Source organism: Gossypium raimondii, chromosome 7, assembly GCF_025698545.1.
Source record: "Gossypium raimondii isolate GPD5lz chromosome 7, ASM2569854v1, whole genome shotgun sequence".
Classification (NCBI taxonomy): domain Eukaryota; kingdom Viridiplantae; phylum Streptophyta; class Magnoliopsida; order Malvales; family Malvaceae; genus Gossypium; species Gossypium raimondii.
In genome coordinates this window covers 43,047,907-43,119,995 of record NC_068571.1, presented here as the reverse complement: position 1 = coordinate 43,119,995, position 72,089 = coordinate 43,047,907, and the positions used below count along the sequence as shown (strand labels likewise).

Sequence of the window (72,089 nt, the reverse complement as noted above, 5' to 3'; positions counted from 1 at the left end):
TATATGTCTAATTTTTCGGTAAAAATATTATGAAAGTCCTTATATCGAAGTTAGATTACATTTTGATCTATCTATTAAGAAAATAGACAAATTAGTCTTTATACGTAGATCAAAGAGCAAATCGATTATTCTATTAAAAATTTCATCCATTTTTTACTATTAACAATTCGTTCTTGTACGCCAACATGAGATACATATCGCTCACCACGTGTCATTATTTGGTTATTTTGTCAACTACGCTAATTTTTAACCGTACAAATGGATAAAATTTTTAACAAAATAATAAATTTACTTTTTAATTTAACATACAATAACTAATTTACTATTTTTTAATCATACAACCTCCAAATACTTTACTATTTTTAATTCTATACTTTTCTTTCACACGCTAGAAGCTCAAATTTTAGTAATAATAAAATTTCTATTTATCTATAAAAGGCAGTAAAGTAAATTATATTTTTTAGAATAATTAATATTTTAGAAGATTTTTTTCTCAAATATTTTAGAAAAAAGAGTGACTAATTATTTTAGCACCCAAAAGGAAGAAAATAATAGTTCAGAGAACCAAACCTAAGAGTCAAATGTAGGCAGCTTTTGAATTCCATACATTTGAATGATCGGCTGGAATTATTTATTAAAGTCTTGTTCACTTTACATCTTGACTTCTAATTACACAAATTTTTGGAAACTTTTTTCATTAAATATATGAATCAGCCTTTCAACTCCTACAAATTACTCCAGGTCTAGAATTAAAATTCAAAATATTTATAAATTTATTATATAATTTAAAATAATACATCGAATATAAATTTATAATTACGAAATTAAATTGTTCATTTAATAAATGGTTTAATGGAGGAGTACTTATGCTTTTATTAAGTTATCAATTAACATTTACTCTCCAGTTCAAACCTTAAAGGCATTAACAATATTTATCATCTCTTTAGAGCATGTGGGTTAAGGTTGGATTGAGTTCGGGTCATGCCTATATATGATATTAGTGAACTTTATGTTTTCTAGACTCAACTTAAAACATGAGCTCAAAGTTTTGCTTAAATTTACCTATATTTGTAAATGTCTAATCCAAGTACGTTTTAAGCTACCTGTATTATTTGATATTTAATATTTTAGATTTTTTTTCTTTTATTAAAATTTAAGATTTTAACATGTTTTAACATGTTTACATAATATTGTATTATTATATATTTAATTTTATGTGATGTAAATTACATAACATATAGAATAAATAAAAATGTATTATAAAAGTATAAAATGGGCTGAAACGAGCATGATCATTGAATGTTGAAGCCCGACTCATTTTTGAAACGAACATAACTTTTCTGTTTAAACTCATTTTCAAACCTTATACTTTTATCGAATCTTTCTCATATTTTGGACAAATAGCGAATCATTGTTATAATCAAATGCATCATGTGATGAGAGACAAAATTATTATTTTATATTGAATTTATTCCATTATATATTTGATTTGGTTGTCTATCTGATTTGATTAATGATTTCTTAATAAAATATAATATTTTATTATAGTTATAAATTTCTTACAATAATAATTATATGAAGAATTTTACTTTGACTTTGTAGAGTGAAATACCAAGGGGGTTAAAAATTAAAATGAAAGGAATTAAAGTAAAGATTTGTGCTATTTAATTGTATTTGCAAATTGCAAATGAGGGCCAAAATAGCTTGACTTTTGATTAAGGGTGGGTTTAGATGGGCGATTGGGTGCGGTGCGGTGCGTTTAGTTTACTTTTTGTCTCACGCTACAGTATCACTACAGTATCTAATCTTACCGCCACCGATGTTTTTACACTAATCGCAGATAAACGCACTGCCCATCCAAACTCACCCTAAGTCATGGCCGGCCGAATGCCAACTCAGCTTCTCAATTTTAATTTTAAATGACTTGGAAATTTTCCAAACCACCCACTCCCCAAAATTGGCCGACCACAAACGCTAATTTTCGATAATTTGTATATTTTTAGAATTAATATATTATTTAATATCTGAGTTTGGCTTTAATTTGATACTTAAGTTTTTTTTCGCTTGAATTTTTTATCTCAATTATACTTATGCTTTTTTTACTAGAACACATGTGCCAGATATTCATTGAGTCATATGTTTTCGATTGGTCAGTATACTAGATTGAACATTGACGCCAAATTCAGGAACCAAATTGGGACAAAAGAACTCAAGTAAAAATTTAAATGTTAAAATCAAACTCATATAACAAATTGTATAGGTAAAAGTACCATGGAGACCCTTGTACTAAGAGTCAGATTAGATTTTGCCTCATTTACTAAAGAAATAGTCAAATTAGTCATCATATGTTAGATCAAAAATAAACTAGTCATTTATGTTAAAAATTTCATCAATTTCTATTGTTAAAAATTGGCGTGGCTGACGAATAATCAAATAGTTATATGTGGTGTGCCACATATAGCTCATTCCAATGTACAGGGGATAATTTTTAACAGAATGATCAATTTACTCTTTGATCTAATGTACATTAGATAATTTGTCAAATTTTTTACTAGGGATAAGGTAAAATGAAATATGACTTTTAATACAAGGACCTCCATAGTATTTTTACCAATTGTATATTGACTCTATATTCAAATATTTTAATAGGTGATGATTAAAATAATATTTATGTTTATACAAGATTTCATGAATTAATAACTCATGTTAATCAAATTTAGTATGTTATTTTGTATTTATGTGAAGTCAAAAAATATATTATAGGTCAAATTTTAAAAATTAAAATGTCTATAAATATAATATAAATTAGTGCATGATGTTAACCCTTCATATATTAATCATTGATAAATTAATGTATAATATAAACAAAGTGAATGTACATATATATATATATATATATATATAAAACTAAGTTATATTAATTTAGTAAGTAAACACATAAAAATTTCACGAACCCAACATATAAAATTCACAAAATGAGAATAATGCAAGTATTTTTTTAATGTCATAAGAATGCAATATTTCAAGTATAAGATAAAACATTTAGGGACAAAGCTAGAAATTTTTTAGGGACCGAAATTAAATTGTAATTTTACGATAGTAAAATGTAATTTCACTATTTGAATAGCTTATATTTTATAATTTTTAAAGGACTAAATCAAAATTTTATCATTTTAAGAGATTAAAGTGAAATTTACTTTTACTAATTTAAAATTTTAAAATTTTTAAGGGTTTAAATGCAAAATTTTCTATTTTAAAGGTGAGTCTGCCTAAATTCTAAAATTTATTACCTAATCAATACATTAAGAATCATATATAAAATAAATATATCAAATTCATTCGATCAACAAAACTTAATATTACATAGAAATCTTAATATATCACAAACAAAATTACAATATTAATTTTTAGACATTAATCAATAAATCCTAAAAGTTCCATCACCTATTTTGTAAAGTTCTGCAGACAATGTGTAAGAAATAATAAGGCAAACATAAAATAAATGTAATGAATAAATAAATAAAAGATTAGAGATTTTTTTTAAGTTTTAATAGAAAGAAAGGTTAATTTTATAAATTCATATTTTTATTTAATTTTTTAGATCAATTGATCCCACAACTACTAATGTGACATATTGGTCATGAAAATAAAATAAAATTAAATTCTAAAATTAAATGTTAATGAGGACAAGCTTACCAATAAAAATCCTCAAATTGCTTATACCTATCAACTTCATGATGAGGATGTGTAACCAAAGCAATAGATAGAATATAATGGGATATTGATATTATTATAACCCAGCATTTCACAAATTTTATTACTATTTATGATCTTTTAAATTACTAAAATAAAAAAATATTTAAATTTATATTTTTAAATTATTATAATAACAACTGTACCAATTAAATTAAAATTTAATCTTCAACTATCCACAATTATCTTCATAATTAAGTTTGCAATGTATTGAATATAACGAGCGAGTTTCATTTTGGACCTCTAACTTATTTTCTTCCTTTTCCCCACCTTTTCTCATTGGTAATTGCTTAGTGGGGTGAACAAAATAGGCTAAAAAATTGACCCATAATATAGGCATTTGCTTATACTCAAAGTCATGTCACGTCAACTTCTTTGTAGTGGAAGAACCTAAAGAGAGAGAGGGTCACAAATGTGCCATTGATGTCAATAATGTATTTGATTGGGGGGTGATTTAATGTGTTGGATAGAGATAAGAACAGGACGGTATAGTTTGTCAAGGTAAGAGTATTATGGAAATTTTTTAGAATATGTCGAGATTAAAATGTATATATATATATGTTAAATTAAAAAATAAATTAATTTTTTATAAAATATTTATTTGTATTGTTAAAAATTGATAAAATAATTTGACAGTAACAAGTGGTGTATCATATGTACCTCATGCTGATGTATATAGATTAGTTTTTAACAATAGGAATTGATGGAAGTTTTAATAGAAAGGATCAATTTACTCTTTGATCTAATATGCTGAAACTAATTTTTCCATTTTTCGAGTAAAGGGGTAAAATGCAATCCAACTCCCAATATAAGGGCTTCTATGACTAGAGTCAAATTACATTTTGTCCCCTTTATTTAAAAAAGTGATAAATTAATCCTTATACATTAAATTAAAGAGTAAACTGATCTTTTTTTTTTTCATTTCTACCCTTAAAATTTAAATCAGAGTTTAATACAACAATTTATTCTGTAGAAAAAATGTAAATTTTCATAAATTTGCAATTACTACATTAATTCATGTAAAAGTTCAATTTAATGTGTAATATATTAAACAAATTTATGTACCAAATCCCTTGTTTAAGCCTTTTATTGGATGGGCTGGTATTAAAAGAGCCCACTTAAATGCTATATATCATAGCAAGCAATTTAAAGGAAAAAGGTTGTGGTTAGGGCAAATGAAATATTTATATTAATATTTGAGGTAGATTTGAAAAAATTAAATTTAAATTGATTATTGTTAAATTTAATTCAAACTCAGACAGTTTGAGCTATCAAATCAATTGAGTTTAGATATTTTAATATTTAATTTGACTCGAAAGTTTAATTGAACTTTTTATCTATAATACATTCATAATATTTAAGTTTAATATATCATTTGATACTTAACTTTGACACTTTTTTAATGTGGTATCTGTAAAGTTTTATTTTTCTATATCTTGTGGTACCAATGACTTAAATGAAAAATTTGAATAGTTTAATGACTTGAATCAAAATTATCGAATAATTTGATGACTATTTAGTAACTTTTGAAGTTGAACGACCAAGACATAAACTTACAATTTTGTGACCTTGAGGTGTAGTTTACCCTAATATTTTTTTTCCGCTTTGGTATTTAAACTATTATTTTGTCTTAGTTTACTCAAAATAAAATTTACCAAAGAAAGTAGAACATTTTTTACGAAATTAGGACATGAATAACGCCTCTAATAAATCAAATAAGATAAAAAAGTTTTTAATAAAAATTTAAATTATCAAATTTCTTCTATGAATTAATTGAATTAAACGTGCTGAAATGAATGATTTTAAAATAGGATTAGTGGTCGAATTAGTTAAGTTATCAATTCGTTGATTTGATTAATTCGATTAAAAATAATTAAAAAATTAAAAGATAAAAAAATTCGATTCAATTGATTTTTTAACTCGATCAATCGGTCCGTATCAATTTTTAATTAAATCAATTTAATATTATTCTCCAAACTAATTGCTCGACCAATTTTCAGTTAAACGGGTGGATTCGATCCGATACAAACATTATGCTGGGAATCTCATTTTCTTTCACGAATTTAATTTCTAAATCGAATCCCATGACAGAAAATGATGTTCCTTCAATTTCGGAAACTATTTTCCTGGGATTCTTGGGCTGATCGACCAAGACAAATCCATTAACGCTGTTTTATGGACATTAGTGGACACGACCAGTTAATGGTCATACAACAATGTTCTGTTCGGCCTTTTACTCGTCAATCTCATAGTCTTCCCCTTTCAAACTTAATGAAAATTATACGGCATTGTCGATAATGAAAATTAGTATATTTTAATTGGATTTGGGCTAATTAATAGCCCAAAGTACTTTCAATCAACACCAGAAAATCAAAATCAGAAGTAAAAAAAAAAAAAAAACCATCGTTTTCATTTCCCTCTTTACTGGTCTTAACAAGGAATCATCATTTTCAAGAATTTTGAATTTTTTTTTCATGTTGAAAATGATGTGTTTTTGGATCTAAGTCGATTTGATTCATTGTTTGCTTGTGATTGTATTTGGGTTTTTATTGAATTGGTGGTGATCTCTTGTTTTTTTTTTTTTTCTGAAAATTTTGATTTGGGTGGTTGAAGAAAAAAAAAGGTGGGGGGATCCAATCTGTTTGTGAAAATTCCAGTGTGAAAAATCGAAAACCATGGCGAGAGGTAGAGGAGATAAAGAAGATGCTGAGAAGTACACTGGTTTGCTTAAACTAGTTCAAGTTCTGTCGTTTTTGGTTGTCTTCGTCGCTGGAATCATCATCGGATTAGCTACCAGTGCTCATATAAATACTTATTTCTCTTCTCAAGCACAGCTTTTTTCAACTTCGACGGTCACTTCATTTCAAGTATCGAGTAACAAAGCCAACTGCAATCAAACTCAAGCCCCATGCCCAGAGATTGATTACCTTTCAATGGATGCTTTTATTCATCCAATGAATTTAACACATAAATTATCAGATGATGAGTTGTTTTGGAGAGCTTCAATGATGCCTTATAAAAAAGAGTACCCATTTCCAAGGGTACCAAAGGTGGCTTTCATGTTCCTTACTAGAGGTCCTTTGCCTTTCATGCCTTTATGGGAGAGGTTCTTTAAGGACCATGAAATTTTTTTCTCTATTTATCTACATACACCTCCTGATTATTACCTTAATGTCTCTACTAGCTCTCCTTTCTATGGAAGACAGATCCCTAGTCAGGTACTTTTTCAAAGTTTTCATTTTCATCCCTAGTTCATTTTTATGTTCATTGTACTGCATCATGGTTTTGATTGATGGATTCTTGAGTTTTTTTGGTAAACATTGAAGAACTCTAGCTGTGTGCTTGATTGAAACTTAGGGAAATTGTCATTTTGTTAAATATCAAAGGACCAATGAATTAGTCTTAACCGGAACTTAGGGAAACTTAGGCAGCTTACATTGTTGGGAAGGTAGTCAAGAATTCTGAAAGAATTAATTTTCATGAAGCGTAGAACTTACATGAAGGGTACCTTGGTCATAAAAAGACCTAATAAATTATTCTTCATTGAAACTTAGGGAAACTCATGGAGATAGGGAAATGATATTATTGTGAGGGATAATCACGAACCTAAAAAGGATTAGTCTTCTTAGACTGTAAAATGGACATAAAAGCTACCTTGTTCATACAAAAAAACCAATGAATTCTTACCCAAAGTTGAGTGTTCCTTCCTTTCACCAATAAACTTGGAATAGTATGCTATTTACATGGTAGAGGCAACTCAATATTGTTAGAGAACCATGAGGGGCTAGGAGATTCAATTATTGTTGTTAGTAAGAGGTGTTCTTTGGGATTTTAGATGGAAATTTGATGCTTTTTAGGGAGTTGTTGAGATTTAAACAATGGTTAAATGCCATGCATAATAAAGACTGAAGATGTTGTAAGGATTATAAAGCTATCTACATATTCCATAAGGTTTTTTTTATTCTATAGAAACTATTAAAATACACGAGTGTTATTCCTTTCCTACATCTTCAAAGTAAAAAAATTTAAAAGCTTTACTTCCATTTTATTTTCAGATGTACTTGAACCTGTTTGTTTATTGCAAATATAAACCTCTAGAGCCATTTTAAGAGTTTGGATGCGGAAATATGCATTGGAGTGGTAAAAGTACCATGGAGGCCCCTGTATTGAGAGTCGGATTGCTTATTGCCCCTTCTACTCAAAAAATGGGCAAATTAGTTCCTGTACGTAAGGTCAAAGAGCAAGCTAGTCTTTCTGTTAAAAATTACATCCAGTTTTACAGTTAAAAACTGGTCCCTATATGTCAGCGTAAAGTATACGTGGTATGCCAAATGTAACAGTTTAGTTATTTTGTCAGCCATATCAATTTTTAACAATAGAAATGAAAGAAATTTTTAACAGAAAGAACCAATTTTCTCTTTGATCTCACTTAAAAGGATTGATTTAGCTATTTTTTAAGTAAAGAGGGCAAAATGCAATCTGACTCTTAGTACATGGGTCTCCATGATACTTTTACCCCTTTGGAGTTTGTTGTAAACATTTCATGATCTGTCATGTTCAAACTTCCTAGAGTAAGGTCTATCAAAATCTTTAAACCTTTGTCATGAAACAAGAAAAATCCTTTTTATTCTTTCAAAACATAATATAGGGGATGAAACTTAATAGCCTCTTCTAATTGTATATAAGGTGACATGGGGCCTTCCATGTTGGGTATTTAAGACTACCTTATCGAATTGAATTGGCCGATTTTCCTTAATTCTTAACTTTCTTGGTGTTTAATGGCCTTTCATGTTTTTTGGTCAATCTTCACTCTCCTTTTCTTCCCTTCATTCTTTTTTTTCTCATCTCATCTCATCCCTATTCCATCCTCTCAGTGCCAAAGCTTATGCCGTTTCTTAATTTCTTCTGCCATGGTGATGGGAAACAAAGGAGTAAAACTCAATGTAAACATGAACATAGTGTATTTATTCCACTGGTTAAAGCATGTAGCATCACACCGGGTAAAAGTATCATGGAGGCATTTTATTTTGCCCCCTCAACTCAAAAAAGGGCTAATTAGTACTTGTGCGTTAAATAAAAAAGCAAACTGGTCCTCTTGTTAAAAATTTCATCCATTCCTATTGTTAATCGATCCCTATTTGTCAAAATGAGGTACGTTGCTTGTAACTGTTTGGTTATTCTATTAGCCACACCAATTTTTAACAACAAAAATGGATGAAATTTTTAATAGAAAGTGCCAGTTTATTTTTTAATCTAATGTACAGGAATTAATTTGCTCATTTTTTAATAAAAGGGTACAATGCAATCTAATTCCTAGTACAAAGGCTCCATGATACTTTTACCCATCATCCTGATGCAACTTTTTGTTCCTAGGTCAAGGAAGGTATAACTATCTGTTCTTACCTGCACTGACATATGACCATATGACATGATTGCTTTCTAACCATGTATTTGTTATCTTCTTAGGCCACTTGTTTCTATTCAACTGCCTCTTTTTTTTTCTTGAACAACTGTTTTTGCTGCCGTATTATTGTTAGGAAGTAATGTTTTTGGTTGATCGAAGTGATATAACTATTTATTTATTTGACGTGCCGATTTTCTTTTGTTTAGCGTGTGGAATGGGGGTCCTTTTTACTTGCTGATGCAGAGAGGCGGTTACTAGCCAATGCACTGCTCGACTTCTCAAACGAGCGATTCATTCTTCTTTCCGAGAGCTGCATCCCAGTCTATAACTTCCCAACTGTCTACAAGTATCTCATTGGTTCTACCTACAGTTTCGTTGAATCATACGATGATCCAACCCGCTATGGTCGTGGTCGGTACAACCGTAAGATGCTTCCTCACATTAAGCTCTATCAATGGCGAAAAGGATCCCAATGGTTCGAGATGCAACGTTCAGTTGCAACATACATTGTCTCAGACACCAAGTACTACAACCTTTTCAAGAAGTATTGTAAGCCCGCATGCTATCCTGATGAGCATTACATTCCAACTTACCTGAACATGTTCCACGGATCATTGAATGCAAATCGGACCATAACCTGGGTCGATTGGTCAATGGGAGGCCCTCATCCAGCAAAATATGAGGGAGTTAATGTCACAGAAGGTTTTATACAATCCATAAGGAATAACGGAACGCTTTGTTCGTATAACGATGAGCTAACATCGGTATGTTATCTCTTTGCTCGAAAATTTGCTCCGAGTGCATTGGAGCCTTTGCTCAACCTCAGCTCGACTGTGATGAACTTTTGAGAGATTAAATCAGGCAATGGTTGAAATTCCTTTCCTCCCCATTGAGTAATCATTTAATTTTTTAGGGAAGTTTCCAGATTTTTACAGGCTCCTACCATTGTTATCCAATTTTTGATCTCGTAACTTTGGTTCATATGTACAGATAGGTTCAGGACACAAAATTGCTTTGTTGCAAAAATTTTGAAGGATAATAGATGAGTTGTATCTTTTGATTTTGCAAAAATGGTCCCAAGTGATTACAAAAATTAAAAAATCCCAATGTGTTTCCCTCGAAAAATATGCTTTCATGGGGGTATAATTTGAGAGCTGCCATTGACAATGTTGTTTCTTGTGATTGAAGCATGATCATGAATAGCAGTAATGTCAACAAATGTTTCTAACCATCAACCATAAATCTTGAAAATTATCTTACAAGTGACGATACAAAAATCCAACTGAAAATAAATAATCTTGAGCTTTTTCGGATCATTCGGGAAGAGACCACTTGAACCATGCAATAATCTAGTCAGCAACATATCAAAATTGCAAGGTTCCAGTGAACAAGCATCTCAGACAAGAGGCTTTTTCGATCTCTGTTGCCCTTTGATTCAAGGGGAAAAATGTGCAGAAACTTCGTTAGGAGTTGGACTGAAATCTACTTAAAACCGGAAACAGATGCAGCAGAATTGTTTTCAAAGCCTCCAGGGACAAATACAGGAAGTTGGTTCGAGACCGAGTCCCTTTTGAATCTAGATTCTCGAGGCAAGTTCAGACCTACTCTTTCTTGAGCTTCCCTCAAACCGGAACCCTTATCGTTTCTCAAACTATCCCTAACCGGAACACTCGAAAGTGGGCCGCCAAAGAAAATAGAGTCTCCTGTATACAGTAGCTTCTCTGCCTGTTGTGCCGGACCCCTTGCTTGCAAAGACGACTCCTGCTGCGGAAAACCAATCCTTCTACCCTGCATGCTAGTTTCACCACTAGGATTTGGCAAACCCGTTTGTATAGACGATCTATTCCGAGCATCGGTTGCAGAAACGGGGACTGATACGTACCTACCGGCTTCTTGATCCCATACAACCGAAGTCCTTTTGACATCTCTAAGAAGAGAAGCAGCAGGAGCAGAAAGCAACAATGGATCAACGGTTGAACCCCTATGCATTACCCTATCATCGGGAACTGACGGACCAGGTCTGATGGGATTGTTGATAACAGGAAATGAAGGATTAGACATAAAGGTACGATCAGGAATGGCAGGAGCTGAGGTAGCTATATTAAAACGACCACCTTGAGTTTGAGGTAATGGGCTAAGTGAGACCGACTCGTGAATATGGCTTGGACTGCTGAAGCTACTTACGCTTTGAGTTCCCGTCTCGTACTCATCACGGCTACCTTGACTCGGAGCAAAAGAGTTTCCTAGTGGCGATAATCGCTGGTCATGCTTTACCTCTTTATTTAAACCCGTATCTGTGCTAACACTACTTCTAATGCTCATGTTGCCACTGGAACTATGTTCAGGATCTCCCATACGACGATTATCAACAGGCCGAAGAACAGATGAGGATGCTCTTGCTCTGGCTGCTGCTCTCATAGCATCAGTAGAATCTAACTTTGCCAGCTTCCACGCACTAATACGAACCGGCCTTTTAGGCCCCTTATTCTCTCTTTCTGCAAAACCAGCTGCATCCGGGTCAACAGTCGACGGAAGCATTCCAGGCTCCAAATGAGGCACAACTTCATCCTGATGTATCCACGTCCAACAGGGGTTTAAAATCATCAGTTTTATATTCTCAAAAAACAAAATCATCAGTGTTATGGGTAAAAATATCGTAGAGACCCTTGTACTAGGTGCCATATTGCATTTTGCCCCCTTTACTAAAAAAATGAGTAATTTAGTCCATGTATATTAGATCCTTTTTGTTAATATTTTCATCTATTTTTACTGTTAAAAACTGGCATGACTAACAGAATAACCAAATAGTGACACGCGACGTGCCACATGTACCTCATGCTGACGTACAAGGGCCAATTTTTAACAGTAGAAATGGATGAAATTTTTAATAGAATGATTGATTTACTCTTTGATCTAAGGTACAGGAGCAACTTTGCTCATTTTTTAAGTGAAGAGGGTAAAATGCAATCCCACTCCTAGTACAAGGGCCTTCATAATACTTTTACCCAGTTTTATACTAAAAAAATACGCAAAAACTGGAGAACATAGATTCAAAAGGCGACATGCAGGATTAATTACCTGGTAATCCACAAAAACTCTAGGAGGGGTACACCATGCCCCCTTGTACTGAAGGCCAAGCGAACTTCCACCACTCATGCCGGTTGTAGCTGATCCAGACGGAGAGTACACCACATTGGGCAGCTCCTCATCCACGGATGCTCCAGCAGGCGCTTCACTCATCACTCTCATTGCCACAACATATTCATAGGTTGTAATACCCTGATTCCAAATGTCAAAAGGATTGCCACAAAAATTGCCTTAGTGCTTGCTCATATGAGAGACAACTCTATTTACCTTATTCAGTATATCTGGTTACCAAAATGTACAAAATTCAAAAATTACAGCAATTCTAGCTATAAATGTGAATATCTTCAAATTTCATCATCTTATAGCTAGAAACTAGCTCATCTTCAAATTTCATCATCTTATAGCTAGAAACTAGCTCACCATAAAAGAACAATAATGCTTCATTTCTCGGAAACTAACCTTTCTAATTAGTATAATGTGGAAGAAGAAAAGTTCACCCAGAGGTACACAAGCCAGGACAGAAACTGCAGTACATACGGCCTACAAAATTTTTGGATCCAACTTAGATACTTGTGATAATACAAAAACACAAATTACACATCATCTTCAAAGCATTTAGTAAGGGAATGTACCACTACTGTTGCAAATGGAGCCCGAGAAAAACCATTTCCAAGCCTATCAATAATCTCAGTCTCCATGCCCTTCTTGTTAACAAAGCAACGAACTAGGACAGCAATACCGACACCGGCTTCCATAACTAACTGAATGATGGAGAGGGAGGGTGGGATTGAGGGAGAGAAGCATCATCATGAATTGGGAAGTACGACTTTTATATAACAAACAACCAACTAGAAAACATACCCAAACAATACTGACGGCCATCAGAGAGATGAATGTAACATAATTTTTGTGTCCTACACAATTGTTTAACCACTGCAGCCACATATGAGATGGAGATTAATTTCCACATACAAATAAACAGCTTATGTCACAAACAATTATGACTAAAGAACACGAAACAAGATGAAAATAGTTACCCGGCAGTGATGATCAAAACCATCAACACATTTATCACAGCTTCTACAATGTTTACTAAACTTGCGCACCTGCATTGTGGAGATCATTCAGAAGTGAGAAAGAAAGCCATACGCCATATTAAGGTACTGCCAACCTTTCAAATCCTGATCAGTAAAATGTTTGTATATAACATTCAAGTGATCCAATACAATTTTATTGGTTTTAATTGTTGGAATCCATATATTCAGTTAATGGTGTTCAATTTTCTTCAATCTGCATTACTTTCACTGTTGCCTTACAACGCATCCGGCAGTAGCATTGACAGATGCAAACATAAGTCATAGCCAGCAGTCACGTGGACTTGCAAGGGATGATAAGATTAGTGCTAAGCATGTCATATGAAAATCCAGGGAGTAGTGAAGAAAACATAGTAGAAAATAGCGGACTAGAGGTGATGCAGGCCGGACAAGGTATACATCATCTATCATGAAAATGACTGAGGCAGCTTGAAGTGTTGGAGATGGAAACTCAAAATAGTTATGACAAAAAAAACTATGAACATGCTAATGAAAAAGTAGTGTATTTTTCCCTTTATTTGATCTCGGGAACATTAATTCTGACTCAATAATGTTATCAAGCATGTTACCCTACCCTCGTAATTGCATTAGAACAAAGATAATAAAAGCAAGATTCCAAATTTATTGCAGGAAATGTTTAGGACACCATGGACATAAAATTACTAAAAATGATGAAAATTAAAGCTGATATAACATAATAAAAAGGGTAGCCAAATAGGTTCCAGAATACCTCAGCCTTGCACAACGTACAATACAAAGCATCTTCACTGCCTTGCTCGGCAGCCGCTTCCTGCTTGCGACAATCTTCATGAACAAATAAAGCACAAAAGATTCCTCCAATGCAACAAGATTTCCTGCTTGTATACTCTGTCGGAGCGTCTATTGTTCCAGGATCTTCCACCGAACCTTTCATACTTGAGTTCGGTGCTGCCCTGGAACTTCTAGAAACTGTTGATGGCGATGAATGCAGTCCACTGCCGAACTCATCGTATTTTCTAGGTAAATCCTTCACTGATAACCCATGCTTTTCAAATTTGTTTGATCCACCAATAAACTTTGACATGATACCAGGATCAGCAGGGTTAATTGCAGTACACCGAACATAAAGTATAAAAACTAGGAGTGCCTGCATTGCAATCAAAAGAACAATGGTAGTGACATAAGACTCAATGGTTATGGTTGTGGATTGGTAAAAGTACTATGGAGGCCCTTGTACTAGGAGTCGGATTGCATTTTGCTCCCTTTACTCAAAAAATGAGCAAATTAGTCCTCATATGTTAGATCAGAGAGCAAATTGGTCATTCTATTAAAATTTTCATCCATTTCCACTGTTAAAAACTGGTCTTTGTACATCAACATGAGGTACACGTTACGTGCCATGTGTAACTGTCTTGTTATTCCATCAGTCACACCAGTTTTTAACAGTAGAAGTGGATGAAAATTTTAACTGAAAGGATTAGTTTGCTCTTTGATCTAACGTACAGGGACTAATTTGCTCATTTTTTTAGTAGAGGGGGCAAATGCAATCTGACTCCTATTACAGAGGCCCTCATAGTACTTTTACCATTGTAGATTACTTTATGCAGATTGAAAGCAAAAATTATTGCTGCAAAAAATTATTTGTACTTAGATCTTAACATGGAAGCAGGCATTAAAGGTTTTCTAAATTGAAATCTGCATAGGTCTTTCATTCAAAAAAATAAGAAATAAAGGATTTTTTGTAGCCCTAATATAAATATAACAAATGAAATTCACATACCACCAGTGAGTAAGTTCCAACCAGAACATATTCCCAAATGCGCCCTCCAACGAAAGGAGCGAAGAAAGCATAAAATGCAACCACTAACAAGCAGAACACAGTAATTGCAACAACCTATCAAGAAAAAAAGAGGTTATCAATTTCAATCAAATATAATTATATGAAAGTAATCAGAAAGAGTTACTTATAGGTGCCATTTGCATGTGGTTGCAAAACAAAGGTTATCACACACACACATGAAAAGACATAGATTATTTAATACATATAGATTTGAATTTTTAAAGAAGTTAAAGCATGAAGATCATCTCAAAACCCAATGAATGAATTCATCCTAGAAGAATGTTAATCATTGAGTGCCGTACCGGTCAGACCTATGGATTAGAATCAGACAAATAGTTCAATACCCCCAAGGGATTTTTTTTTTATACCAATGAAGCGTCCCTCCAAGATTTATCTATTTTAAACCTAAAAAACATGTTTACCTCTGAACCTCTAGGATAGTGACACTTGTTTTACCAAAAATGTGCCTTAATTTGTCTTCTTCTTACTCTGATCAGTGTGATTGGATAAAACTATTGAAGTGTACCCAACTCAGATACTTGTTTAATAAACATGTTGTGAAAGTTGAAAGTAACTGACAGAAAGTAGGATTAGTTTGAGAATCACACATGGATTGAACCTCATTCTTATCCTCTCAGATTAGGCTTAGAGATAACGTTCACAATAAACCACCAAGACATGTAGAACTTTCAAAATGGAGATACCCCAACAGTCATTCTCAAGGTGCTGTATACAGCTTCCTCTCCTAAAGTTTCTTGCTCCATAAATTGAAGTATGCATAATTCAGAGATGGCCCCCCTTCACCGAGTTAACATATAGAGAGGTAAAGTACCATGGAGGCCATTGTACTAGGAGTCAGATTGCATTTTACCTCACTCAAAAAAAGGGCAAATTAGTCCCTACACGTTAGATCAAAGGGCAAATTGGTTCTTTCTGTTAAAAATTTTCATCAATTTGTACAGTTAAAAACTAGCATAGCTGACGGAATAACCAATCAGTGACACATGGCGTGCAACGTGTGCCTCATGCTGACTTACATGGACCAATTTTTGACAATAGAAATGGATGAAACTTTTAATAGAAGGACCAATTTGCTCTTTGATATAACGTATAAGAACTAATTTACCCATTTTTTTAGTAGAGAGGACAAAAATGCAATCTGACTCCTAGTAAAAGAGCCTCCATGGCACTTCTACCCATATGGAGACAGATTTCGAGAAGCAAGAAAAAGTTTGGAACCATTTGGTGGCCCAACCACATTTTAGTCCTTCCAAAACCAGCTTTAAAAACTAATGTTCCTAATAAACTGACCCTTCTTTTACCCTCGACCAGATCAACCGTTTATGAGGATATTCTTCGAAAATCAACTCTAGCTAGCAACAGAACTCAACAATGCAGATGGCTTCTCAGGTATGAAGAAGAAAAGGAAACATTTCTTCTACTTTTTCTTAAGCATTATCCTCTAATTCAAGACCATAAGCAACTCTAAAGAACGAACCAGAACTGTAGAATCCAGAATATTTCATTTGAATAATAATGAGAATAGTTTTATTCTTTCCTCATCCATACAATTAATAACTAGAACATTACTAAAACTGAATGGACCGTACTGAACTACAAAAACCCGGACTTTGAATTCATAAAAATCGAACCCTCCTCAGTCTATTAGTTCAAAATTACAGTCTACACAGTACAAAGAGCTATGCTAACCCATCAGGTTGAAGAAAGTCAGTGCTAATTCAACATACAAGGAACAAAAATTACACTTAAAAAAGCATATTTCAACACTAAATTTCATCACTAAATAGGATGAAAATCATTAAATCGAGAGCAACCCACATGAAATTCAGCAGCAAACAGCTAAGAACTAAAAACCCAATGAGCAAACATGGATCAAATAGAAATTTTAAGCATATTTTTGCATCACAAAGCTAAAAAAAAAAAAAGACCCATTACTTGAAAGGTATGAGCAGGTAATTGCCATCCATGCTTCCTCATCATAAATCCTCTGCAAAATTCACACCTACCCAGAAAACCGAAAACCCTAACTACAAAAAACAAATAACCTAGTGACAAACTCCCATTAGAAAAAAGCTTTGGAAGAAGCAAAGAGAAAGAAATGGGGTTTCCCTCTTTGAAACCCAAACACCAAATTAAAAACCCAGAAAAATAAAACTAATGTTAGTAATGTGTTAGCAGTGGGAAGTCAAAGTTAGTATGTGAAAATCAGATGAAAGCCATAAGAGGGAAAACATTTAGGGAGAAAGGGTCATAAGATAGAAGAAGATTGAAGAAAAAGTAGAGAATGTGAAAAACTGTTGGAAAAATAAAATTTATAAAAAAAGCAGAAATTGACAAAAGAGAAAATCGTTGACACAAAAAGAAAGGGGAGAGAAAATCTGCAGCCTTGGGAAATAAAACTGAAATCAATTTTTTTCTTAACTTTTCCCCATTTTAATAAAATTAAAAATATTCCATTTTCAGATAGAAATTATATATATTAAATCATATGTAATTTATGAAATTGTTTTCAGAATTAGATTGTTTGAATTGGTTAAATCACTTTATAATTTAATTAAAAAATAAAAATGAATATTAAAAAATGAAATCACCAATTTTCTATTTGATTATACAAACAATTTATTAAATTTAATTGAAAATTTAAAAGAAATTAATTCAATCAATCCGGTCAGCCAGTACCCAATTAATTTTTATTATAATTGTATTTACTGATACTTACATTTATATAAATTTCTCTCTCCTTTTGTAGAAATATATAATTTTCTCTTAATTACAATATAGTTTTGCTTTTTATATATATATAGTATTATATTTTAGGGTTAATTGCATATGATGTCATAGTTTAAATTCTAAAATAGTATTCTCACTTCAAAATATTTTAATTGAATCCTTAAAATATCATTATTACGTCAATCAAATTATTTTATCATTCTACTCATCAGCTTGAATGTTAAATGTTAGCTCGATTTTGGCATGTAGCATATTTAAAACATATTTGTAATTATCATATATATATTGGATCACAAGTATTAAAAATACAAAAGAATACCCTTATAATTTTTAATGTCACTGCCTGATTCTTTTTTAAATAAATCAAATCCAAAATATCCATATAGTAAGTATATACGTATTTAACATATTTTTAAATATTTTTATGTCAAATCCAAACCGATATGGCAAAATTCATGTTAAATTGATGAAAGAAACTAATTAATACGGTACCAATACTTTTGAAATTCAAGTAAAAGAACCGATTTAAAATTTGGATATAATTTAGTTACCACTAACAAATTTAATAATACTCTCTAGTTATTTATTTTACTTTTCTTTAAAAAAAGGTTAGATTTGATAATTTAAAGAAAATGTATAAAATAGAAGTGACAACCTAGCCTATGACAAAGTCTTTCACAAAAGAAGTTATTTTATTAGCACACCAAATAAAATCAATTTAGGCTGTTAAACTTATATATATAGAATTAAAATTTGGGTCACCTAATAATTATTATACATTAATTAAGTACTAAAGAAGAATATACCAAAATTCCTTTAATTCACAAAATAATAATAAAATATATAAATAAAGCATGCATATAGACAAAACTGTCCTTCCATGATTATCAATAATAAAAGAATAGAGTTTAGACCAGTCAACTAATATTTGCTATTATTGGCTTATAATTTTGTTCATACATTGCTACTTGATTCATGTGTTAATTGCATTAATATTGATATTTCATTATTTCAAATTTTTATTTTTATTTAAAAGAATAGAATTTGAACTAATGTTGTTTAACAAGTGTTGAAAATGGGGATAAATGTTGAGGGATCATCACGATAATTGGGTTTAATAGGAGATTGGGACTTTGTTCTATTTTTAATGTTGAGTTATGGGGTATCCTAGATGACTTGACGGTTCTTCATAACAGAAGTTGGGACAAAGAGTCGATTCCGACAGATAACATGGAGATTATTCACGCCATTCAAGTAGCTTTCTCAAAGTCTTTTAATTCTTCATTTATTAGACGAATTCGAAGATAATATTATCGAAAATGGATCAATGAAAAATGTCACATATTCCTCGAGAAAAGAATACAGAAGCTGATCACATCGCTAAATTAACTTTTAACAGGAATGAAGGTCTGCAGTTTTTTGCAGAGAATCCATTAAGTTTTAGTAGTTTAATCTAAGTATTGTATTGACTATTCTTTTCACCAAAAAGAAAAAAAAGGGATAAATGTGAATATCACGTAGCAATTTGAATATGTAAATGTAAATATAATAAAGATTACTCCATGTGTGTAAGCTTTTTTTAAGATTTATTATGGGTTAAATTTTTTTATGAAATTTATATAAATATATTGAAAGATAAAAACACTTTTATAGTAATATTTATTTAAATTTTAAATAATTTTAAATATCTTCTAATTGAGTTGTTTTGTGCAGAGATGAAGCTAAAAGATTTGAATTAAAATATACTAAATTAAGTTTTTAATAAAAATAAATTAAATATAAATATAAATATAAGAAAAAAACATTAAAATGTATGAATGAGAATATATGTATTAAATTAAATTGTTTGGAAAATAAAGTAGAAACTTATCCTATTACTAAATGGTCATTTCAGGCCTCTTATTGTACTATTTGATGTTTAAAATTAAAAAATTCCTAAAAGTATCACTTACAGATAATATTAATTGTTTAAGTGCACATCATCAACAAATACCAATATTATAATCTACACTTTTTAACTAAATGTTGGAATAGAACAATTTTGTTTTTCCTTAACCAAATATTATTTATTTAGAATGGCCCAAACCCAATATTAATGTTAGTTTAAATCCAATTAAAATCCAACCAAAAATAAAGTCCAATCAAACAAATTCATGTACCAAGTTAAAGTGGACCATGTCCAAGGTTTCATCTTCCACTACTTCAACTTCATTTCATATTGAGTTTTAGAGGTGTATGAATATAATGTTTAAAATTACTAATAATTAAGGGTAAATGTTGTATTAAATTGAGTGAAAAAATTCTGAGTTAATCGAGTTTACGAGTCTTATTTTATCATCCTAATTCAACTTGAAATTTTTCCAAATCGAGTCGAGTGAAATGAAATTCGAATGGAGTCGAATCAAATGAAATTGCTCGAGTTAAATTTAAAAAATTAAATGTGTTAAATAAAAATATTGTTAAAGTATAACTAGTTCCATGTTAGAGCACATAAATTTGAAAAAATTCAAAGCAAAATAATAATAAGATAATTGAGTATGATAAATTTGAATCATTAATTAGGTTCTCAAAATTATTATTTTATAATTTTTTAAATTTAAATTTTTATATAGTTTTTAGAATTTTTATAGTTTTTGAAAATATAAAATTTGATTTATTTTAAATATTTTGGTTTTGAAAATTATTTTAATTTTTTTGTAATTTTGTTGAAAGAGAGACCAATTTAGTTATTTTTAAAATTGACAGAGACCAAAAAGGTATTTACACCAATCTATTATTCAAATTATTCGAATTGTGAAATTCAACTCAACTTAAACTCGAAACTCGAATCGAGTTATTCAAGTTAACTCGAATAATTCAAATAACTCGAACAACTCCATTCGATTAACTCAAAATTTAAAACTCTTTTCAATTTTTTTGAGTTGAATCGAGTTTTGCTCAACCTTATTCATAAATCATTCCAACTCTTAAACGCATTTCAGTATGCTCGAATTTACGTCCTCCTGCACTGACTATAATACTAATGCCAACCGAGTTAAGACTCAATCGACTCTAAATCACAAATTTAAGCTAACAATAATGGTGAATGGCTTTTCGAACAAAATCATGTTTTTGAATTGAGATTTTACTTCAAATAAAAAAAAATTTAAAGAGTTATAGTTTTTAAAGTTTTGAAAGTCAATTTGAGTGTCAAATTATAAAATTGTCCCCTATTTATATTTATTATAAATTATAAATATGATTTATATATATAAATTAAAATATATAAATAATTTATATTAATTAATTAAAATGCATTTAAAATTTATTTTTTATAATCATAATATTAATAAATTATCATAAATTGTTTTATTATATTTGTTTTGTAATATAATTTAAATATTTATTAATACCAAAATAAAAATAAAGTGTCGTGGAAATAATGATAATAACGATAACAATAATAATAACAGAGAAAATAAGGATACATTGCAATTGAGTTAATTTTTCCACCACTTATGAAATTTTATTAATTTACTAAAGTTATGTTTATAGTAGCCTTAATATTTAAAATATAATTTATATATTCAAATTAAATTTTAAAAATAATTTATATTAATTATTTAAATTTTATATTTTATATATCAAGTATTAATGAATTAATTATTATTTAAATTAATTTATTTTTTTACTTTGTAAGACCATCTTTAAAATGAAAATTTTAAATTTTCACAATATTTTTTTACAACAATATTAAACACATAAAGATTTTGTATATCAAACTCCTCAAAATTACTTTTTGCTCAACACTTTTCAAAAACATTTTTAACAATAATTTTAAATTAGCTTTTAGTTGGATTTTTTCACACAAAATAATATGATTGAATTTATACAAGCTTAATTACAATCAAAATACAATACAGACCCATATACTATGATTTAAATTGTATTTTGCTCACTCTACTAAAAATGAGCAAATTTGTCCTTATATGTTATATCATACAGTCTTACCCACTTCTACGGTTAAAAAATGGTCTTTGTACATCAACACGAGGTACATGTAACACACCACGTATCACTGTTTAATTATTTTGTCAATTTTTAATAGTAAAATTTGATGAATTTTTTAATACAAATAACTGATATGCGTTTTGATCTAATGTATAAAGATTAACTATTTTTTGAATACTTGAAACAAAATTCGATCTAACTCCTAATATAAAAACTTTCGTAATATTTTTACTGCCTAACTACTTATTAAAAAGAATAAGAGTTTGTTTGGATGGACGGTGGGGTGCGGTGCGTTTAACTTACTTTTTGTCACACGCTATAGTATCGTTATAGTATCTAATCTTATCGCCACTACTATTTTTATACTAACCGTAAGTAAACGCACCATCCATGTAAACCCACCCTAAAAACTAGCCCCTTGGTTGCTAATATTTTTTATTATATTCTTTAAAATGATGGCTGTCAAAACAAGGTTAGGTTAATTAATAATTACCATCTTTGCTAATAATTTTTTTATTATATTCTTTAATTACGTGATTAGCTTCTTTTCTTAAGCTCAGTTTTTTCAAACCAAAAACCCATTTTTTAAGAGGAAATTAACTTAGATGACGTAAAGGCTTTCATAATATTTGCACTTAGTGACGTCATTCATTAGGTAAATTGGAACCATTTTACTAATAAAAGCTCATTTCCAACTTTATTTATAGAAATGAGTCACTTTTTTCATTATTTACTAGAATGGGCCGAAAACATTAAAATGCGTCCACCAATCAAAAACTATTTGAAAACTGAGTGAGAAATATGGCTTTAATACTTACATGCGCTTCTGACCGTTGGTCTAATAGAAGTCGTATATCTTCAATAGCAGTAGGTATTCCAACATAACTTGCCGAATAGTTCCACCTAATTAAATAAATTTTTAGCATAAAATTATTTTTTAAATCTATGTAATAATTGTAAAATCTAATATAAATTTTACCTCATTATAAGTGGGAATGTATATGGGTGGTTCACTCGAAGACGAAAAAATGGAAAGCGAAACCGAGCCAATGATTGTAGTAGTGATAGATAACCCTCGATTTTGGCTTTATTTGGTATCGTCGCCCCGCACATCTCTTGGTACAATGTTGCCAACACGGCAGACCCCCAACTAAGTTTGCCAGTTGCTTTAAAATCAACGAGTTTCAGTAGCCACCTCAAATGTACGAGGTTTCGTGACAAATTCGGCATCAGATAACCTTCAATGATCTCAAGAATGTATGCCTGAGCATATTGTATTATTTCAACTTCAGTCGAATCATTCCTCGGCTTCGGGAATGTGTCTCGTAACTAACCCATCTCGATCTGACCTTTGTAAATATTATTCGGAATCGTACCCAAAAGATCGTAGCATATGGCTCCCCAATCAGCAGATTGAACGGACCCGGTGAGTATGGACTCATCCACCGGCAATCCCAATTGTAACTGCACGTCCTCCAAAGTGATAGTACACTCTCTGCGTGGAAGATGGAATGTGTGCGTCTCGAGTCTCCACCTCTCTATGAATGCGCTGATGAGTTTTTGATCCAACTTGCACCTCGGCCTATATTGGCCACGTGCCAAAAACCCGTTCCCTCAGGTAATTTTCTATCAACGGTGATGGAGGACCAGACATATTACGAATATAACATTCTAACACCCGATCTAAAGGCTATTATAAAAAATTATAAAATTAAAATTAATTAAAATTACATAAATGAAAAAAAATTAAATAATATTCAAAAATTAAAATTAACCCTTACCATTTTCATTTGTTTGAGGGAGATATGTTTATGATCGAGATGAATTAATTCCCCGACCATTGCTAAAACGATCAAATATTTTTGAAATTAAAAAAAAACAATACTAATTTAGAAAAAAAATTAAACGAAATATTTAATTAAAGAGAGCTTTGAGAAATTTAGGGAGAGATTTGAGAGCTTTTTTGAGAATTTTGGAAGAAATGTTTGTGTGAAAAAAATATGAGGGGGTTTTTATTTTTATTTTTTTTTACTGTTAGACCCCCCAACGGTCAAAATTTTAAATTACCGTTGGGGGTCAAAAGCACAGGCTAAAACGCGTCCCTGAGGGAGTGATTTTGCCACGTCAGCAAAGCACGTCCACGTCGGCACGTTTTGTGCTGACATGGCAAAATCGCTCCCTCAATGACGTGTTTTAATGTTTTCGGACCATTCCGGTAAATAATGAGAAAAGTAGCCCATTTTTGTAAATAAAGTTGGAAATGAGCCTTTATTGGTAAAATGGTCGTAAATTGGTGGTGAATTTTTTTTAACTTTAAAAATGGGATTAAAATGTTTTTTTTATTAAATATTAATTAAAGATCTTAAAACGCAAATATTGCTAAATTATTAGTAAGCTTATATTTTAATCTTTGAACTTTAGAAAATTTATAAAATGGTTATTGAACTATTTGAAAGTTTTCATTTAAGTCATTCAGCTATTAAAATCGTTGTTAGGTATTCTTTTCTATTTGCACTGCTTACACCAATCAAAAACTCTCATTCTTCTTCTTGTCTACAGTTCAATTTTTTTCAAAAAACAACTCTGAACGTCATGAATTTACAAACTAAAATCCAAACAGTTTTCATTTTTTATCTTCAATATTAACCGTCAAATCGACTTAAATCTAATGTATGTTCTTCTACTTGTCGATGGGCACTAATTCACTATACCAATTGTTGAATCATCACTTGGAGCTTGCTAGTTGGTGTACAAGCCCAAATATGCCCCGGCCCAAATAAATAAACATCAAATAAAACAATAAACAGGCCCAACTAAACCTAAAACCCAAAATGGCCCAAATATTAACCCAAACTTAGCCCCCCCAAAAAACACAACACAGCAGAAACCCTAAGCAACGCGCCTCCATTGTAGCACCCACTCCGCGCACGTTGCACACGTTCTCCTCCAGCTGGCTCCTGCAACAAACAACAGCAACAGAAACAACCACGCAACAAGGAAGATATAGAAAAATAATAGGAAAGTACGGGGGAATAATGGAAAAGATATAGATTTGATTTTGATTGTTTTTCTCTCGGATTTTCGGCTATATAAGGTCGATTTAAATTTGTAAAAGAGTGGGGAGAAATAAAAAAGAAAAGAAAAATATATATTCGAAAATAAATTTTAAGGTGATACTTTAGTTCTTTTATTTTTGTTTTATTTCTTTTTTTATCTTGAAATAATATATAAAAAATAAAAAAGAGGCATTTTTTACCCATTTCGCCGTCGCCGGAATGTTCGGAGGCCCAAGGTTTGCATCAGAAAAAAAGAGAAACTTTTCAGTTTCCCGACCGCCATATACGACGGCACCGGTGACTGACGGTCGGCGCGATGACCGATGACCGGACCTTAGGCCGGATCCCGGAGAAGAGGGAGAGGATGGAGAGTGTTTTTCAAAGTTTTTTTTTAAAGAATGAAGAAAATGAAAATTTTTGAAGAAAGTTTGGCTTAAATAGCCTAGTGAAACGACGCCGTTTCGCTCAACTCCCATGTGCCCAAAACGGTGCTGTTTTGACTTGGATTGGACCGACCCGACCCGAATCGCCTAGGATTCGCTTTTTTTTGGACAAAAGGGGCTATTTGCGCCCCTAGTCCTTCTGCTTTTGAGGCTAGTTACAATTGGGTCCTATCTTTTGTTTTTTTGCCACAAATTTTTCATTTTTTTTAATTTTGTCCTTATACTATTTTGAAAGAAAAACACCTGAAACGTTGTCGTTTTGAAATTGGGAACAATTTCCTATTTGGTCCCTATTATTCATTCGCGCGTTTGCTTTAATCCTTATTTTGTTTTATTATTTTTATAATTTTTTAATTGATACCCCGAATTTTAATTCCATTTCAGCCTCATCCTCATCCTCATTCCATTTAATTTATTTATTTATATAAAAAAAACTCTTTTATCATCATTTATTTTAGGTTTTATATTTATTATTTATTTGAAATCGTTTTATGTATAATTTATTTAGATTTATTTTATATATTATTTATTGCAAACTTATATATATATATATATGTATATCTTTCAATTTTATGTATATATATTTTTTCAAAACTGTAATATATATACATATATTTTTTAGAAATTATTTTAAGTTTTTTGTTTTATATATTTCATTCCTTTTCTTTTTTATATGTATACTTATATATGTGTTTTAATATATGCATACACATATTTTCAAATTTACTTATATATTGTACTTATATATATACATATTTTGTAAATACATATACATATATAATTCATATTAAAGTATTTGTTTTATGTTGTATATTAACATTTTGTCATTTTTTTTCTAAAAAGGAAAATATGTTTGATTTCATTAAAGCATTAAAACCATTTTTATTCAAAATGTAATATTCGATATTTGGGATTTTCGAGAAGATTGAGCCCTAACGTATTTGGTTCCAATTTTCCTTGTTAACCCTAAATAATCGAAAATACTTTTTCAAAACGCATAAATAAAAATCATTTTTGGGAATTCAACATGTTGTGTCCTAATGTATTGGGTATGACATATTGTTTTCTTGAGATGAAAATTTTCCTATAAAAAAAGGTAATATTCAAAGTTTGGGAATTTCGAGAAATTGTACTCTAACATATTGAGTCTCAATTTCTTCATCTGAATTAAACAATCGAATATTCCCTAAATAAGAGGGTTTTAATTTGATTTATACAAGTTTTTAGATACAAGGATCGTATTTTAAAATCTTTTCAAACTTTTGACACTAAGACATTAAATAATCAATTCGGTACCAATTTTGGGTGTTACGAGGTGCTAACCCTTCCTCGTGCGTAACTGACTCCCGAAACTGTTTTCTTAAATTTTGCAGACCAAAATCATTTTTAAGGTGAGTCGATCACACCTCAATAAAGGGTCGATGGCGACTCCAGTTTTTGTTTTTTAAAGTCGACGACTAATTTTTGTTTATCAAAAAAATGGTTTCGATAGCTTGGCGACTTCACTGGGGACTGGTTAGAGAGTCGAGCCGTAAATTGATTAATTGTTGTCTTTCGGTCGGGAAATCAAAATTTGTTTTAAAATCACGATTCCCCCTTATGCGTTATTTTCATGATTTTGATCATAATATGTTTGTTTGGTTGGTCCAAATATGTTAATGAGTATTTGCATTTTGCATTGCATAGGTTGGTCAATTTTACCCCTCTAAGTGGGAGCGAGAAACTAGTCATTCGTGAGGTTTTTACCTCCATGCAGGATAGTGGACTGCTTTCGGGATACACCCGTACCTATATCCTCGTGAGATTTTTATCTCCGTGCAGCTATAGGGAAATGTATTCCTCTGAACTGAACTCGGTCTATATGAGCCTATAATGGGTGAGGATCGAGGAATTTGCTGGTTCGGGTACCTTTGCTCTAGAAGCCAAACCTCATATAGTGAACCTTTGGAACTCACCCTAGGTAGAATTACACTGAACCCTAGTAGATACCCGAATAGGTATTTTATTAATTTTTTATTGTATTGGATTCTACGTTTGTACCTGATACTAACTTATTGTGTTTTGTTTTGGCTGCATGACATTTTGACTGCATGGCATTTCATCATAGATGTGTTGATTCACGTTTGGTTGCTAAATAGAGAGCTTGTCATTGAAAACGAATTTCTTGATAAACTAGAAGTCAATACGGTTGTCTGAATATAGTCTAAGAAAATGTGATGCGAGAAGTGTAACAAGAGGAGTATACGACCTTGCTGCGTTTCCTAAAGATTCAAGTTAGCAAAGATTATTCAATAGTCTTCAAACATCCCAACCTTTTTAAAGAAGCTCATGAGCATGAGTGAGTAAGGAGTTACGACCTAGATCAAACAAAAAGGAGCTAAAATTCGCGAGATGCATCTTAATATCCGAATGGTCAATGTCTTCGCTTGGAGTACGAAGGCGAAGCTGTATATATATATCCGCTTTGTGTAAAGAGATTTGTTTTCTAGTGAAGTTTTTCTAGTAAAGAATTGAACCAGAATTAACGTCTCTTTTTGCATTCATTTCATGCATTTGCATTACATTACATCATATGCATTAAATACCGTTAAAAGATCCTAATTAATTAAAATCATTGCTCAGTTAACCTGGAAACCAACCAACTAACCAAACACTGTTACGGCACTAAAGCAAATACTAAAGACATAGATCAGAGATTGGAAAAGCTCGAACAATACCAGAAGGAAATGCAAGACTGACTTCAGCTACAAGTATAGGAGCGATTAGACAAAATTCAATAGGATATGTCAGAGAAGATACTAGAATCCCAAAAGGATATGATGGCTAAGTTGACCCAACTGTTGACTGGGGGAGGTGATAAGGGAAAGTGCCCTATGACTAATGTCGAAGAGGGAAACGATGATGAACCTCTCTATCCTTCAAGCTTTACTCCTCCGCATGTGTAGACCCAAGCTGAAGTATACCCGCACAAATCTTCTGTCACAATCAGGCCTCAGCAGTTTCAGACCGATGCTTCAAACTTCCAGGCTGGATCGGGCTCTAACCCCGAAAACAACCCTGCTAACTCTACCATTTCTGACTTCGACGAAGTGGCTGAAAAAGAAAAAATGAAGGAAGAATTGCCAAAACAGTTAGAAGAAATGTGCAAATGGCTCGAAGAGAGGTTTAAGGAAATGGAAGTCACTGAAAACTATCGTGGGATTGACGCTAAAGATCTGAGTTTAGTCCCGAATTTGGTACTCCCTCACAAGTTTAAAATGCCAGAATTCGAAAAGTACAATAGAACCAGTAGCCCAGAAGCTCAAATCATCATGTTCTACAGGCGGATGGCTGGATATGTTAACAACGACCAGCTATTGATACATTGTTTCCAAGATAGCCTCGCAGGGGCAGCATCTAAATGGTATAATCAATTAAGCCGTACCAAGATTAGTTCTTGGAGGGATTTGGCACAAGCTTTTATGAGGCAGTATAGTCATGTATCAGAAATGGTTCCTGATAGAATCACCTTACAGAACTTGGAAAAAAAATCGAATGAAAGCTTTAGGCAGTATACACAGAGGTGGAGGGAGGTGGCCGTTCAAGTTCAGCCGTCGCTATTGGAAAGAGAAACAACAATACTCTTTGTCAATACGCTGAAAGCCCCATTCATTACGCATATGTTAGGAAGTGCTACAAAAAGCTTTTCTGACATAGTTATGATTGGTGAAATGATCGAAAATGCTATAAGAAGCGGGAAAATTGATGCAGAAGAGAGTAACAAGAGGACAGTCTCAAGGAGAAGAGAAAATGAGGTAAACAACACGGGTTACTCTAAATCAGTTATTGTGAGTCATCCAAGAAAGGTGGTTGGTAATCAACAAAATTCACCAAGGCAAGATTCCGGCATGAAGACTGAGAAGTTCCAGTTTACACCAATCCCAATATCGTATAGGGAATTGTATCAAAATTTGTTTGATGCACATGTAGTTTCCCCTTTTCATGTGGAACCTCTACAACCTCCGTATCCCAAATGGTATGATGCGAACGCACAATGTGACTACCATGCGGGAATTATAGGGCACTCAATAGAGAATTGCACTGCCTTCAAAAAACTAGTTGAAAGACTCATCAACATGGGTGTTATCAAGTTTGATGACTCATCTAGTGCAGAAAATCCGCTACCCAGTCATGATTGATAATGGAGTGAATGCAATGTATGAAGAAATGGTAGGAAACGTTCACATCAATGCCATACATAGAGACACAACTGAAGAAGGGACCTTGTTAGATGTTGGCCATTATAAATTTGGGAGTGTTTTAAATAATTAGACTGCAGAAGAAATCTCTGTAGTCTTTAAAGCTTGCTTAGAGTAATGTTCAAAACACACTTGTTGCTTTTAGCCTAGAGGCAATAAGAATTCCTTTGTGAATAGGCTCATGTCTGAACGTCATTACTCTAAAAAATACATCTTTGCATTCATTTTTTAGCCAATATTCTTTCATTCTTTTCAAATAATTATTCATTCTTTTGGATTTTCTTCCACATCATTCTTTCATTCATAATCATATTGTACAAATAATTATTCACAAACTCATACATTCTTTTGCATATTCTTTGGTACCTACTATGGGTCCCCAGATATCAATGACATAAGTGACGCAACTACAGACTCAGAATCTCTTTTTGAGACATGTGTTTAAAGGGATCTCATGACTTCAAAGATGACATAGATTGTAGCTTATCTCCAGACTTGTTGAGGATGGTAGAATAAGAGGATAGACAGATCCTACCTCACAAGGAATCATTAGAAATTGTGAACTTGGTGAAGATTGGAATTGACATGACTACAAAGACGAAGTGAGACCTTATTGAGTTACCCCAAGAATTCAATGACGTCTTCACATGGTCATACCAAGATATACTCCGGTTAAGTACTGACATCTGAATAACAGCATGATGTCAGAAATTTATAGTATGTTCAAAATTAATGTTATGAACGATGCAGTGAAAATTCTTTACTGGGCAATGTCTTTCTCTTTGACTTATCATAGCTTTGCTTATTGAAGTTGAATTGCCATTTCTCTGCATTTTAGTTAGATTTTATCCTAAGATGAAGATCCAAAGATTCATCCCAGAGAATTTCACAATGGGGAGCTAGTGTTGAAAAATATCCTTCCTATAAAAAAAGGATTTTAGAGGAAAATGGATGCCAAATTGGGAGGGTCCATATGTTGTAAAGAAGGTCTTTTCTGGGAAAGCTTTAATCTTGAGTGAGATAGATAGTAAAGATTTGCCAAGATGGTAAAGATTTGCCAAACCCTGTAAACTTAGATTCAGTTAAGAAGTACTTTTCCTAAAAAAGGGGACCAAGGTGAAAACCTACAAATGACACTTTAAGTCCAAAAAAAAGGAAATAGGGAGGCCAAGGTGAAAACCCGCAAAGGGTGTCTTGAGACCAAAGGGGATTTGAGTTGAAAACCCGAAAAGAGTGACTCAAATATTGATCAAAATGGCACTTGAAATTATCAGAGCAGCTCAAATACTGATCAGAATGGGGCATGCAGTGGTCTTGCTATACTTGAATCAACAGGAAAGGGTAAGCGACATCTTGGGGCATTGACAAAGTACTATAGATATCCTAAACACATGTTAAACTCAGAATGGTCTTCAGAAAGTTTGTACAGAAAAGTTCAGGCTGCGATATCTGGGGCACCTAGTCTCCATACTATTTATTTTGAATTTGTTGTTCTTGGAATACTTCATTATTTTTCAAGATTCGTGTTCCCAATCAATTTCTCTTTTATTCTTAATATATTTGATAATTTATTCATTTCAAGATATGCTCTCAAATTAATTCTATTTTATCCATCGTTATTATCTTTTTGCAAGTATGTTACATTAGAATAAGGATTAATAGGACTAATAAAACTTTCACAAAAGAAGTTTTGCATATTACTCTAGAAGTTTCTAAATAATACAAGAACCTGAAACAAGACTATTGTTTAGAATTCACCGAGTTTAAAGGTTGGAAATATCTAGGAAGGAAAAGTCTAGATTAAGAATTTTCGAGTTTTGTCGAAGCATTGTTGTCACAAGGGAAGCCTTAATGAATAATGAGCAATAACAACTTCAACATTAATGAATCATTTTCATGACATTGCATTCAAATGTCATTCATACACATCTAGTTAGGAGCATTTGATTCATTCTGATCATGACATCCTAATCTCTAGGCATAATTAGGTTCATGAAATAAATCATACAGGTCATGTTCCCAAGAGAACGGATCGGTGAAATCATAAAGCCTTATCTCCTTGAGCAGCAGTGGAGCAGGTTGAAAATAACAGATCTTGTCTTCCTGTACTGGCAGTGAAGTAGATCAAAGATAGCAGATCTTGTCTTCCTATATTAGTAGCGAAGTAGATCGAAGATAACAGATCTTGTCTTCCTGTACTGGCAGTGAAGTAGATCAAAGATAGCAGATCTTGTTTTCCTGTATTGGTAGCGAAGTAGATCGAAGATAACAGATCTTGTCTTCCTGTATTAGCAGCGAAGTAAATCAAATATAGCAGATTTTGTCTTCTTGTATTGGCAATGAAGTAGATCAAAGATAACATATATTGTCTTCCTGTATTGGCAGCGAAGTAGATCAAAGATAGCAGATCTTGTCTTCCTGTATTGGCAGCGAAGTAAATCAAATATAGCAGATTTTATCTTCTTGTATTGGCAATGAAATAGATCAAAGATAACATATATTGTCTTCCTGTATTGGCAGCGAAGTAGATCAAAGATAGCAGATCTTGTCTTCCTGTATTGGCAGCGAAGTAGATCAAAGATAGCAGATCTTGTCTTCCTGTATTGGTAGCGAAGTAGATCAAAGATAGCAGATCTTGTCTTCCTATATTGGTAGTGAAGTAGATCGAAGATAACAGATCTTGTCTTCCTGAATTGGCACCGAAGTAGATCAAAGATAGCAGATCTTATCTTCCTATATTGATAGTGAAATAGATCGAAGATAACAGATCTTGTCTTCCTGTATTGACAGCGAAGTAGATCAAAGATATCAAATCTTATCTTCCTATATTGGTAGCAAAGTAGATAGAAGAAAACAGATCTTGTCTTCTTATATTAGTAGCGAAGTAGATCAAAGATAGTAAATCTTGTCTTCCTATATTGGTAGCGAAGTATATCGAAGAAAACAGATCTTGTCTTCCTGTATTAGCAGTGAAGTAGATCAAAGATAACAGATCTTGTCTTCCTATATTGGTAGTGAAGTAGATCAAAGATAGCAGATCTTGTCTTCCTATATTGGTAGTGAAGTAGATCGAAGATACCGGATCTTGTCTTCCTATATTGGTAGTAAAGTAAATCGAAAATAACAGATCTTGTCTTCCTATATTGGCATGAAGTAGATCAAAGATAGTAGATCTTGTCTTCCTATATTGGTAGTGAAGTAGATCAAAGATAACGAATCTTGTCTTTTTATATTGGCAGCGAAGTAGATCAAAGATAGCAGATCTTATTTTTCTGTATTGGCAGTGAAGTAGATCAAAGATAGCAGCCTTATCTCCCTGTGCAGTAGTGAAGTAAGTTGAAAATAGCAGGTCTTGTCTTCCTGTAACGGCAGCGAAGTAGGTTGAAGATACAAGTCTTATTTCCCTAAAGTAGCAGTGGAGCAGACAGAAGTAACCAGTCCTATCTCCTTGAAGTTGCAATGGAGTGGATTAAAACCACATATCTCATCTCTCTGAAGTTGCAGTAGAGCAGACCGCATCAGACTTATCTTTAAAGTTGCAGCAGAACAAGTTGAAGCTACAAGTCTTATCTCTCTGAAATTGCAGAGGAGCAGACTAAAGATAGCAAATTTTGTTCTTTTGAGAAGCTACAAGGTACAAATCTTATCTACCTGACATTACAGTGGAGTAGATTAAAGTACTAGTTCCTATACCTTTGAACATGCAGTGGGTTAGAACGAGGCTCGGTAGGACTGGGCACAGTTGAGTCTTTTAGTCTTTACTCCGTTCCCGTTACACGACAACGAGCAAAGATTGGCAGCTGTACAAGCCCAAATATGCCCGGGCCCAAATAAATATAAAATAAAACAATAAACAGGCCCAACTAAACCTAAAACCCAAAATGGCCCAAATATTAACCCAAACTTATCCCAAAAAAAAAACACAACACAACAGAAACCCTAAGCAGTGGCAGCAAATTGGCGTCGCAACTGCCGCCCCTTTACGCGCCTCAGTCGTAGCTCCCACTCCATGCACGTCGCACACGTTCTCCTCCAGCTGGCTCCTACAACAAATAACAGCAACAGAAACAACCACACAACAAGAAAGATATAGAAAAATAATAGGAAAATACGGGGGAATAACAGAAAAGATATAGATTTGATTTTGATTGTTTCTCTCTCTGATTTTCGGCTATATAAGGTCGATTTAAATTTGTAAAAGAGTGGGGAGAAATATAAAAAAAGAAAAATATATATTCGAAAATAAATTTTAAGGTGATACTTTAGTTCTTTTATTTTTGTTTTATTTCTTTTTTTATCTCGAAATAATATAAAAAAAATAAAAAAGAAGGCCTTTTTTACCTATTTCGCCGTCGCCGGAGTTTTTGGAGGCCCAAGGTTTGCATCGAAAAAAAGAGAGAAACTTTTCAGGTTCCGATCACAGATATCTGGGCAAGACTGACGCAATGACCACCGCGGTTAACGCGGTGGCCGATGATCGAACCTTAGGCCAGAGCCCAGAGAAGAGGGGGAGGATGGAGAGTGTTTTTCAAAGTTTTTTTTTAAAAGAAGGAAGAAAATGAAAATTTTCGAAGAAAGTTTAGCTTAAATAGCTTAGTGAAACGACGCCGTTTCACTCAACTCACATGTGCCCAAAACGGCGCCGTTTTGACTTGGATCGGACCGACCCGACCCAAACCGCCTAGGATCCGCGTGTTTTTGGACAAAATGGGCTATTTACGCCCCTAGTCCTTCTGCTTTTGGGCTGGTTACAATTGGGTCCTATCTTTTGTTTTTTTGCCACAAATTTTCATTTTTTTTAATTTTGTCCTTATACTGTTTTGAAAGAAAAACACCTGAAACGGTGTCGTTTTGAAATTGGGAACAATTTCCTATTTGGTCCCTATTATTCATTCGCGCGTTTGCTTTAATCCTTATTTTGTTTTATTATTTTTATAATTTTTTAATTGATACCCCAGAGTTTAATTCCATTTCAGCCTCATCCTCATCCTCATTCCATTTAATTTATTTATTTATATAAAAAAACTCTTTTATCATCATTTATTTTAGGTTTTTATATTTATTATTTATTTGAAATCTTTTGATGTATAATTTATTTAGATTTCTTTAATACTATTTATTGCAAACTTATATATATATATATATATATATATATATATATATATATCTTTCAAATTTTTATGTATATATTTTTCAAAACTGTAATATATATACATATTTTCTTTTAGAAATTATTATAAGTTTTTTGTTTTATATATTTCATTCCTTTTCTTTTTTTATATGTATACTTATATATGTGTTTTAATATATGCATACACATATTTTCAAATTTACTTATATATTGTACTTATATATATATACATATTTTGTAAATACATATACATATATAATTCATATTAAAGTATTTGTTTTATGTTGTATATTAACATTTTGTCATTTTTTTTCTAAAAGGAAAATATGTTTGATTTCATTAAAGCATTAAAACCATTTTGTTCAAAATGTAATATTCGATATTTGGGATTTTCAAGAAGATTGAGCCCTAACGTATTGGGTTCCAATTTTCCTTGTTAACCCTAAATAATCGAGAATATTTTTTCAAAACGCATAAATAAAAATCATTTTCGAGAATTCAACATGTTTTCTTGAGATGAAAATTTTCCTATAAAAAAAGGTAATATTCAAAGTTTGAGAATTTTGAGAAATTGTACTCTAACGTATTGAGTCTCGATTTCTTCATCTGAATTAAACAATCGAATATTCCCTAAATAAGAGGGTTTTAATTTGATTTATACAAGTTTTTAAATACAAGGATCGTATTTTAAAATCTTTTCAAACTTTTGACACTAAGACATTAAATAATCAATTCGGTACCAATTTTGGGCGTTACGAGGGTGCTAACCTTTCCTCATGCGTAACTGACTCCCGAACCTGTTTTCTCAAATTTTGCAGACCAAAATCGTTTTTAAGGTGAGCCGATCACACCTCAATAAAGGGTCGGTGGCGACTCCAGTTTTTGTTTTGATAAACAAAAATTAGTTGTCGATTGTTGGACTTTTAAAAAAAATTTAATAGCCTAGTAACTTAAATAAAAACTTTCGAATAATTTAATAACTTAAATGAAATCTTTTAAATAATTCAATGACTATTTCTAACCTTTTGAAATTGAGTGATTAAAAAGAAAAACTTACTAATAATTTAGTGACCTTGAGTGTAATTTACCTTTTTCATATAATAAAATGAACTTTTCTTTCTTATGAAAACTAGTATTTCAATATACCTAACAAGCTTACAAAATTGATAAAAGTAAAATTAATGCCCTCAATCATCGCAAGTTGGAGAGGAAAAAGAAATTGAAAACGTGATAAATTGATTATTCTTTTGTATTTTTAATCGTTAAACTAATTTATTATCTAAAATTTTGATTGATGAAAAATTAGTCTGATCCATATAGGTTATGTTTAGATTTATTTTGATTTAATTTTCATCATGTGATAAAAATATTTAAAAAAATAATCCGATCCATGTAGGTTATGTTTAGATTTATTTTGATTTAATTTTCATCATGTGATAAAAATATTAAAAATTTAATCCGATCCATGTAGGTTATGTTTATATCGACTTATGATGATTAATTTTGTTTATAATAATTTAAATGTACTGTTTTGTGATTTTCAATTAATATAATTATATTTATGGATAATATAATATTTTGCCCGAAACTTAGTAACTATAAATTCATTTGGTTTTTGAACTTGAACTTAAAAATTATAAAAGTCTGATGATGTGGCATTTTAAAATTGTGCGACATCATTTGAAAATTAAAAAAAATTATGAATTTTCAGGTGTTAACATGGTACAATCTTACAATGACGTATACAATGTTCTAATAATCGGACTAGTGGTTAACCGGTGAGACCACTAGTTCTTAATTTAATCGGTTTGGTTGGTTCAATTGTTAGACCAACAATAATGAAATAAATAATTACAAATTAGTAAAAATCAAAAGAAATTATTAAATCAATTCAAACACTGATTTTTGTCTCAGTTTTCGATTTTTACCGATTTTAAACAGTTTCATATTTAATTGATTCAACCCCTTCATTTGGACCAATACACTAGTCTGACCAACTAATCTAGTTATGTTCAAAGAATAATAATACATCATTAAATCTTGATGGAATTCAAGTTCAGGGGCCAAGATAAATTTGGTTGCCAAGTTCAAGTACTAAAGTGAACAAAAAAAAAAACTTAAGTATCAAAGTGGACCTAATTACTAAGTTCAGGGACCAAAAACTATATTATCCCTTATAAAAGAGATAAATCCGAAAAGATTAGAATACATAAATTAAAATATTTCAAAGGGTGGACCAATCTTAGACATTAAGGAGAGTATAAAAACTTGTCCAATTTTGTAACCTCAAAATGATAAGAAACGAAGATAAAATTGGGAATTAAAGATGTTTTAATTCTGTTCTTAGTACTTAATTGTCTGTAATAGTTTATACCATCTATGTGTTGTTCATACATTTAAATTTTAATTTAATCTTTTATTTTATTTCAAAAAATTAATTTATTTGCTGTTTGAATTTAAAATGTAAATCTAATTGTTAATACCGTGAAGTTTTTATACTAAATTCAAGTCATTACGACACTATCTTTTGGATTGCATGGCTATCAAATGTGTTGTTTTTAATTTCAAAATGTCATATCAGTTAATTTAATAAAAATAGAGTTAATAATTGGACTTGAATTTTGGAACCTGAAAAGCATAAGAATGAATTCTTGAAAATAAAAATAGAGGATTATATTTTAAATATGCAAAGAATACAAGGAGTTTGAGCATATATTAACCTTATACTATTGTTTAAGTGTTCAATTGAGTTGATATCATTTATCAATCAAGTTCCAATACAGTTGTAAAATTACCAAAAACTCGGTTCTTTTATAAAGTTAAAAAGCTATTAATGAGATTGTGTTTACGGGTTTTTCTTTTAAACAAAAACTTGAAACATACATTTATGATTTGATTTAAATTTAAGATAATATGATTTTAAAATATCAACATTACAAACTAAAGCATAATTTATTACATTTTGTTCACCCACATAGTAGGTGTGTTATAATCGAACTAAATATAAAGCTTTTGGTTGAAAGGACATCATAAGTCAATCAAATATTAATTAAAAAAGTCTAAAATACCCTTTTAACAAACAACACAAAGGTATTTATACATGTTTTCATAGTTTATATAAAATCTTTAAAACGATCCATGTGACATAATCTAATTTTATATTATATAATTGAATTTGATAAAGTTTACAAATATATAGATTTTGGCCAACAACCTCTTGACCCAATAGCAGTAGTATTATGTTGTAGACATGAGAAATAAAGTTTGATACTAAACAACTCCATTCTCCTCCCTCAATTATATATATAGAAAGAGAGGGAGAGAGAAGATTTTGATGTTACATCGTGAATCTTATTTAGGTTTGGTAAAATAATTCAAACTCGTGAGTTTTGATTTATCTCTACTATTATTAAATGAGTGAGTATTTGGTATACGGATGGTATATATTTTATTCCACAAACAATCTTAAAATATTGACACGTCTTTTTCTTAAAATATAATATGGATCTTAATATATCAGAAATTATGTTTAATATAAATTGTGCATATAATTTTTTCTCAAATTATTAAAATAATGTGTATTTTCTATTTTTTACTTTTTTCCAATTAATATTGTTATTTAAAAACCGAGAAGGTAGTAGAGAGTTTCCTCATAATAAAAGGAATCTTTGAATGACTTTAAAGTCATCAACGTCCACCAACTACAAAACAAACCATAAGCATGTTTCTTTAAATCAAGGGATGATTTATTTTTAGCCCCACATCCACTTTGGTATTTAAATTTGACAACTAAAATTATCTTAGTTCCTAGATTTGAAAATATAAAAGTTTGATAACGTGACACTTTAAGATTGTGTCACATGGTACAATCTTCCGGTTCAATCAATTCAACCTTTTTGTTTGGATCAACACATCGATCAATTTTCAATCCAACTAACTAATCTAATCATGCTCTAAGAACACTTGTCACATCTTTAAATCTTGATGGAATCTAAGTTCAGAGGCCAAAATAAAACCTAATTACCAAATTCAGGCACTAAAGTAAACAAAAACAAAAAAAAAAGATATAGGTGAAAATTATATATTGTCATATTATTTTCATTTATTTTTGGTTAATTAAAAGTTTAAATATATATTTTTAAAAGATAGAAAATCACTTATAAATCAATGGTTTAAAGTGGTTGATTTAGTTTAATTTTATATTTTATGTATTATTATATTAAATTATTTAAATATTATTTACAAATATTATTATGTTAATTTGCTTAAATGATAATTATTATATTTAAAATTTTAAAATATTTTATGTATCATTAATTTTACAAATAATTTATAATAATTATTTATACTATTTAAAAATGTATATTTTAGATATAAATATATATTAAATTATTTAAATGTCAACTAAATTAAATTATTCTTTTAGTTTCTAACAACATGTTTAAGATGATCATTTTAATTTTCTACTATAATTATTTTACACCAACGCTGTACCTTTTGACATTTTAAAAAAACTTTTCAGCCATAACCATAATGCCAAACTAGCCATAAACCATTTATGTATTAGGGGTGTAAGTGAGCTAAGTCGAGCTTGAGTTAGATTTGGAATTTCAAAATTCGATATTCATCTCAAGCTAGATTGAACATCTATATTTAAACTCATGCTTGACTTGAGATATAATCGAGCTATTCAATAGTGAGTTTGATTAAGCTTGCTTATCAATTTTCGTACTAAAGTTTGAACTAGAGTTTGATTAAGCTTGTATGTATTTAAGCTCAAACTCGAGCTCGACTAAATAACTAAGCTTAAGGTTAATAATATATATTTGAGGGCAACAATGTAATTAACAATATAAAAATATGTAAGGTAAATTACAGTCAAGGTTACTAAACTATTAGTAAGTTTACGTTTTGGTCATTCAACTTTAAAAGTTACAAAATAATCACCAAAATATTCAAAAGTTTCATTTAAGTCACTGAATTATTCGAAAGCTTTTATTCTAGTTATTGGGCTGTTAAGTTTTTTTAAAAAGGTGCAACTAACGAGCTCCAAACGACGATTGATCGGTACAGTATATTAATACACATTGACAAGTAGAACAACATATCTTAGATCAAAGTTGATCTGACAATTAGTGTTGAAGCTTAGAGAAGAAAGTTATTTAGATTTTGGTTCACAGACTCGTACCGTTAAAAGTTGTTTCATAAAAAAACTGTAAAAGAGAAGAGGAAATAGTGCTTTTCATTAGTGCAAATAATGTGAATGGAGAATACCATACAACGACGATTGACTCAAAGGAAAACATTAGAATAGTTCAATGACAATTTTGTAACTTTTTAAAGTTGAATAACTAAAATGTAAGTTTATTAATAATTTAGTCATCTTGTAATTTATTCAAATATATATTAAGAATCAAAAGCTCGGTAATTACAAAATTAAGATCCAGTTTTTTTTTCGAATCTAACTCGAAATTACTTTCAAACACCTTTCACATATACATGTCTTTCTTCCAAATCCCACGCAAATCCGCCAAACACTCTTTTTCATTTTCCGCCATACCCCACATGCTGTTGCTTTCAAGTATCTAACTCAATAAATTTAATGGCCACGATTTTTCCTAATATTCCGCCTTTGACCGCCGTGTAGACCACCATAAATACCATAAATATCACCCTCTCTTCTTCCAATCTTCCCCTTCACTTCTCTCAACCACCCCACACCCACAAAAAAAAACCCATTTCCTCATTATTTTTGGCCCCATGTCAAGTCCCACTGATTGGTCTCATTTTTACTACCAAAATCTTTCCAACCAAGAACAAGTATCATTCGACGAACAAGGCCACGACGCCACCGTCGTTTCCACCGTGACAGCCACTTCAAGCGGTGGTCATTTGAGTCCTGAAGGCCGAGTTGGGAAACCAGCTCGGAAACGATCAAGGGCTTCAAGGCGAACCCCTACGACTTTGCTTAACACCGACCCGACGAATTTCCGAGCCATGGTTCAACAGTTCACCGGAGGTCCGAGCGCAGTACGCTTTGCATCGGACTCGGTTCACCTTGGTGGACCGGATTTCGGGTTCGGTGTACGTCAACCGAATGCTATTAACCCCGGTTCTCTTACAGTTCCTCCGGCCGGGTTTCAGCTACAATATCAACAACAACAACAACAACAACAGCTTCAATTAATGCAACATCAAAACCAGGCGTACATGTTTTCAAGACTTGGGGGGAATAATCCTAGACTGGACATGGAACATGGGTCTGAACCGTTCGTTGCAGAGGGTGGTTCATCGCAGGTTCCTCCTTCTAGAACCGGTTCCTCTAATGAGAACACGAGTAACACTTCAGTCATGTTTTGAGATTCTTTTTTGGCTGAATTGGAAAATTGATCCTCAAGTTATACTTTTTTTAATTAGGTAATATACTTAAATTAGTAATTTTGGTAAAGGGAGGCTGACTTCTTTTAAAGAAGTATTCGAAGTATTGTTCATTCGAAGTTGATTGACCTCTCAACGGATTAGTATTTCCTCGAATCAAGTTAAGATTTTGTCTCCTAAATAGAGCTAAAGCATCTTGTTGGATCGAGCGCAATGCACAACCCGATGATCACTTGCTAGGGTTTAAACCCAAGATGATCACGTTCCCTTGTTAGGTGGTTATGCATCAAGCATGGTCCATTTCGATAAGGCGCTCCAACTCTGTTTGAAACCGTTACTTCAAGCACTCGAATTCTTTACAGAATTAGGAGATAAAACCTTGGCTCAACTAAAGGATAATACTGATCCGTTGAGAGGCGTGTCAGCTCTGGATAAATGATGCTACAGAGATTTCTTCAGAAAGAGTTGGCCTTCCTTCAACAAATTTAATCTCATTTTACCCAAAAACACGATATCAACCAATATTTTGTGGGCCAATTTAGTAGTTAAGTTTTTTTTTGGTCAGACATGTTTTCTGACTTTGAGAGGGACGTAAATGCAAAAAGAAAAAGTTAAGTACTGACTTGTCTTAACGACAAAAATTGACCAATGTATTATTTATTTTGTTTATTGCATCTTTCTTTCTTTAATGTTTTTCTTGATGTTAGATACTCTTGGATTTGTTTTTTTTTTAATTACAGTAGTAAATTAATTAAATGAATGTGGATATTTAATATTTAAGATTCGAATATTACAAATTTTATCATTTTATGGGATGGATTCTTGTTTTTAGAATGGTATAATTTTAATATTTATATTTTATAAAAATTGAGAAGTTAGTCTCTTTATTTTATTTTATTAGAAATTGATTCTTGTATTTTACAAGAACTAATATATTAGTCCAATTATTAGTAAACACAGACTTGAATTGTTGCTTTTTTGTTGTTGTTGCTATTTTATTACATATAAATGATTATATTGATTTTTGTTAGTTCCTTACATATAAATCACTAACCTATCGATTTTTAGGTCAATAATTTAATAAAGAGGAACAATAGTGTTATCGAAATGAACTAAATTTTCCGTTGTTATACACTACTATGATCAAATTTTGATAAATTAAATAGATGAAATTTATAATTAATTTCATTTCTTTTGGAAAAAATCGGTAATTTTCTCTCTTTTCTTTAAGATAATAATCTAAAGCTTCAACATGGTTAAATATTGGATTATAAATTGATGGAATTAAAGGCCATGAAAGGTGGAGGTGAATATGGAAAATTAATTGTTTTGCGAATAAAAAATGAAAAAAAGGTGTAATGAAAATTTATCCCTCAACGTTTAATCTTTTATCAATTTGGTTCTTCTTCTTTTTAGCTAAATTTGAAAATTAACCTATCAAAGAAAGAGCCAAATAAATTTTTTTAACAAAAATGGTGACTAAAACATTAAATTTTTTAATAATGTTGGCATGATAACCTACGTAACAGTCCATGTGTACTTTATGTTGATTTAACACTGTTTGCCTTATATGTCAGATTAACAAACAATTTAAAAAATTATAAAAATATTCAAAAATCCAAAAACAAATTATAAAATGCTCACGAATTTTTAAAAAATGGTATGAAGTTTACGTGAACTGTCATACGAGCTGCTACGTTTAAAAGTTAAATGTCTTAGTCAATATTTCCGTTAAAGAAACAATAATTCGACTCTTTTTAAAATGTTGATAGTCAAATTTGACTCCTTTATAAAGGTTGGTGCTAAATTTAACTTAAAAAAAGAATAAGGATTAAATTGATAAAAAGATATAAATATTAACAACTAAATTTATCTTTATAAAAAAAAAACGAAAAAAGAAAAAGAAGAAGAGGTAGATGAAGGAGATAGGGAAAGAAAAAGACAACAATGAGTGTGAAATAGTTTGAGCAGAGGGGCTGAATGTAAGCTGTTTAATGGGACCCATGGCAGAAAATATAGAATTTATAAAGTCAATTTTATTTCACGTGTATATATATACGCGAAATCAATGTTAATTGAAATTTTAAATATATTTATTTATTTTAATGTGATTTTAATATTTACAAGAGATGATATATTAAAATTGTAGTGGTTTTTTAGATTTTTCGATATTTGATAGTTCAGGGCATAATCTAAAAATAAAACATTAAATTTAAGTATTTTAAGTCTTTAATTGAATTAAAAAATTTAAATTCTGTCCATCTAAAAAATAAATAGTTTAATTTAAGTATTTTTTAACATAATACTTTCAGCTTTGGCTCCGAAAATTTTATAATTTTATTTCACCCCTAAACAAAATTCTTGGCTTTATTCTTGCTAAATCAGAAACTGAATCGAACCGAACTCTTGAATGAGAGACAAAACTCTCCACCTACAAGATTTGACTTTGAGATTTCGATTAAAGAACGACCTAATAAGTGTTGGTAATTATAGATAGAGGCGAACCTGAAGGAGGTAGGCAAGGGGGATGACCTTTTTTATTTTAATGAGTTAATTACTCTCTTAATCCTTTTAATTTTTTTAATACAAAATTCAAACCATTTTTAATTTTATTTTAACCCTTAAAGGAATTAATTTTGACTTCACCTGTGTTTGAAACTTAAATCATTCAAAATTTCCGTCAAATATATAAAATGAATATAATAAAATGATTAAATATATTAAAATTTTAAATATTTAATTAATAATATTTAAAATTATCATATTGCAATCCCATTGATTCTCTCAAATACAAAATGGTAGTTATCGTTAGCTAAAGAAAATTTACAATTTATTTTTTACCTTTTAATATAAAATTTATAACTAACTTCTTTAATTAAAAAAAGCGTACCTTTATTACAGTAATTATATATTGCCAAACATGTGTTTTTTTAATTAAGAGAATTAAAATATGCTTTTGGTTGATGATTTTGACCATTTGGTATTAATAAATTAAAAGGATAATATTGTTATTGACTTTGGATAATAAAATAAAATTGTTGGATGTTAACACAAAGATTTTGATGTTATTAAGGGTGTTAATTGTTAGAACTTAGAGGTACGTCCCTATATTTTCTTTTAACTTTATATTTAAAAACAAAATAAAAATCATATTATTTTATTTTTTACTGATTATATTTACTATTTTTGACACAATAACTATAACTACCTATAGCCCCTTTTCAACCCATAGGAAGAATAATACGGCTTCAGCGCTTCGAACCCACGTCCTTCTACATTGACAATAACATTCATAAGAATCGAATTATTTTAATTTTTAAATGGTTTGACTACTGTACTTTATATTCAATCAACACGAAAATAAATGTAGTAACTGCAGTTCGATGTTATTCATGTGGTTCAAAACAAAATCGTAAGAAATGAATTTAAAAGGTGGAAATCAACTTTCAAATTACGATTGCAATAATTTTGTAAGATTTTGTTTTGCTATTTTTCTAGCATGCCGTCTTGTTTTCCGACATCCCTTATTTTTAGGATCAGTTTAATATTGTTTTTCAGAACTATTTTTGGGTTAAAATGAACTTTTCATTAAAACCTAAAATTTGTTCCTTTTACTTTTGACAAAAAAGTGCTGTTGTAAAATATTTTTTTTTGTCTCAAAAGTATTTTTTTGTTCCAAAAGTGTTTCTGAGAAGTAATGTTAAACTAACCCTTAAAAAGTATCGGTGGATTCGTCTATTTCCAGTCTTTGTTTTTTTCCGACCTATTTTCTTGTAACAGCTTGAATTTTATCAATCAATCAAATCCACTGTCATGTTGGTCAACTCCTTTTTGAGCGTCATCATTGCCCTTGGAGAGTACCGACTATAAGGGCGTTCAAATTGTCAGTTCAATTAATACTCGAACCAAATTACTATTAATCGAATTACCTAAAATGTAAAAACCTTTAATCGTTAATCGAATCTAATTTTTTTTTCAAATAAATTAATCGAACTGAAATATTTCGGTTAACCGAATTAACCGAAATCTATATGGTTTTGTCATTTGGTTAAACTTTGTATAAAACATATAAAATATACATTGTTAATGTTTATTTTCTTTTATTTAATAGTTCAAAAAACTTTAAATGGAGGTAAAACAACAAATAAGACATTAGAAACATTACATAAGTCTTGAAAGTTAACAACCAAACACTGCATAAGTTTTGAAAACAACAAATATTTTGATTAATTGGTTAATTCGGTTAATTACCTGGTTTCGAACCGAATTAACCGATAATTGAAATTGCAAAAAATCATTAATCAATTTCCGGCCGAACTAAATTCGACCACTGACCAAATAATCGAGTTAAATCGGTTCGATTGATTATTTCAGTTTAGCTGAACTATGAACACTCTTTAACCAATGGACTTGCCTCTATCCCCTTTGCCTTTTTAGTTTTTCGGCATGTCTTCCCTTGGAACAACTTGGACTTTTTTAAATATTCTCTGAAAATACAAAAAGAGCCTTCTTCCAATTTCCGATTGTCCACCATCCAAATTTCGTGAGTCTTTAGCCAAACACTCCTATCTTTCTGAGGAGTTTGATCGTTTGGATCTTCGGTATGAGGTTCCAAACAATAGAGAAGGGCAAAAAGGCCCGAGTTTTTGAAAGTATTCGGGCGGTTAGTTGTATGGCTATTGAAAAACCACTTGATCACGTTCCTGATGCTGAACTCCGACAATTTTTTTCAGCATGAACACAAGCTGTTGGAATAATAACTTTTGGTCCATGGGTTGGGCAGTGCTTTGGTTCCATGTGGTGGTAACTCATGGCTTTATCGAGTTTGTGGTAATTCAAGTTTAGACCAGCCCATGGGTCGGGTCAAGTTCGAGTTCGATTTTGACAAAATTTTAAGCCCATTTGATAGGCTTAAGCCTAGCCCAACCTAAAAAATGGGCCTAAAATTTTGTCTAAGCCCTGCTTGGATAAAATGCTAAAGTTCGAGCCCGATCCGCCTATATTAAAATTTTTATATTATATATTTATATATGTTTTAAAAATATAATACATCAAAAACACTAAAAATATTAAAATAAATATTTCCCTACAAATTAAAAATAAATTAAAAAACTAAAAATAAATTTAAAAAAATCTTTGTACTTAAATAATACTAATATAGTTGCAACTTAACAAGCAAATGCATCTAAAATAGTAGCAAAATTAACAATAAAATAAAAGTTATACAATCTTCAAACAATAACAACAAAATAGTAGCAATATAATATTGAAATGGTAAGAAAACAGTGAGAAAACAACAAGAAAATAATAGATTTTTTTTTTGCAAATTTGGGCCGGGCTCGGGGTCAAAAAAGCCTTACCCGAGGCCCAACTTGTTTTCCAAATGGACATTTTTTAAAGCCTTTTTTTGGGCCTATATTATAACACCCCTAACCCGTATCCATCGCTAGAATAGGGTTATAGAGCATTACCGGAGTTTACAAATTAATTTACAGGCATTTCATTTCATCAAGCATTCATATTTATAACCAATCAAAATCAAAACATTAATGAGCTAACGTGTCTTGATGGAGTCAAAACTAGAAGAATCAGAGTGGGTTCGAGCTCAATACAACCAGTTAAACCTTATTGAAGGGAAACGCTTGAAGGCAATTTGTCACGGACAGATGTACCAGAAAAGAATGATCACGGCCCATGATAAAAAGGTGCGGCCAAGAGAATTCTGCGAAGGAGAGCTAGTACTAAGAAAAATCCTCCCGATACAAAAAGACTTTCGAGGAAAATGGTCACCAAATTGGGAAGGGCCATATGTTGTAAAAAAGGCATTTTCAAGGGGGGCTCTGATTCTCACTGAGATGGATGGGAAAGAATTACCTAATCTAGTGAACTCAGATGCTGTGAAAAAATATTATGCCTAAAAAAACAAACAAAACAAAAAAAAAATAAAAAAGGAAAAAAAGGAAAAAGAAAGAAAAATCAAGATGAAAACCTGAAAAGGGCGTCTTGATAAACAAAAAGGATTAGGATGAAAACCCAAAAGGGCATCCTAATGAAGTGGGCTCGGGCTTAAAGGAGCAAAGTGACTTGAACGAGAAGTTGAATGACGAGGTTGCAATATTTGAAGCATTCTCAAAAGCTCGAAATCTTTTACACGAGAAGCTGTGCTTGGAAAAGATCCAGGACGAAGAAACGTGGAGAAGTTCATGCGTTGGATATCTAAAGCATTTGTAGCCATTGGATTCACTTTCTTTTCTTTGTGATGCTTTCTTTATTGAACTATTCCTTGTCAATTTTCTTTGTTGCTTTTGAAATAATTTGAATATGAGGTATTTCTTTCATGCCTACTTTGCCATTTTTCATGCATCTCGTGTTTGATTCATTTAACTGATAAATGGTAAGATGGCATACTCTAAACAAAAGGAATGTTGAGCATTACTTGGATGAGAATTTAATAAGTATGAGGGCCCCAAAGCAAGAAAAAGTTCAACAGGGGGCAAGAGAGTGATATACGAAGAAATGTGGATTATTCGCGAAATTTGAAGATGAATACAAAACCTGAGAGAAAAGTCAAGGATTGAAGCAATGAATGCAGTCCCTCACGAAAAGAGAGGGAATGTGACAAACAGACCCAGGGCGCATGGCATGATCATGTAGGCATAAAAGCATTTAGAGCAAACACGTGCATATCATGATAACATTGTACATGACATATACAGGTATCCCAGTAGAACAAGGAATATTGGGAGAAAGCTGCACAGAATCAATTAAGAAGAAGGCTTTTAGTTTCACCTGATGTTTTTTGAAAGAAATATTTTTCAATTTCTGTTTTTTAAAAAAAAAATCAATCAACTCATAATGCAAGAGGTGAGTTGAGCCTCGGGTCGCATGCCGAGGTATTCTTTTCAATTTTTACTTTTCAAAAAAATCAACTCATATTGCGAGAGGTGAGTTGGGCCTCGGGTCGTACGCTGAGGTATTTTTCAATTTCTGTTTTTCAAAAAAATCAACTCATAATGCGAGAGTTGAGTTGAGCCTCGGATCACACGCTGAGGTATTTTTCAATTTCTGTTTTTCAAAAAAATCAACTCATATTGCGAGAGGTGAGTTGAGCCTCGGGTTACACACTGAGGTATTTTTTAAATTTCCGTTTTTCAAAAATCAACTCATATTGCGAGAGGTGAGTTGAGCCTCGGGTCGCACACTGAGGTATTTCTTTTAAATTTCTGTTTTCAAAAATTAACTCATATTGCGAGAGGTGAGTTGAGCCTCGAGTCACGTCGATGTATTTTTCAATTTTTGGTTTTCAAAAAAATCAACTTATATTGCGAGAGGTGAATTGAGCCTTGGGTCATATGCCGAGGTATTTTTCAATTTCTATTTTTCAAAGGTCAACTCATAATTTGAGAAGTAAGTTGAACTTCAGATCGACACCAAGCTATTTTCAGTTTTAGGCTTTCAAAAAATATAAACAAAAAATATAATAATTTTAGACAATCGAACAAAATTCAGTGCTTTTAAGTCTTTGCTCTATCCCTGTTTCACAGCGATAAGCAAAGAGGGGCAGCTGACATAACTGAATTTTGCCCAGTTAGGGTTTTGGGCCAGTTTGGTCTCGTATGGGCACAATGATTGGGCCCAATAGGTTTTAATTTTGGACTTATTTTAGCCTATTTTTAATCTTTGTTTTAAATATTAATAAAATAGTAATAATAAAATTTTGAAAAAAAAAACAAAAAACGAAAACAAATTACATTTTAGCCCCCGAACTGTTTAAAAATTACATTTTGACCCCTATTTTTTAAAAATTTACATCTTAACCCCTAATAATTTGTAAATTACATTTGGGCCCCTAAACTTTCTAAAAATTACTTTTTGGCCCCATATTTTCCTAAAATTGCACTTTTACCCCAGAAATTTCGCACCTTCTGCAGTTTGGTCCTTTTGGACTTGTCAAATCGTCGCAACCAGCAGGCCAGCTCCAGCAGCCTCCCTAGGCCATGATTGCTCCACTGCCACCTGAAAATAAAGAAGAAGAAGACAAAATTGAAGGATTTAAAAGAAGGAAAAAAGAGAAGAAAGGGGGAGATTTGAGCAGCCAAGAAAAAAACAAAAATTTTAAGCAAAAACAGCAGCAAAAAAAAGGGCCACCGCCACCATCGATCTCGCACCGCCGCACCACCGCTGCATCACTACCATCCCAACACCCAACAAAGCAACTAGGAAGTAAAAAAAGAAAAAAATAGCAAGGAAAAAAAGAAAAAACAAAGGAAAAAAGAAAAGAAAAGGGAGAAGGAGGAGCACCACCGTGGCCGTCACACCGCCAGGCAGCAAGGCGTCGTCGGCGAAAGCAATGAAAGGGGGCTGAACGGGAAAGAAAGAAAGAAAGAAAAAGAGAAAAAAGAAAGAAGAAGGAAGAAAAAAAAGGAGCAAAAAAAACTAATAGTCCGGTCAAACCGACCCGACCTGGAAGCCGACCTGACCCGATCCACAACAGACCCGCACCAGCAGCCCTAGGCCCGAAAAAAAAAAGCAAAACCCCAAAAAAATAAAGTAAAAAAAAAGAAGCAGCAGAAATTAATAGCAGGCCTTTTTAACAGGCCCAACATCAGCCCAAACCCGCTAGCCCCAGCGCAGCCCAAACCAGCAGCAACATCGGCCCAGTCCATTGGCAGCCCAATAAGCAGCAGCCCAACAGCAAAAAAAAGAAAGGCCCAAACAGCCCATAACATTGGGTTTGGTAAATTCTTGATTTCTTAATTTTGTCTAAATATATAAATGTTGTTTCATTTTTTAATATTTGTTGCACATTTTTAAGTATTTTTATTTTGTATTTATGTTCTTTTTTATTTTATTTTTTTTAAATTCGAATAATTTCAATAAATAAGGCAACGAATCGATTTAACATTAAATCGTTGATTTCATCACTATGTTGGGTGAATATCATCGGTTTGTGTTAAACACGATACGCCCTTTTAAAAAAATCTAAAATATTCTAAAATTATCGTGTTTTTTTAAATTCTCGTGTTTTAATAGAATCACGATTAAATATTAAGTTGAATCGATTTGGCACTAATTCGATGATTTCATCGCCATGTAGGGATGAATATCATTGATTCGTGTTAAATACGGTACTTCTTAAAAAAATCGTGTTTCAAAAATTTTCGTGTTTTCAAAATAATTTCTCGTGTTTCAAAAAATTCCTTGTTTTTTAAAAAAATTTCGAGTTTTCAAAAATTCTCATGTTTCAAAAATCTTCGTGTTTTCAAAATTCCAGTGTGTCAAAAATTTTTGTGTTTTCAAGATTTCCTGTGTTTTCAAATATTCTCGTATTTCGAAAATTTTCTTGTTTTAAAAAAAAATTTTCCGTGTTTCATAAATTTCCGTGTTTTAAAAAAAATTTCGTCTTTCAAAAATTTTCGTGTTTTTAAAAAATTGACCATGTTTCATAAATTTTCGTGTTTCAAAAAAAATCCTCGTGTTTCATTTTTTATCAAAAATTTTATGTTTTCAAAAACAAATTTTGTGTTTTAAAAATTTTCGTGTCTCGAAAAGAAAATTCATGTTTTTAAAAAAAAATTAGTGTTTCAAAAATTCTCGTGTTAAATCGGTACTTTTTAAAAAATTGTGTTTCAAAATTTTCGTGTTTTTAAAAAAAAATTTGTGTTTCTAAAATTCTTGTATTTTAAAAAAAATTTCGTGTTTTCAAAAAAAGAAAAAGTTGTTGTGCTTTAAAATTCTCGTGTTTCAATCGGATCACGACTAATATTAAATTGAACTCGTATTTTTGAAAATGAAGACAACGCGCGTTTAACGATATACCAATTTTGGGCATCGCGAGGGTGCTAATACATTCCTCGCGCGTAACCGACTCCCGAACCCTAATTTTCTCTAGATTTTGACGTGGACCTAAAATCGACTCTTTTTTAGAAAATTTGAAAAATAATTTTTCTTTTAAAAAAGAGAATTTATTTGGAGTCCGATCACACCTAGAAAAAAGATCGGTGGCGACTTCCTTTTTAAACAAAATCGAAACTCCATTTTCAAATTTTCAATGATTACTTCGAATAGCGCCCGTGTCAGAATTTTTAGGTCGCTACACATATTTATATAAATTAAATTATAATTACAATTATAAAAAAAAATTTAAATAAATAAAATCAGTATAACTATAAGCAGCATAAATATATACTTTTCTCTCATTTTATTTATTTATTTATTCGAATTTCCCATTATTTTTTGTGCAATAAAAATAAAAAAATCAATTTAAAAGGTGACAATACCGTTTTTGTTTTGTCCTTAATTTAATCATATTTCATTTTCTGTCCGAAGTTTTACAAGTGGAACATCACTTCAATTAAAATTTTAAATATTTCATATGTAAGTCTTTATGTGTACGGAATTCTAGGGTTTAACTGCAAGTTTCATCTTTTTATTTTATGAAAAGGAATTTAATCTCTTAATTAAATTATTGAAAAACACGTGAACTTAAATCAGGGGAGAGCATTTGTTGGTTTAAACCAATTGAATTGACTTTGGTCAATTTTATTTTAGGCAGCTTTTTCAATTATGGGTTCAGTTTTATTGGTTATTTCAATTGGTCATCAGCTTTTGAATTTTAAAATTGGCCTAATCGAAAAAACAGACTAATTTTAATGATTTAAATTCAAGCCCGATAACTAACTAAAAACAACCCAATTAAGCCGATTAACCGACCAAACCTAGAGTTGGTTTGGTTACGTTTGTTCTTAAGCTTTAATTCAATTGGAACCAACCGATAAAACCAAATGCTGTCCCCTTACTTCAACTATAGATTTTTGCTAATTTGGTTGCATATAAATTGACGAACAATTGATTTTTGCTAATTTTGTGCATATAAGTTGCTAAACTACTGATTTCCCAGATAAACAAGTTAATGACACTATTTAACAATGTTACTCAATTGATTTAACTTCTTAATTTTAACACGGTACAAGGATCATATTCTAATAAATTAAAATAAAAAGGATTAAAATTTTAATTTTTAAAAAATAGATGGATGAAATTCATAATTAAACCAAACCCTAAACACCCGATCAGTTGTATTTGAAAATTTGAGGTCGTCTTCCATCCTATTGTCTCGTCGCACGAAATGGAAATCAAGTCCAAGCCTTTGGACTTTAGCCAAACTGAGCTACTAGTGGCCATGTGCCAGCTACAAAGGGTTAATTGCACTAGATGTCCTCAAAACAATAATTGATAGGTTAAATTGGTTTTTGAACTTCAAAACTTCTTAATTGAATCCTTAAGGTACTAGTGTCATATCGATTTGATCCTTTTGTAAGTATAACCATTAGCTTGAATGTTAAATGTTAGTTCAAATTTAACGTAGAGTATATTTAAAACATGAGGATCAAATGATAAATATATGTGTAGCTACCATATGGACAATTTGGACATAACATGTTAAGAAAAATAAATAATCTTGTTAAAACTCATTGACACAATTTTTAATAAGTCAAATTCAAATTGTCCATATGATACACATATACACATATTATACACCACGTTAGATTCGAACTACAATTGATGCCTAAATTGATCGGTAGATTGATGAAAGGACATTTGATTGATACAATATTGGTATTTGATGATTTAATTAGAATATTTTAAAATTTAGGGACCTAACTAAAATTTAAAGATAGTTTGAAAATGTTTGAAGCAATTAACCCTACAATGAAGGCAAAAACGAAGTGCTAGTAAACAATGTGGTTCTCTTACAAACAAGTATTGGGTCTTCAAAAGAATTGGGTTCAAATTTTAGAGAAAACATTGTTAAGAAGAGTATGGACTTTAACACTAACATAAAAGAAACCTTAGTTCCCCACCAGAATTCTCTTTAAAAAACTTAAATCACGAATTGGCACTTAAATTATATTTTTCCACTTTAATATTTTTTTGTTTTATTATAGTACATAAACTATCAATTTTATTTATTTTATCCAAAAATTACTGATATTCGATATGAATGTGCTACGTGTTACTAATTTTTTTAAATTTTTGAGTAAATTCATACGGAAATAATAATTCGAAAAAACTCATGAAAGAAAACAAAAACAGGGTTTTAATGTGCACGATCATGTCCATAAGTATTATTATTATTTATTGTTGAGATTTTTAGAACCTTATAAGTTACCCATCAATTATTGGGATTGTGAAAGGGCCGAAATAAAAAAAATTGGTCCCTAAACTTAGCTTTCCAGGAAAATTATTACTAACCTTTTCGTATGTTGCTCTTTTAATGCTTTAGCGTGGTCCATATTCTACATTGAAATTTTTTATATACTAATCTTTGTTAAATCGAATAGTAAAAAATTTGATGTTTTAAATAAATTTTGAGCTTATATATGATTAAAATAGTGCTAAGAATGTTTACTTCTAATTTAAAATTTCGACCTGAATTATAAATTTAATTATTATTTTTGTTTTATTATTAAAAACTAATATAGAAATATTAATCAGTATGTTGTCATTCTAACAAATTAGAATTTAAAATTTTCATTTCATATTTATATGTATTGTGGATATATGTTCTTTATTTAAATTATCCTATAAGTAATAGCAACTTATAAAATGTAAATTAAATCAACATTGTTAGAGTTGTGTGACTCGAACAAACCCCCATTAAGTATAAAACTGGACCGGGTTGCGACTGCGGGTGCGGAGGTGGTACGGACCATGCCGCACAAGCAGTAGAATCTGTATAGAACTACACTTCTTTATTTGACATTTATTAGAATAGGGTTTTTCAACCTTTAAATAGATGTAGTCGAAACTCCTCTTATATCGTTCGGTTTTCAACATTACTGAATTTCTCCTATTCTGGCCATGGTTTTTTTACCGAAAGGGTTTCCATGTAAAATTTGTGTGTTTTATTTTATTTTTCTTATTGTTTTTCGATCGTTCTATTGTCATTATCGACGTCTATTATCATAAACTCATTTAAAATTATTTTCACATATGAAGCTGAAAAAGTGTTATTATCATAATAAATAAATATTATTTAATATATTATAATTTAAATTGAATTTTACTATTAAATAAATTAATTAAAAAGTTAAAAGTTCCGTGTAAATAAAGGAATAATGTAAGTAAATACTAAAAGAAAACCAGTGAAAGGGTAGGGAAAAAACACGAAAAACATGGTAAAAGTATCACGGAGATTCTTATATTAGGAATTAGATTACATTTTGCTCTATTTACTAAAAAAATTGGGCAAATTAGTCCCTATATGTTAGATCAAAAGCAAACTAGTCATTCTCTTAAAAATTTCATCCATTACTACTATTAAAAACTGGTCCATGTATTTTAGCATAAGATATACATGGCAGACCATGTATAACTATCTGGTTATTCCATAAAAAATACACCAGTAGTTTTTAACAATAGAGATGAATGAACTTTTAATAGAAAAATAATCAATTTACTCTTTGATTGACATTTTTAAGTAAAAAATAAAATACAGTTTAATTTTTATTATAGAGATCTTTGTGATATTTTTACTCAAAAAGACAGACAATTTGTGTTCGTAATAATTAAATTTAAAATTTACATGTAATTGTATTGTAATTTTAACTTCCGAAAAAACATAATTGAAAAACTTTTGAAAAGTCAGAAGATGCTAAATAGGACCAAGTTGAAGTGTTGATGTCTTAGTGTCGAAAGCAATACTAAATCGATAGTGATGAGTAGTAATATGATTGATTATTATTAGTGAAAGATAATCATTCGTTTTAGTGGATATTTTAACAATAAAAATAAAATAAATTTTATTTAAACCTCTCAATTTAAAATTTAATATAACTTTTATCCATTTAAATCCTAAATTGAAACTCTATATTTGAAATCCAAGAAAAAAAAATACTATATTTTTATCCAATAATGATATATGGTGTTATATTATTTGCTAATGGTGTATCAAATATTATTTCAAATTAAATTTTATTGAGGGGAGGCTACCTCTTTTCTATAGTGTTTTCAAAAGGTCACCTGTCCAAAGTTGATAAACCTCTTTGTAGATTGGTGTTATCCGGATAAAAATTTTGTTTCCTAACTTTATACAAAACTTGAGTTCAACAAACGAGAACATAAGCATCGTGCACCACGCATCGGCGAATTCAATAATTCCCGCAAGATGCTCGAAATTTCGTAAAGTTGGAAAACTAAAATCTTGTGCTGATCCATCGTTCCCCATCAACAAACACTTCAATATCCGAAGGGAATCCATCACTTTTTTTAATAAACTTAAATTATCTCTAAAAATTACAACATGGGAAAGCTTGTCATTCCATTTCAAACTTGTAAATTCTCGGAGGAAAAATCACTTCAATTATTACAAATAATCCGCAAATACAGTCCCCATACGGTGTCTAATCTTCTTAGTCACTTGTCTAAATCACCCTCTACATGGTTCATTTTTTCCACGACACTGATCAGTTTGGCTACCCAGAATTTTCCCCAACAAGAAAAACACCATAGATAATAATTACCATATAAACCCAAACCTTTCTCATTTCGGTTTCTCACCAAAGCTTTTTCCTTCAAAAAATCTGGGTTTCCAGTTTTAAATTCATGGCAGCCATTATCATCTTCAAACAAGCTCAGTTCTTACAGTTCCTTTGCTTCTTTCTCATCCTATTTCCTTCTTTAGTACAAGGAGATAGCAACTGTACGTGCGAACCTGAAACTAATGATTCAAATAAAAACTCTTTAGCGACGAGATACAAAATCGTCGCTATTTTTTCGATTCTCGTCGCCGGAGCCATTGGCGTTTGCGTTCCCCTTTTGGGGAAAACCATCGATGCTTTACGTCCCGAAAAAGACGTTTTCTTCGTAATCAAAGCGTTCGCCGCCGGTGTGATATTGTCTACCGGATTCATCCATGTTCTTCCCGACGCTACCGACAAATTGACGTGTCATTGCCTCGACGAACATCCTTGGGGAAAGTTCCCCTTCGCCGGATTAGTGGCGATGGCGTCGGCGATTGCTACATTGGTGGTTGATGTTTACGCTACTTCTCATTACACTAAGTCTCACTTTAAGAACCAACCACGGCAGGTTGACGCCGGCAGCGGCGACGATGAAAAGAAAACCGAGGAACGTGATGATGATCAAAGCTACGTACATGTTCATAATCATGGAACGAGTCATGGTTCGGTCTCTATGGTCGAGCCATCGGCTTCGTCTGAGCTTGTTCGACGTCGAGTTATATCTCAGGTACAAAAAATATGGGTTAATTTCATCATATGTCCTCAAATTATTCTCTAGATTTTAAATTAGTCCTAGACTTCAAAGCCTTTCGTCAACTTGATTGTTAATTTTGGTGTTAAATGTTAATTTGGATAGTACGTGTATTATATTTAGGACACATGGACCATATTAAAAACATATGTATCTATTGAATGAAAAACATGTTATATGTTAAAAAGAATAATATTTGTTTCTTTTTTGGTACAAGCAAGCAAATACATTATAAAATGACAAAGGGAATGAGTTTACAAAAACAAATATCAAACCATAAAATGATCAATTAACTTGAACTTCATGCAGGTTTTGCTACTGAGCTATTGATGTGATTGTCCCTATTTGTTTTTTTAACTTGCCAGATCCAAGTTGTTTATGTGGTATGTATACACATATTTACAATTTGATTCATGTGTTTTAAATATATTTCACGTCATATCTAAATCAGTATTTAATGCTTAAATTGTTGGTTAGGCAATTGATATAATATCAATAATTTAAGGACTCAATTAGAACGCTTAAGTTTAGAGATCAATTTAAAATTTAGGTGATAATGTTATAGTTGAGGTCTTTGGGTGTAAGTAAATCAAATATTATATATATTACACTGCGGTCATAATAAACACGAGCCAATTGAAAATATGTTGATAATGATAAATTTAATCCACTTGTTTTAAATATACTTTGTGTCATGTCTAAACAAGTATTTAATATCTAAATTGACAGCTAGGCTGACTAATTGATAAGATATTGATATTTTGACAATTCGATCATAAAACTTGGACATTTAGGGATTAATTTAGAATCTAGGTGATGGTTTGAGGACTTTGAGAGTAATTAACTCATCATATTTATGTTTTTGAAGGTTTTGGAGTTAGGGATAGTGGTGCATTCCGTGATAATAGGGATATCATTGGGAGCTTCTAAAAGTCCAAAGACTATAAAGCCATTGGTGACTGCATTTAGCTTTCATCAGTTCTTTGAAGGCATGGGACTTGGTGGATGCATTTCTCAGGTAATTATAGCATGCATCTTTAATGTCCCTTCCAGGGTATAAAATTAATTGATTGTGTGTTTTAATTGAGAGGAAATTTAGTAGTTTTTTAGGGTTAAATATTTTATTGATACCCAATATATTGGGACATAAACTTGGTAATTATTCTTATCTTGGGATTTGAACTTATTTTTGGTCCAAGTTAATCCTTGAACTTAACAATTATTCTCGTATTGGGGTCTGAACTTTTTTTGTTCAAGTTTGTCCTTGATATTTTCTTAAAACCCTAAAGTTCAAACCTCGATATAAAAACAATTGTCAAATTCAGGTTTCAATATGAAAACAATTGCGAAGTTCAGAGACTAACATAGAGAACAAAAACTTCAAGCCCTAATAAGGGAACAATTGCCTAGTTCAAGCTCTAATATGAGAACAATTACCAAGTTTAATGATTAACTTGGACCAAATAAAAAGTTCAATCCCAAATGTGGGAGTTGTTGCCAAGTTCAAGTTCCAAATAGTGATTAACCCTAGTGTTTATATTATGCGTAAGTTGCGGATTTGAAATTTTAGTCAGCTTACTATTTTTCACATAATACTCACAGAAAAAAAAAACGCTATTTTAGTTAATAAATTTAACGGTTACTATTAGAGTCAGAATTGAAATTCCAAAAATCAAAATGCATAGGGACTAAAAATGATCAAATTGACTAAATCCACAAGTTATGAGACTAATAGCAGAATTTGATCAGTTAAGTATTAAAAATTCAAAACTCGAACAAGACTTAAAAGGGACTAGATCACAACTTACAAATAATACATAGACTAATAACAGAATTTAACCTTTAATCAATGATTTCTAATTTTCTACGTTGTTGTTTTATTAGGCACAATTCAAGCTCGGTAGTGTTGCAATAATGGCACTCTTTTTCTCCCTCACAACCCCATTTGGAATCGGCATAGGAATCATCATATCGAAAGGGTACGACGATAGCAACCCGGAAGCTCTCATTGTCGAAGGAGTTTTCAACGCGGCGTCGGCCGGGATTTTAATATACACGGCGCTCGTTGATCTGCTCGCCGCTGATTTTATGAGCCCGAAGTTACAAAGCAACTCCATACTTCAAGCAGGAGCCATTGTTTCTCTTCTACTTGGGGCTGCTTTCATGTCTGTCATGGCTTATTGGGCTTAAAAGCTTGAGGGATCATGAGCCAAATTTGCCCATCAATTTCCAAATAAAATATAGCCCTATTTTGAAAATAGTTAATACCATGTATTTATATTGCACTATTATATTTTATTATATTATAATAATGTTTAAAGTATTTTATATTTAAATATAAATTTGAGATATTAATAATACATATTATAAAATTTTATATATTTATATGTTTTTGTTGTATTTTTAAAATAAATTTATTCAATTTATTCAAAAGAAGAAATTTTAATTATCAGTCAAATTTCACTCTCAATCCTGCATCACTTTTGTTAGGTTAAAATAAGCTTTTAAGTCCCTATACTTTAACTATATATGAAATTTAGTTCCTTTACTTTTATTTTAAGAAATTTAATCCTCAACTTTTCAAATTTAAAAATACAAATTCAATTTTAACACGATTAAAATTCATATTTAATTGCATAGTTAGCAATGTGGGTAAACTTTTTATTTCAAAATATCACCATCAAGTTTAACAAAAAAAAATAACGATATTAACAATTGGACCTGAATTTTAAAATCGAAAAGTAGAACAATTAAATTCATGAAAATAAAAATAAAATGACTAAATTTCAAATTTATAAAGAATATAGAGACTTATAACATATTTTAATTTTATTAAAATAATATGAAAAATAAACATATTCATTTAACTTAATTGTTTTGTTACATTAATGAAATGAATTAATGTTAAATTTTGGGAGATTATAATTTTAGTAAATGTTTCTAACTATTGTAAGATTGTAGCCATTGATCTGCATCAATAAACGACGCCGTAAGAAAGAGAGAAGCCTGCGTATCATTTAGCTTTTGAACATACGGTGCCCTTCCATTCATATTTGCTCCTGCACCCGTACAATTGTATTCTCCATAGAATATGGTCCTGTATCATTAAATTAATTACCAAATTTATCCCAACCCGGAAATTTGATTCAATTAATTAAAATTTAAATTTAAATTCAACTTAACTCGATTTGAACATAAAGATGTCGATTAAATAAATTTACTTAACCTAAACTTAAAATGATCTGAGCTCGGAATAACTTAAATGACCAAAATGAATAAGTTGAAATAATATGGATTTAAGTGTCAAACCTAATTAACCAAACTCAAAACAATCTGAAATTTGGGGCGGAACATAAAAAGAGCTAGAGAGGGACTTGGCCCCCAAAAAAATTGGAAATTTATAATTAAGTCCTTAAATTTTTGAAAATTCTAATTAAACCTACAAAAGTTATGACGATTTTGATTAAACCCTTTAAAAATCTCATCACTTTTCTCAAAAAAAAAAAGATTTCTTAAATTTTTTGAAAATTTTAATGAACTCCTCAAAAACTTAGTGGAACTTTCTGTCACTGTCTGAAATCAGGGACGAAGCCAATGACTTTGGGTTGGGACCAAGATAAAATTTCAAAAAGAGAAGGGAAGCAAAGCTAGTAAATTTTGTGTTAGATGATTTAAATGAATTAAATAAATAATTTTTGAAAGGGCCAAAAATACAACTTTTTTCATTTGACCAAAACTGAAAAGGATTGACTTGAATTATTAATTTTAAAGAATGATTAAAAGTACAATTATACCAAATTCGATTATCGGAAAGTTTTTAAAATCTAAAATATTGTTTTTTTTGAATTTATTAATTATTTGATTTTCGTATACGTACTGGTCTCGTGAAGGGTCATTGAAATCATTCCAACCCTCGGGTGCAATAATATCCGTCATTGACGTCAAAGCGAAAACCACACGAGAATACGGCCGCCATGCGCGGCCGAGCCATATTCTTCCTGTACCACCAATACTACAGTTCACGAACGCAAACCCACTGTCTTCATCCGCGGACGCTCTTCCGTGTGCCGTCACTGCTCCGTTTATGGATTTCGATCCCGGTGCCACCTGGTTCGCCATGGATATTAACTGGCAATCCTATTGAAGATTATTGAATCTTAAATTAGTCGGCATATCGACGGTGTTTCTAACTGTTCGCTCAGTAAAACGTTGTAATTACCTCGTAAAGGGACTTTCCGTTCCCGAAAATGAAGTCGATTGAACCTTGTATATAGCAATCCTTGAAGTAATGGCGGCCACGGTCATCGTGGAGGGTGTCTTGAGCTCCGTAGAAACCACAACCCCAGAAAGCTGCTTGGTCGCCGGCGATTCTAATGGCCACTGCTTGTGCTCCGACATCACCTGGACGAGGTAGAGGAGCTACATTCTACCATACATGCATAGGAAAAATTGAATACATCAGATTACATTTGTACTCAATTATATTTCACCTTTTCTATTCAATAAATAAATTCTTCCACGCTAAAAAGTAAATTATTAAAAATTTAATTTAATTGTACAGATGACAAAATAACTAGATAATATAGAGATCAATTGTTAACAAAATTGGTTAATTTTTAGGAGGACCAAATATAAGAAACTTTTAAAATTATGTCATTCTACTTTACAAAATTGGGAAATTAATCCATTCGTTGGTAGACAGATGAATTTGAATAGTTTACTTTTGCTAATTCATTGCACTAGAATGTTGATTTCTAGGTTAATAAGTAAATCACAATGTTGAACAATATTGCTTAATTAAATTAACTTTTCAATTTTTATAAATTATGAGTATCTAATTCTTAGGAGTAACTTATTAGTTTTAATCCAGTAGAGGATGCATTTCATACTTAGACTAATCTTAATTTGTTATATATTATGTGGTTATAAGGGTGTACATTTTCAATTTTAAATGAGTTAAACAATTGAATTGAATTGGCTCGATTAATCGGTCGGTTATCAAATCTAATTCAGTCAAAGATCATCGGTTAAAGTTTTTGAAAATTTCAGTTACTAGTTAATTCGATTGAAACAAGATAATTAACTGAATTAATCAATTAGCTAAAATTAATAATATATTATAAGCTCGATATATTACATATATAGGCTCAATATAGGTCCAATACATTATATAAGCCCAATATATAAAAATTAATGGATTTATAAATATTGTTTAAAAAATATTATGAAAATTTAAAATATTTGAAAAACTAAAATTAATTTTTTTTAAAAACAACAAAATTAAAAAAAACAAAAACAAAGAAAAGTAATATTTTTACGCAATGCTTGTTATTATGTTTTTAATTTAGTATTGTTATTAGGGGTGAGCATTCGATCGAATCGAATCAAAAATTTTCGAGTTAATCGAGTTTTGGAATCTCATTTTATCATCCTAACTTTATTTGAAGTTTTCTCGAATCGAGTCGAGTGAGATGGAATTCGAATCGAATATATTTATTCGAGTTAAATTTAAAAAAATAATTTTGGGTCATTGTAACTATTGTCACCCATCGTAATAAAATTTGTCCACATTAATCAAATTTTTATTAGCTTTCATCACTTCATAATTTATTTATTAATTTTTATATATTGGTTAGCTTCTTTGCTTGCTTAGTTGTTTCAATTATCTTGATTCTTGTCACTATGTATTTTAGAATTAAAAATATATTAAATGTAAAAATATGATTTTTTAATAAAATTATTTTAAAAATAAAATGTGAAATTAATACCAATATAAAATTTTAACACGAATATTTTATGGCATAATTAATAATTCAATTTTAATATAAATATTCAATATGACTAAACAATTCAATAATATAAATAATATAAAATGTGAAATTTAATTTAATAATATAAATAGTAGATATAAATAAAATTATTACTATTTATGTTTAGTGATTTTTTTGGATAATTTTGATTTTTTATTTTAGAGTAAAGGGTAAGAAGTAAAAGTTTTAGGGGAAAAGTGGGAGGGAGTAAAAATTTTGGGGGAAAATAAAAGGTTTTGAGGGTTTTTGGGAGTAAAATTTTGAGAAAAAATAAACGGGAGAGTAAAATTTTGGTGGGAAATGGATTTTGGGTAGATTGGGGGGTTGGGAGGAGAGGGGAGTAAAAGTTTTGGGGGGAAAGCGGGAAGGAATAAAAGTTTTGAGGGAAAAGTAAAAAGGTTTGGGAGTTTGGGGTAAAAATGTAAAATATTATAGTTTGATATTCGAATTATTCGAGTTATTTGAATTCGAAAACTCAACTTGATTCGAACTCGAAATTCGAAAAAAAAATTCGAGTTGATTCGAATAACTCGAATAACTCGATTCGTTTAACTCGAAATTCGAATTTTTTTCGATTTTTTCGAGTCGAATCGAGTTTTGCTCACCCCTAATTGTTATTATGTTTTTTGTTCTTTTTTTTTCCTTTTAAACTTCTTTGAATTAAAAATAAAGGAAAATTTGTTATGAATTTTTTTTATGAATAAATTTGTTTAAGAAAAAATATGTGCAAATTTCGGTTAATTTAGTTAATCGCCTGAATTAATCAAAATTAATTCAGTCGGTTAATATTTAATAGAAAAAATTTGTTTTAGTTTACTGTTAAGAGTTTCAAAGTTTTAATTAATTCAATTAATAATTATTTGATTCTAATGATAATCGAACCGACTATTTTAACTTATTGAATTGTGTATATCTCACCATGAAGCTCATGTTCTTGGCAATAAAATTGGTGGAGAAAACTTGAACTGAGCCACTATAAAAGGTTCCATTTGCAGAATTTGCAGTATCATTCCAAGCTATTGCTGTTGATGTATATCCTTGTCCTTGAAATGTAATATTGGGTTTTGTTTTTGGAATAATCACTTTCTCACTGAAAAAAACAATAAAATGTATTTATATTTCCGGTTACATCGTAAGAAAAATTGGATCAATCATTCTAAATTCTTATACTTTTAAATTTTGAAATTTTAGTCTTTATGAAAACTACTATTGTTAATCTAATAACCAAGTTTTTAGTAATAAGTAATATGTAGAAATAACAAGTGACATAATATTATACGTATAATAATATGTTTGCCGCATCATTTTTGGAAATAACATCATTTAATTGAATGAATTTAACAGTTATCATTTAGTGATGATTGAAATTTTAAATTTTAAAAAGTAGCGGAGATTAAAAATGATTAATTTAAAATATAGTGACTAAGTCTACAAATTTCACAAAGTAACATCACGTAAAGATAGAGAACTCACTAGTAAATCCCGGTATTGATCCATATTACGCTTCTTTTCATGCTAAGGTTTGGAACAGCATCGACGGCAGCTTGCACGGTCGTGAAATTACAACACCCGTTCTGATCAACGCAAAGCGTCAACGTCGTGTTGGTTTCCGGAGGTGGTATATTTGGAGGGAAATCATCACAAACGGATACCGGTTTACCCTTATCGGGGTGTTTACGGTGTCGACAAAAGTCACTAAAGTCGAACGGGATGAACTTCATGATGATACATGACGACGATGAAAGGGTTAGACTAGAATCAATTATAATTTTGTGGAAATGTGGGCTTGGATCGATGATAAACCGGGATATGAAAATAGCTAAAATAGCAATAAGAATAGTAAAACAAAGGCTTTTTGGGTTCATTGTATTTTTTTTTTATGAAATATGGAGGGTGGCATGTGATGTGTTTATATATAAATGAAATAATATGCCATAAACATGGACTTGAAGTTTAAGGGTTGATGACATGCCTTGCAAATCACCCTGGTTGGCTTTTGGTAATTTTCTTGGAAGATTTTCTCACCAACCAAACATGAAATGGAAAAAGTTTAGACTTCACTTTTTAGCATCCTTTTTTGTTAGGGGTCCACTATTGGGTTCATTTCTTAGACTGGGTTACGGTTTTTTAAGGTTTTCAAAGGTGAAATTGTGTTATTAGTCCTTGTATTTGTTTAGGTTGTAGACTTAATCTTTTGTACTCTAATTTAGTCGGTTTTAGCCTTGTACTTTTTGAATTGGTCACTTTCGATCCCTATGCTTTTCGAATTTTTGAAACTTGCTGGTAAATATGTTAGGTCAAATTCTGTTGTTAGTCTTGTAAGTAGTAGATTTAGTCCATATTTGCCAATTTGGTCATTTTTAGCCCCTATATTTTTCAAAAATTGGTATATCAATTTGATTCAAATGCTAGTTGGTAAATCTGTTAACTAAAATAACGTGGCTTTTCTATGTGTATTATTTAGAAATAATAATCTGACTTGGCATTACATACATATGTGAAAATATGTTTATCGCATAAGATTTTAAAAATAGCATAACTTAACAAATTTAACTAGTATTGTTTCGTCAGGATTAGAATTTTAATATTACCAAATTAAAATGTAAGGACTAAATCATCAACTTAGACATAGTGCAAGGACTAATATCAAATTTTGACCTTTCTCAAATTACTTCAACAAATTGTCCTTGCTTAAGGTCTTTCGAATTGCGTCACCAATTTGTCCATAGTAGTCTTTTCATTATAAGCTAAAATTGTACCTAAATGCTTTTATATAAAGGAATAAATAATAAATTTAATATTAAATATTTACATATTTATTCAATTCCGTCCTTATTCTTTTATTTGGAGCAATTTTTTCTATTTAATCTGTCATTGTTCGTAATTTTATTTTGTTCAAAATTTTTCTAAATTAATTCATCTCGGTTAAATTATTTTGTGTAGAGGCATTTGAAAAATAAGAATAAAAGAAAATTTTAAGATAAGATTGTTTCAAAACAGTCGTCACTTTCAAACCAACTATATTTATCCATAAAAATATTAGTGCAAGGTGGTTAAATAATGCAGCAATGACATCATCCACTCGAGTTTAAAGGTGTTCATGAGTCGGGTGATTGGTTCGTTTTGAATCGGGTTTAAGTTTATATTTTTCAATTTTGATCTGGTTCAACCTGACTCGTTTTATTATTTAAAAATGATAAAAAGGATTAGTATTTGGTATAGTGACGATTTACTTTTTTTATTCTACAAGTAACATTAAAAATTGTCATGTTACTCTTTTTTATATTTTACTATATCTTTATGGAACACTTGTCAACCCCATATTCTGCTTGTAAAATCTAAAAATTCCATTAACAATTTATCAAATATTTATTCTATTCAAAACTTTGACTTGGAATTTTTTGAAAAGCAAGACTTGATCTGACCTGGAATCACCCAACCACGAAAATTAAATAACTAAAGACTGAATTCTTTTAGAATTTTCTAAAAAGTACATAGATATAACTTATATAAATAAACATAGCGGGACTAGGGTGAAGAAAAAAACTGAAAATTGAAAATTGACTTGATTCGTGGTTTTAGATATTTTTGGAATACAAGTTAAAATTTGAGATTATTTCAATAGAACCAAAGTTTATATTTATTTAATTTATAATTTTTCAAAAATTTTGTATGATGTAAAATAAATATTTTATATTTAACTTAGTGAAACTGATTTAAAATTACGTGCACAAAATTATTTTTGAAAACTACTATATTAGAGTTATTAATTATTTTTATTTTGCTTAAAAATTATATTTTAAGAAATATTTATGAAAAAAACTTTAAATATTATCAAATGATATAAAAAAACTATAAAATAAAGCTCGTTTGTAAAAATAAATTTAAAAATCCTTTTAATGTTGAATTAAGTAAATTATTTGGGACAATACTTCAGCGACTAAGTTTACAATTTAATTATTACATGTGATGTATAATAAATGATTAACTTCTTTTGTAAATTTGATTATCCGTCATGATTTTTTTGAATAATTTTATTATAAGTTTTGATTATACTCAAATTTTTTGGCACAATGTCTAAAACTATCTATAATCTCTACCCAACCCATAAATAGAAAGACAATGTGCTTCAAACATTCAAACCACGCTCTCTTACATTGATAATAATATTCATATCAATCATAATTTAAATAAAGTTAATTTATGATTACGATATTAATGTTTTGTAAATTACTTAAACAAATTATCCATTAATTGGAATTTGCTAAGTTGTTTTAATTGCTTAAGTTTCATCATTATTATGTTGACATTAAATCTTTTTGTTAATCATTAATTTTAGCACGTTCTTTCTTGTACACAACATAACTTCAAATGCCATTGTGATTATCCTTTTTTTTTTTGTTTTAAGTCACAATCTAAAAAGTAATAAAGAAAAAAAATTAAAATTAATTGAAATATCTCAACTCATAAATAGGAGGATAATACGCTTCAATGCACTCGAACTCACGTCTTCCTGCATTGACAACAATGTTTATATTAATCGAGCTAAGACTCAATCAACATATTATATTAATAATTTACTTAAAAGAAGTTAACAATTTTGTAAGAAAAGAAAAGACTCAATGTATTCCACCACCGGTAAGCTTAATCTTTTAATAAAGATACCGTACACTTAAGACATTTAGCCGGTGAACAAGATAATTCATCAAGAACTCTGATAGTATTTTCTAGCTAGAATTTAGCTCTCTCAGGATCATCCTCGGCAGTAGCTCGGAATTCTTCAGCACCGTACTTACGGATCTTATCAACAGGAGGCTTACCAACTCTGATAGGTTATGTACTTTGAGGAATAACGGGAACTGGTTGAGGAATAGGAGGGAGTGGAGGTTGTTGAGCAGCTGGGTTTGTTCGTACAAACTAGGTGAACCACTCATTCATCATCTGGAAGAAGGCTTCTTTAGCCTCTCCTTCCCGGCCCTCAGATACAGACCTCGTACCATTCGAAGCTATTCATTGAATGGAGGCTTGAGCTTTACTCTCTACTTCATCTGAATCAACTCAGTTGAATGTCATTGCTATATGAAAACATGTTTTAAAACGGTCAAGAGATATCACACTATCACAGGTTAAATAATGACATGGATAGCTAGACTCGTATATGCTATGTTAGTCTGAGAATTGACTAAATCGTAGCTCTGATACCAATAAATGCAACACCCCTAACCTGAATCCGTCACCAGAACAGGGTTACGGAGCATTACCAAAATTTACAAATCAAACAGATAGAAAATGCAAACATTTCATATCATATAGCATTCATGTCAAAAACCAATCAAAATCATACATATTGTCCCTTATACGAGCCATCGAGGCCCAAAATATACTTTAGAAACAAGTCAGGACTAAATCAGATATTTAAATTTTTTTTTTAGAAAATATTGAAAATTTTCAAAGCTGCAGGGGTCACACGGCCAAGAGACACGCCATTGTCTTAAGCCATGTGGACATTCGAAATAGAGACACATGGTCGTGTCTCAGCTCGTGTCTGTGCCCGTGTAACTCCCTGACTTGGGTCACACAGCCAAGCCACACGCCCTTGTGCTAGGCTGTGTGAGCATATTGACTTGCACCCTTAAGAAGATATAGGGGACACACGGTTGTGTCACCTGGCCGTGTGTCACACATGGCTGAGACACACGCCCATGTCTCTGCCCGTGTGGACGAAAATAGGTCATTTTCCAAGTCACATTTCTCACCCAATTTGACACCAACCTAACTCAACATTTTTTCACATCAACAAGTCATAACAAGACATTCAAAACAAGCCAAAATCAAGTCTTAAACATGAAATATCACCACATACAACCAATATGCTCTTAGGTACCTCAAATGACAACTTAAAAACATGTCAACCAAGTATCCAAACTTACCTAAATAACCAAATACATATATGCATATTCAAACCACATTTTACTTTCTTTCATTCTACCATATCAGCACACATCAAATATGATAATGCCACATATATATACATCAAAATATACCAATCACAAGCCATATAAGTGGCTAGCCTCAACAAAACACTTATATGGCAACAATGGCCAAATTAACCTATACATGCCATTATAACCGAAATTAATTAACCAAAAGTACCAAAAGAGCCGATGGATAGTGTGAAATAGCTTTGATAAGCTTCTAACTCGTACGAGCTTCTGAATTACTATAAAACACGAAAAATAACACTGAGTAAGCATTGAAGCTTGTAAGTTCGTATAACAAAGAAATTAACTTACCATTTAATCACATTTAAGGTAAGTATAGAAACATATCCAAACCAATTTGGCCAAAAGCCTAAACACATATTCTCAACATGTTAGCCATGTAAAACACATATAATAGTCAATAAACATAGATGAACATAACCATTAAGCAAGTTCCATATACATGTATCATCCATTTCATGTTTCAAATTATCATGTAATATCATTTCCATGTCTTTACCTGTAATAGTTTGTATCGAACTCATATTGTCTCATAATAGAACATTGCCCGTTAAACCATTTAGAATACCATTGGATACTCAAGTAGTACACACGAGGTGTACTGAACTGAAATTTGTCAATTCATGTACATGTATGCTCATAAGAGCTATGAATCGGTATGCTTTCACGAGCAGTGAATCGGAAGCTCATACGAGCTGAGAATCGGTAAGCTCTCACGAGCTGTAAATTGGTAAGCTCATACGAGATGTGGTGTGTCCGCAACACATGCAGGACCTCAACCAAATCGATAACCCTAATGACATGTCATTTGTATCCTACAAATTCCTAAGGTTCAAACGGGACTCGGTAATTTGTCGAATATGCAATCGGTATTTATACATGGAAATTATACAAATCACACACATATAATTCAATTTAAAACATATAAATTTACAATTTAATTACACGAACTTACCTCGACAAGTGTACGTAGATACGGAGGCAACTAATCCGATATTTTCTCTTTGCCTCGATCTAACTCTGTACGAGGTTTGACAGGATCTATACGGATGAATTTAAATAATTTCAATATAATTCTCATTCAATTTAATCCAACATGAAATTTTGGAAAAATTACCATTTTGCCCTATACTTTTAATTCCTTTGTAATTTAGTCCTTAGGCTAAAAAATGAATTTAATGCAATTTAATCCTTACTCAAGCCTAGCCAATTTTTATATATATTAAAAGCAGCCCATATGCTTCAAAAAATTCACAAATATTACCATAAATTTATCATATTTTTCAATTTAGCCACTAATTGATGATTTCATCAAAATTCTCTTTACAAAAGTTGTTTATCTAACAACAACCATTCATTTTCTATCATCAAACTTCAAAACTCAAGTATGTTCATAAATATAAAAACCCTAATACTTTAAAAATTTTGCAAATTAATCCCCGGGCTAGCTAGATTAAGCTACAACAATCCCGAAAACAATCATTAAAAACAAGACAAAAATACATAACTAATTGAGTAAAATAAGCTTGCCTAAATTTCAAGCTTCCATGGCTAGGGGTTTTTTTTTTTTTTAATTTTGATAGAAGATGATGATAATAGTTTGTTTTATTTAATTTATTATAACTTTAATCACTAATTTCCAAAATTAACCTTAATAATTCATTCAAATTTCAAAGATGACAAATCCATGCTTATCCACTAACAACCTTAATGGATAATTTCTATATAAGGACCTCTAATTTAAAATTCTATAGCTATTTAATACCTTTAGCTATTAGAATGAACACATGCACTTTACGCAATTTAGTCCTTTTATCAAATTAAGCAAGTAAACGGTAAAATTTCTTAACAAAATTTTTATATAGTATTTCTATCATACTGTAAACCATAAAATAATAAAATAAATTTTCTAACTTTAGATTTGTGGTCCCAGAACCACTGTTCCGATTTCACTAAAAATGGGCTGTTACAAATTGGGTCATCTATTCATAAGACGGTTGAAGATAAAGTGTGGAAACTAATTATTTTTGGTAAGAATAGTCCTTCTTTGTCACATATTTTTTTGTTGATAACTTGTTTTTGTTTGCTGAAGCAGATATTGATCAGGTTAAAGTCTTAAAGAATGTTCTCAACATTTTTGGAGCTACCTCAGGACATAAAGTCAATAGACTTAAACCTATTGTGTTCTCCTCTAGCAATATGGATTCCAACCATGCTAATGTTATCTATAGTATTCTTGGTTATTGTCAGAATGATGATTCGGGTATTTACTTGGGACTACCTCTCTTTCACCGATGAATAACAGTGAATACTTTCAAATTCATTGTGGATAAAGTTAGACGAAAGCTAGATAATTGGAATGCCAAAACGCTTTCTGTGGCGGGACAAGTGACTAGCTCAATCAGTTTTATTATCGATTCCTAATTACTTTATGCAAACTGTGAAAATTCTATCTAGTATTTGGGTAGAAATTGAGAAAATTGTCCGAAAATTTATTTGGAAGAGTTCTAAAGTCTCTCAGAAACTGACTTTGGTAAAGTGGGGAGATTGCTGTTGTAACAGCACGATTTTTTTACCCTAATCGGAACAGTGGTTTCGGGACCACAAATCCGAATTAGAAAAATATTTTAATATTTTTTTCTGTGTTTAATATGTTACTAGTGTGAAAATTTTGTGCTTTAATTTTGCCGTTTGAGTGTCCGATTAAATAAAATGATTAAATCGCGTAAAATAAAAATTTAATGGTTAAATATGAAAGTGCCTAATTGTTGTTGTCTTTATAATTTAGAGGTTTTATGATGCAATTAGCCCACTATGTAAGTTAGTGGGTGGCAAAGGACTAATGTAACCTTATTATATATGTTTTATATATATATTAGTAAAAGTTAATATAGTAAATTAATAATAAGGTTAATATATGTTTAAAATAACAAATTAAAAGCCATGTTCTTCATCTTTTGGCCGAATTTGAAAGAAAATAAAAGGGTTTAAAGCTTTGTTTCATTCGGCACTTTCAAGTTTTGATTAAGGTATGGATTTTGTTCGGTTTTTGATGATTTTTATGTTTTTGAGATCGTTGCTTCGAATCTATCCGACCCATGCTTGAATTTTTGATTTTGATGAATATTTTGAGCTATGCCATTGATGAATAATTGTGTTTTGTGATGTTTGATAATGAATAACGAAAGATATGTTTTAGATTAATATGTTTTGTATTGGAATTTTTGGTGAAATTGAGTAATTAGGGTTAAATTGCAAAAATAATATTTTTAGAGACTAAAATGTGAAATAAATGAAATGTGTGGACTTTTATGAAGACAAGGAACATTCGGCCTTAGCTTAGTGTGGGCAAATTTTGTGTATTTTGTGTTTTGTGCAAAAAAGACTAAATTGCAAAAAGTATAAAATGTTAGGGGCAAAATGGTAATTTTCCCATTTATGTATTTTTGGACTTAATTGAATGTTTTGATGAATAAAAAGGTTAAATTTTATTATGTTTAGATCAAGAAACGAAGAAAACGGATTTGGATCGGGGAAAAACGAAAGTAATTGAATAGTCGATCGTGTCCGCTGATATCCGAGGTAAGTCAACTAGCAATTTAATGTTATTAATTAATATATATATATATATATGCATATATATATCTATTGCATTTGGATGAGCTCAAATTGAAAGTATATAGGTTGAATTTAGTCAAAGTATAAATGATATGTATATATATAAATATATGATTAATGTTGAATATACATATATGTATACACATATATGTAAGCTCTTGAATTTAGTTGAAGAATGAATATGGCTTATGTATAAATTCTTGGTTATTAATCGAAAGGTATGTATAGTGTATGTATAT

The 72,089-nt window shown here is 31.0% G+C and overlaps 5 protein-coding genes and 1 long non-coding RNA gene across 6 annotated transcripts; 3 read left to right on the top strand and 3 right to left on the bottom strand.

Moving 5' to 3' along the window:
- Positions 1 to 6,184: 6,184 nt before the first annotated feature.
- On the top strand, positions 6,185 to 10,099 carry LOC105789606 (glycosyltransferase BC10). Its single transcript, XM_012616980.2, has 2 exons — positions 6,185 to 6,971; positions 9,364 to 10,099. Exons 1-2 carry the CDS (start codon positions 6,429 to 6,431, stop codon positions 10,003 to 10,005), a joined length of 1,185 nt encoding a protein of 394 aa, XP_012472434.1. The 5' UTR covers positions 6,185 to 6,428; the 3' UTR covers positions 10,006 to 10,099.
- Positions 10,100 to 10,317: 218 nt separating this feature from the next.
- LOC105789603 (probable protein S-acyltransferase 19) lies at positions 10,318 to 17,541 on the bottom strand. Its single transcript, XM_012616977.2, has 9 exons — positions 17,114 to 17,541; positions 15,098 to 15,211; positions 14,069 to 14,464; positions 13,282 to 13,350; positions 13,106 to 13,177; positions 12,877 to 13,005; positions 12,704 to 12,784; positions 12,236 to 12,436; positions 10,318 to 11,725 (listed from the first exon to the last, which is right to left on the bottom strand). The coding sequence occupies exons 1-9, from the start codon at positions 17,156 to 17,158 to the stop codon at positions 10,640 to 10,642; spliced, it is 2,193 nt and encodes a 730-aa protein (XP_012472431.1). The 5' UTR covers positions 17,159 to 17,541; the 3' UTR covers positions 10,318 to 10,639.
- Positions 17,542 to 40,212: 22,671 nt separating this feature from the next.
- On the top strand, positions 40,213 to 41,833 carry LOC105789614 (VQ motif-containing protein 22). The gene has a single exon (XM_012616987.2). The coding sequence runs from the start codon at positions 40,527 to 40,529 to the stop codon at positions 41,124 to 41,126; it is 600 nt and encodes a 199-aa protein (XP_012472441.1). The 5' UTR covers positions 40,213 to 40,526; the 3' UTR covers positions 41,127 to 41,833.
- Positions 41,834 to 48,876: 7,043 nt separating this feature from the next.
- Positions 48,877 to 50,160, bottom strand: LOC128042369 (uncharacterized). The gene is made up of 2 exons (XR_008197678.1): positions 49,446 to 50,160; positions 48,877 to 49,160 (listed from the first exon to the last, which is right to left on the bottom strand). It is a non-coding gene; the product is annotated as an uncharacterized LOC128042369 (long non-coding RNA).
- Positions 50,161 to 55,446: 5,286 nt separating this feature from the next.
- LOC105789620 (zinc transporter 5) lies at positions 55,447 to 58,803 on the top strand. The gene is made up of 3 exons (XM_012616993.2): positions 55,447 to 56,396; positions 57,289 to 57,438; positions 58,305 to 58,803. The coding sequence occupies exons 1-3, from the start codon at positions 55,752 to 55,754 to the stop codon at positions 58,608 to 58,610; spliced, it is 1,101 nt and encodes a 366-aa protein (XP_012472447.1). The 5' UTR covers positions 55,447 to 55,751; the 3' UTR covers positions 58,611 to 58,803.
- Positions 58,804 to 59,230: 427 nt separating this feature from the next.
- On the bottom strand, positions 59,231 to 64,095 carry LOC105789661 (probable pectinesterase 8). The gene is made up of 5 exons (XM_012617031.2): positions 63,704 to 64,095; positions 63,149 to 63,320; positions 60,640 to 60,846; positions 60,298 to 60,557; positions 59,231 to 59,517 (listed from the first exon to the last, which is right to left on the bottom strand). The coding sequence occupies exons 1-5, from the start codon at positions 64,093 to 64,095 to the stop codon at positions 59,361 to 59,363; spliced, it is 1,188 nt and encodes a 395-aa protein (XP_012472485.1). The 3' UTR covers positions 59,231 to 59,360.
- Between the last annotated feature and the right edge of the window lie 7,994 nt (positions 64,096 to 72,089).

Coding starts and splice junctions, on each gene's coding strand:
- LOC105789606 (XM_012616980.2), top strand. CDS start 6,429: ATGGCGAGAGGTAGAGGAGATAAAGAAGATGCTGAGAAGTACACTGGT. Junction 6,972..9,363: donor GAAGACAGATCCCTAGTCAG/GTACTTTTTCAA, acceptor TCTTTTGTTTAG/CGTGTGGAATGGGGGTCCTT.
- LOC105789603 (XM_012616977.2), bottom strand. CDS start 17,158: ATGATGAGGAAGCATGGATGGCAATTACCTGCTCATACCTTTCAA. Junction 14,465..15,097: donor TTGGAACTTACTCACTGGTG/GTATGTGAATTT, acceptor ATTGCAATGCAG/GCACTCCTAGTTTTTATACT. Junction 12,785..12,876: donor CTCCATTTGCAACAGTAGTG/GTACATTCCCTT, acceptor AAAATTTTGTAG/GCCGTATGTACTGCAGTTTC.
- LOC105789614 (XM_012616987.2), top strand. CDS start 40,527: ATGTCAAGTCCCACTGATTGGTCTCATTTTTACTACCAAAATCTTTCC.
- LOC105789620 (XM_012616993.2), top strand. CDS start 55,752: ATGGCAGCCATTATCATCTTCAAACAAGCTCAGTTCTTACAGTTCCTT. Junction 56,397..57,288: donor GACGTCGAGTTATATCTCAG/GTACAAAAAATA, acceptor ATGTTTTTGAAG/GTTTTGGAGTTAGGGATAGT. Junction 57,439..58,304: donor TTGGTGGATGCATTTCTCAG/GTAATTATAGCA, acceptor TTGTTTTATTAG/GCACAATTCAAGCTCGGTAG.
- LOC105789661 (XM_012617031.2), bottom strand. CDS start 64,095: ATGAACCCAAAAAGCCTTTGTTTTACTATTCTTATTGCTATTTTAGCT. Junction 60,847..63,148: donor CCAAGAACATGAGCTTCATG/GTGAGATATACA, acceptor CATGTATGGTAG/AATGTAGCTCCTCTACCTCG. Junction 59,518..60,297: donor AATGACCCTTCACGAGACCA/GTACGTATACGA, acceptor TTAATGATACAG/GACCATATTCTATGGAGAAT.